This window comes from Argopecten irradians, chromosome 8, assembly GCF_041381155.1.
Source record: "Argopecten irradians isolate NY chromosome 8, Ai_NY, whole genome shotgun sequence".
Classification (NCBI taxonomy): Eukaryota; Metazoa; Mollusca; class Bivalvia; order Pectinida; family Pectinidae; genus Argopecten; species Argopecten irradians.
The window spans coordinates 21,659,253-21,727,279 of record NC_091141.1 but is presented as its reverse complement, the minus strand read 5'-3'; the positions used below and the strand labels follow the sequence as shown (position 1 = coordinate 21,727,279).

Below are 68,027 nucleotides of genomic sequence, written 5' to 3'. Positions count from 1 at the left end.
AGGTACTGGATACATGGAGATTTACAAAGGCTATACAAACATTTTACAGCGAAATAGTTATCTGGATTCTGGAATACATTATTGGAATATGGAACATTTCCATCGATGGAGGTGCTTCCATCTATACGGGTATAATGCTCCGAATATGGAGAAATAAATTTCTACTATATAAAAGCTATTATAATAAACATTAATTATTAGCTAAAGAATATGTAATGACTCTATAGAAAGGGGTGCTTCCGTCTACAAATAGTGTTTCCGAATACGGAGACGTTTCCGCCAACGGACAACACTCATATTCTTAGAGCTTTGTAACTTAACTCTATAAGAGTTATTCCCCTTGGAACGTTAAGTTCCCTATACGGAGAAGATCTCAAACATCATAAACCACTACAAGGCCATTGGTTTGAAATGATTCAAGGTTTTCCAAAGTTTAGGGCCAGAAGAGGCGACCACTCGTTTGGAAGCTCAAATGAGTTCTGACTTTCCGTCCGATTTCTTTATTTATAGCCTGCGCTGGTGATCATGACGAGTCCGAGCCAATCAAAACGCTTGTTACATAGCGCATGCGAAATCCGCGAAACCCAACCATAACAAATGGCGAAATACATGGAAAGCAGGCTGTCTTTTACAGAGACGTGGTTTGGCTAGAATACGACGTTTTATGACATACAAATCTCGCAGCATGGTTCAGGTGACTTCCATGAACATAACAGAACATATTTATACATGTTTCCTGATAAAAATATATGTACTTTGTGTCATTTTCGTTATCTGTCGAATCTCAATACTTGACTCTAACATTAACACGCTAGATTCAAATCGCCAGTTAGTTCGAAAGTTATTCACCACACAAGTAATTATAGCACAATATACAATACAATATACATTAAATTAATTATGTCAATATCAATAATGAATACAATTATGATTCTTTGTCTTTTAATCACGTATATGACATTGAGTGTAGCTGAGTTCATAACCATTCTCAGATCGAGGCTAGGCCTCCGTTGTTTTGAAGGGAAATATGACGATGTCATGAATTTACATTCATGAGTAAATATTCGCTATTACGGATCGTAACATCAAGGCCAAAAGTAAGGCGGTGCCAAGGGAGGCATTAGGAAACAAAGTCAATTGGGAAGAAGAGAAAATATGAGATCCTAAATTTAGCCGCCTTTTACGATCATGCAATAGGGCAGCAGGTACCATTCTAACGCCCTACCTGCAGGGCCACAGTATAACATTTCCTAACAACAAATCAAATAAATAAAATAAAAGGACATTTTATATAAAAATGAATCGTTTTCACATGTAGATCGCCGGTGAGTACTTTTACAAAGGGTCGATGTACTTATTCAGTAAAACATGGGCTGGTTGACCTTCCTATGTGATACATGATTTACAATAAAAGAACAACAATTTACCGATATATTTCCGTGCTGGTGAATTTTTACTGTTTCCTTAATGCCAGACATATAGCTTATATTTCCATTTATGTTAAAATTACTATCAAACTTCCTGGTACAGACGGTTGACCTTGACTCAAAATAATCTGATAAATAGGACAATGACGTACTTTTGACATATTTGAACTACGATTTATCTGCCACAGGTGCTCGTGAACTCTAATTATCAAGTAAACGACTTTCAAGTGTCCATCTATCGAAGATGTCCTTGTTAACATATTCGATGCTATGTTCACATATCGCCAGTCAACATATTGGTAAAATGTTACAATACTCTTTGGATGACAAAATGCCCGAAAAGTCTATTATTTTTAAATGCTTTAATTAACGTCCTATTAATCGTCAAGGTCATATGAAGACTTCCTCTAATGCATGCTATGTAAAGTGCGTGTTTTGAGAGACAGTCAGTATAATGTGACCGGATGTCATATATTCGTGCATGCAATCGAAGACACCGATCAAGCTAACCTTTATGTTTACTATGCAGGAGCAGAAACTACTAATAGTATGTTTAACTGACTTTCCTCGTTCTAGCCTCTCCCTCGACACCCTGGCTAGGAAAAGGCCGTTAATCAATCAAAGAAACAAATTCCTTGACACCGCTTCACCCCTTCGGTTGTGGTTTCACCCATGTGAGGTAGGTTATGCGTTTGTCCACTGGCCGAGGCACACCATAGTCCTTAACATTGGACTTCGACGACTGATTTGTCCTATGTCGGTATAATGTGGCCGAGTGGGGTGCATGTTCTGGGCATTCGGTAGCATGTAATAATACTTTAAAAAGGACAAGAGTTACAATATTACAAAGAAACAACAAGATTATACCTAATATAATAATCAAATCAAGCAATGGTAAGATTGGAAGACTATCATGCCGATATACTTTTTAAAATCAGCATGTGTTTATTTTGATTGAATGTAATGTGTTTTTTTATTCCATCGAATGTTTTTATTTTGATTGAATGTATTGTGTTTTTAATTGCATCAAATGTGTTTATTTTGAAATAATTACATTTCCGTTTTCTCTTTGCTTTATAACCTTACCAACTGCGAAATAGTTCACACTTACGTAAACGCAGTGACTTCCGCATGTAGTAAGAATGGCCTCCAATTAGACCTATTGTATCTGTAATAACTAATCTTCAATGTAATGCATGTATGATTGAAATGTAAATCTTAAATTATATATCAGAAATGAAATATTTAACAAATATTGTATAAATGGGATGAAAAAAAGATATAGTTAACGTGGAACTATATTTCGTGTATTCTCTGAATTTGACAACATTTAGAGACAACATTTTGGCCCTGCAGGTAGGGCGTGAGAATTGTACCTGCTGCCCCTATTGCATGATCGTAAAAGGCGACTAAATTTAGGATCTTATCTTTTCTCTTCTTCCTAACTGACTTTATCTTTCCTAATGCCTCCCTTGGCACCGCCTCACTTTTGGCCTTGAGTTGAGCGTTCGCCCCTGTGAGGAAGGCTCTGGGTTCTGTCCCCTGGCCGAGACACACCAAAGTCTATAAAAGTGGTAGTTTCTGCTCCTGCTTAGCGCTCAGCATACAGGGAGTGGGACGACTGGTTCGCCCGTTGTCAGTATAATGTGACCGGGTGGGGTGTGTTGCTTGGTGTCTTCGGCGGCATGCTTCAGTGATATAGCACTATAAAAAGGGCAACAGTTCCACTATACAAGAAGACACAACACTAACATACCGCAGTCTCCCAAAACACGCACCTCGCACAACATACACACAAAACACCGCATACATGGGAGGCCGTCCTTACATGACCATAGCTGTTAATAGGACGTTAATAAATCAAACAAACAAACAAACAAATTGACAACATTTCCGCAAAATTGAAGCCAGCTGTTTCGGGATTTCATCAATCGAACGGTTGTTCCAACAATTGTAAAACATAGAGAAAACAAAAAAAGTTTTATTTCATTTGAACACTTAATTTACATGAAATGGTTGGTCGAAATGTAAATATAAAGAATGATTTTTGTTTTTTGTTGATTATTGGTGTGTAAACTGTAATTTTTGTACAAATATTTCAACATGAAGCGCTAACCTGCGTCATTTAAAATATCTGTACAAAAATGCAGTTAACACACCAGCAAACAACAAAAATTAAAAATCATTCTTTAAAACTGCGAGTGTTTATTTTCATCACAGCGAGTGTTTATTTTGATTGCACCGAATGTATTATTTATTATTAAATATCGCGGAATATTTAGTTATTTTTTGGTTCGCCCGTTGTCAGTATAATGTGACCAGGTGGAGTTTGTTGCTTGGTCTTCGACAGCATGCTTCAGTGATATAGCACTATACTTAGAAATTGTCTGTTAGACATTAACTGCTCGCTAACTACTTTCTAACCTTAATTTTCAGTTTGAAATCATCTTCTCTGCAACATGTGTACGTAGCTCTTTCGCTCATTATCATTGGGACTATTGCAAGGAGATGGTTTAGGCCCATGGTGTATTGTAATAAATACTTTTCTTTACTTCATTACAGCTTGCGTCGTCCGCTAGAACACTTATTCCATATACTTAGCTGTACCATGCTTGAACGCCTTTCGAGGGTACATTAGATGTAGAGCTCAGACACTCAGACTGATATTTTATAATGTTGGCATTTTTTTAGCTCACCTGGCCCAAAGATCCGGTGAGCTTATGTCATGGCGCGGCGCCCGTCGTCCGCCTGTCTGTCCGTCAACATTTCCTTTAAATCGCTACTAGTCATAGATTTCTGCATGGATTGTGACCCAATTTGGCCACAAACATTCTTGGGGGAAGGGGAATAGAACTTGTTTCAATTTCGGTTCTAAGCCCCCGGGGGCAGGAGAGGTGGGGCCCAACAGGGGAATTTGAAGTAAATCCAAAACGTCGCTACTTGTCTTAGAGTTCTGCATGGATTGTGACCAAATTTAGAGGTAAATATTCAAATTCCTTCAAAAAAGAAACAATAAACCTGTATCCAGAACATTACTTGGCATTGCAAACCAGGTGAGCGATACAGGCCATCTGGGCCTCTTGTAATTTTTTTTCGCAAGCTGTGTAATTTTATAAATATATATTAGAACTGCAGCGAAGGAGGTCAGAATTTAGTAAGCGAACACTAAGGACCTAGGATGATGTGAAATAAGTTAAATATGTGGCCGGTACTAAAAGTTATCTGTTTCGCCAGTTTCTTTTATTGGCTATATAAACCTGAGTTGCATTGTATTGTTCCGGAAGTTTCCAAAGTACAATTTTAGATCAGATGCTTATAATATCGTGACCGATGCAAGAGTTTGTATTATAAGTCGTTGCAGTTTACACAAAACAAATGCGTTTATGTGTAATATCACTGTTGTTATTTCATTGTAGATTATCGCCGACAAGTGTATCTTAGTATATGTTTGTGAAAGGTCGATGTCACTAAATCACGGCGAAATCTATTAAGCGGTATAAGACACTGACTTCCGGTATCGCGTGCGCAGTTTGAATCACACACGCTAAACTGCATACATTGGAGGCCATCCTTACATGACCCTGGCTGTTAATAGGACGTTAAAATAATCAAACAAACAAAATTTTCTTGTGTATCACTACAGTGTAATTACATGACAGGGTCACACTGTTCACACGGACTGACTTCGTGTTTTCTTAACAAATATTCTTGTCGGCACGGATGATATATGCAAACAAATGTGTAGTTTATGTTTTATAGTTTTGTCTTGCGTCAGAGAAATACGTCTTTTGTTTCCAATGTCAGTATGTAGGACTCTAACCTATTGTTACAGAAGTTAACCTTGGCCAGTAAAACCTGATATGTGCTTACTGACATATTTTAACCAAGCTTCTTCGGTCATATTGGCTCTGTAGTGCGTATCGTTCGACGTACGGTCAGTAGTTTCCGAGGTTTGCACCAATATACCTGGTTTCAGGTTGTTTAACCGTATCATGTTTCCGAATTAAATAGTACTTGGTTCTCCATGGTTGACTTGAAGGAAATTTTTTTTTTAATTACGATTCAATTTCCCTTAAATATCCAAATAAAGAGAAAAAAATAACGAACATTGGAAAAATGATAATGTTGATCTACACTGAAAATGTTATTTTGAAGATACTATGAAGAATGTGAAAAAAGAAAAGCAACACAATTTATATCAAATAGCATTGTACTCGGCTTTGTCGTTAGTACTTTTATTTTGAATTTGAGTACAATTATGATGTATTATGATGTAAACCGAGTTCTACCAACACAGCAATATTTACCAGTACTATAACACCACACTATATATAAGAAGTTATCAGGACGCTTAAATTTCACCTTGGCGATAAACATTTCCCTTTCAAGGCCTATAACATTACGTATGAGAAGCGCTACTTGACAAATAACTAAATCTGCTTACGTCAGTGTCTGCCTCGTTATATTGTTATATATGCCAGTAAGGTTCTTGTTGCAGAAATTATTTCTCTTCCTCGGAGGAAAATGTGTAAAGATTGCTTAATATGATCACAAGATGATTGCTTTCCGTGTATATGTCACTTAAGTGCAATAATGCTAACGACCTTATATCTATGTCTGCTGATAAATTGCCAGGGCATTTAAACAGGGAATGCAATACATACTTCTATAAAGTGATCTCCGTAGGTATTTTCTGATGAAGGAATCTTTTTTTTTTCAGAATTCATATAGAATCTCTCCGTTGTTTATAGTTATGCATATTGCATGTTTGGGAATGCTCATTTGGAAAATAACAGGACTGATAGGGGTTTCATAACTGAAGTTAGTTTATTCCGAAAATACGGCACCAGGCAACACACCCCAACCGGTCACATTATACTGACAACATTCGAACCAGTCGTCCCTCTCTTTTAAAGCTAAGCGCAAAGCAGGAACAGAAACTACCACTTTTATATAATACGGTGTGTCTCGGCCAGGGGACAGAACCCAGGGGCGATGGCTAAACCGATGTTCAAAAATGAGGTGGTATCAAAGGAGACGATGGGAAGAAGAAAAGTAGTTAGAAATGCAATATCTCATGCAATAGGGGCAGCAGGTACAATTCTAACACCCTGCCTGTGGGACCTACAGGCCTGCCGCCATGTTTGATTTCAACATTTTAAGTTTGTTATAGAATTGTCTGAAAAAGACTTTCTTTTGTAAACCAATCAGTACATAGCAATGTCAACTTATTTTTACAATTTATGTTTGTAGATTATCTAATGCAGGTTCTTCATGGTCCATAGTTTACGCATATAACATTTTGGGAATGAACAAAAATAACATGACTTACAGACTTTTCTAATGCTGATAAACAACTAAGAAATACTATTGTTATTTCCAGAAATTGCTTGTTTCGTACTGAAGTTTCTGATTTACTTTTTCATGGTCCTTTGTTTTACAGATTTCTATAAGAGCATTAAGACTTAATACCACTACAGGTCTTGTAAAATAAATTGCTATTTAGCAACTGTAATTATGATAATCCGGCGGTATGTGAGCTGTATATAGGCTATTCATTAAAATGCATCTCTTAAAAAGTACAAAAAGAGGTTTCATGTTCAAAGTATCTAATTAAATGTTTCTTTTTGTGGTAAATTAAGACCTTGCAATAGATCGAGATCGTAGTACTATTTAATGGTGTTATATACAACCACCCTTGTTACCGAAGAAATTTAATCGTGATATTATAATATTTTGTAAATAGCACTTTACTGCAAAAATCTGCGTCCATGCTGGCCGGTGTTTCACATAATTCAGAACACATAAACCGATTGACCCATCAGACCGTTAAATAACCTGTCTTTGAGCAACGAGGCAAAACACAACAAAATTGCTTGTCAGGGTTATTGTCATCTCAAGCCAATGGTAATGGACTTCATAGCAAGTTTGTTTACAAATTAGTTTACTTAATATTTGACAAATACGTTATAACAATTTTCAATTTTGACCACCTGACTTGTCATCGTCAGTTTCCCTATATAGTAAATGTAACCACGCTACGCTGGTGTCCGTCATTTCCTGTAAATCACGCGGAGTGCCATGTGCCCAAGCGATATTAATACACTGCTTTAAGGTCTGTTTACTTCGTCAGAAAGGGTTTTATTAATATAAAGGCGTCACTGATGGTAGGTACAGCCTTTGGGGTCATTTTATATGACGGCCTAGAGACAAAATAAGATACGCCTACAGAACGTTAATTTTGTATGGATCTGCATGTAGCGCTAATTAACCCGACGTTTATTGTATAACGAAATTTGAACTTGACTTTTACCTTCAGATTCGGATCATGTGTAAATCAATGTACTTTCTTAACTGTGAATTGGAACCTAGCAAAGATTATGCTGTAGTCTGTCGTTTTTATCTGTTGTCAAAACAATTGTTCACTAACTGAATACAGTTTTTTTTCAAACTGCTTCTATGGTTAGGTTTTAATTATTTCAAACACGATTTGAATCAGGGAGTCATTCTTGATACAGATCGCATGGGGCACTTTTTTCCGGATGATTCGGCAACGACAATGTAAAATGACATACAGAGTATATCAAGTGTATAACGAACACGCTAACAATTAATTCGTGGTTATGTCCTGGTGATTCTTATTCCCCGTCAAGATTACTATGATTGCAAGTTTGCAAAATGTGTATAAAGAATTGTGCTTATAACGAAGAAAGTCTCTCCCCTTTTTTCACTGTATTCCAAAACACGCAAAGTATCCTTAAACATGTAAATATTTAGGAATTCGAAGTCGGTCAATAATCGATTGATGACAATAAAAAAGAAAACAAATAAGTACTGATAAGACTATAGTACTACAAACATACTATATTCGTAATCAGCAATGCCTTGAAATGTAGAATCACGTTGAGTGCCATGTGATCAGTGTTATTGTATAGCATTAACGAGTTAATGATCGCACCTGGGAATTATTACGCTGGTGAAGTTCAATATTCATCATCTATTGCAAGGTCAAATTCTATGATTGGTATACCAGATATAGCTATACTGAAAGCGGCATCAGGAAATACGCATGTTAAAGGGTAATGTAATAATGGCCCAACATCGTAGATGTTGATAAAAGGTGTTTTTGTTACATTTTCACCCCTTTCTACTCGGAATTGGTTCTTCATGCATGTACACATAGTATAGTCAATACCATATATGGAAATAGAATGTGTTTGTACACAGCTATGGTCATATAAGGACGGCCTCCCATGTTTGTGGTGTGATGTGTTTATGTTGTGTGAGGTGCGTGTTTTGGGAGACTGTGATATGTTCGTGTTGTGTCTTGAACTGTTGCCCTTTTTATAGTGCTATATCACAGATGCATGCCGCCGAAGACACCAAGCAACACATTATAAGATATAGATTGATCCATGTAGACTAATTATTTAAGGTTGTATTCTTCTCAGGTTTCAGTCCCGTTGAAGTCTCATTTCGACAAAGATCAAAGAAGTTATGAGATTTTCAAATAAAATCTATCAATATCTGTCGGAAGTTACCAGTTGCAAATTTTGTCAAAAAATTACATTTCTAGCTTAAGTAGATTTTTTTATATGGGGATTTTAAGAAATGGCCCATTTGGCGGCCATTTTGAAATTGTGTCTTTTTTCGCTTTGAGTAGAGCCACAGTTTTACCATTTTTTACTGAAATTGTTTTTACTTAAATCATCACTGCGTCAGTATTTTTAGCTGTATTGAGGTAATTTTTGCTGTAAATCTTTACTGGGTTCGTGGTAATTAAAATATTGAGCATTAATGTGTGATATGATACACTTTTGTCTCTTTATTTTTACATTTAATGGTAATTTGAGCAAAATTATTTTTTACTCGAAAATACTGAAAAATAACAAATATTCAAATGGGGCAAAAAAGTAAGCACACGGACCCCCCATTTTTCTGCCTGATTTAGATAGAACAATCCTTTCTCTGTTGATATGCAAAATATTAACAAAAGTTTAATACCAGAACTTTTTCTATAAAGGGCTAAATTTGGCAAAAATTGCTGAAAATGGTGCATTTTGAAGCTCAAAATTAAGGGGTAGGGGTAGCATATGTTGTTATTCTGAGAAAAAATGTAAGTCTTATTGATCAAAACTGGTATATTTTTAAAGAAGACTACTAGAAAATAAATTCTACAAACATCTATACATATCAAACACCTCATTCGGAAATTATGGCTTTAATCTATTGTGTATATGGTCAAAACGGCAAAACTCCCATAAAATCCAATATTTTGTCAATTAGGTATCTTTGAGTGACAATAGCTCAAAAAAGAGCACACGGACATATGTTTTTTCTTCTATTTTCTTTTATGGCATGAACTCCTATTTCCAAAAATCTATATGAGAAAAAAAGTTTAATACAAGAAAATTTTGACTTCTCAGAGGAGTACATCCTTAAAAGAAAGTTTCTGATATAAAATAACAAACCCAAAACGTATTTTACCATAAATGCATTAAAATTGGGTTTTGTTAGATTGTGCTGTTAATATTTAAGGCGTATTCGTTTTGTGTCATATTTCATGCCTCTGGCATGGAGCCATTTCATTTCATTTTTTTCTTCATTCGTACTATTTTGTAATGATTTATTGGTATGTATTCATACTCTTGTTCTCATTCCTACTTTACTATTGTGGGAAGCAGGTACCATTTTAAACTGGTTATAATACTACATGTTCTCCCCATTTTTTAGCTCACCTGTTCCGAAGGACCAAGGTGAGCTTATGCCATACCGTGGCGTCCGGCGTCCGTCCGTCAACAATCGACTTCTTCTCCATAACCGCTTGTCAGATTTCAACAAAATTTGACTGGTAGCATCCTTATGGGCTACTAACTGAAAATTGTACAAATGATGGGGCTGACCCCCCAGGGGCCTGAGCCAAAAGGGGTCAATTTGGCTATTTCCATTTAAACGACTTCTTCTCTGAAACTAAGCATGGGATAGCACCCAAAATGCAATGGTAGCATCGTTATAGGATGGGGATTCAAAATTGTACAAATGATGGGGCTGACCCCCTGAGGGGCGGGGTCAAAAGGGGTCAGTTGGGCTTTTTCCATTTAAACGACTTCTTCTCTGAAACTAAGCATGGGATAGCACTCATAATGCATTGGTAGCATCGTTATAGGGTGGGGATTCAAAATTGTACAAATGATGGGGCTGACCCCCTAGGGGCAAGAGGGGCGAGTTCAAAAGGGGTCAATTTGGCTATTTCCATATAAATGAATTCTTCACTGCAACTAAGCATGGGATATATATATATTTATTACATAATTTGTTTACACCAATCTATATATGAAGAAATATAATATTTTCAACTATTTTACCGACCGTTCAATAAAATCTTGTTATATTGCACGGTTCGAAGTTATATTGCACGCTCCCATGGAAACGTTATATTGCACGGTTCGAGATGTTATATTGCACGGCTTTAGGAACACCTCGCTGTTGTTGTCTAGTTTTGTAGAAAACCTCCGAGGAATCGCGCGTAACAGTGAGTTACGTTATTATGACGTCACAAAGTTTCACGTTCAATTTCGCGCTAGCTTTATAGATCTCGAAACAAGCACGTCATGTAGACGTTTATCGAGTAGAGGACGGACACGGCGAATTTATTAGATCAAAAGGCTGCATGCAGCTCTAATATTGTTAAAGAAGACAATAAGACATCCAAACCGGAGTTACAACGTGCCGTACGTGGTTTATACCTCAATCTTCAATAGGATTTGAAGCTTTTCCGTACGGTACGGTGCTGATGATTTTGTTAAGTGATTGTCGTATTCATTTTATAATAATATTCAACTATCGACCTCGTGCAATGTAACATTTTTTGATTACCACCACCTCGGGTTAAATATTATGAACTAGAGCACAGTAGGCCATGAAATATTTGTATAATATAGCACCCATAATGCAATGGTAACATCCTTATAGGGTGAGGATTCAAAATTGTGCAAAAGATAGGGCTGACCCCCCGTGGGCCTGAGGGGTGGGGTCAAAAGTGGTCAATATGACTATTTCCGTATAAACGACTTCTTCTCTGTTACTAAACATGGGATTACGCTCATAATGCAATGATAGCATCCTTATAAGGTGGGGATTCAAAATTGTGCAAATGATGGGGCTGATCCTCCGGGGGCCTGAGGGTTGGGGTCAAAAGGGGTCAATTTGGCTATTTCCATTTAAACGACTTTTTCTCTGCAACTAAGCATGGGAGAGCACTCATAATGCAATGGTAGCATCCTTATAGGATGGGGATTTAAAATTGTGCAAATGATGGGGCTGATCCCCCGGGGGCCTGAGTGATGGGGTCAAAAGGGGTCAATATGACTATTTCCGTATAAACGACTTCTTCTCTGTTACTAAACATGGGATTACGCTCATAATGCAATGGTAGCATCCTTATAAGGTGGGGATTCAAAATTGTGCAAATGATGGGGCTGATCCACCGGGGGCCTGAGGGTTGGGGTCAAAAGGGGTCAATTTGGCTATTTCCATTTAAACGACTTTTTCTCTGCAACTAAGCATGAGAGAGCACTCATAATGCAATGGTAGCATCTTTATAGGATGGGAATTTAAAATTGTGCAAATGATGGGGCTGATCCCCCGGGGGCCTGAGTGATGGGGTCAAAAGGGGTCAATTTGGCTATTTCCATTTAAACGACTTCTCTGCAACTAAGCACGGGAGAGCACTCGTAATGCAATGGTAGCATCCTAATAGGGTGGGTATTCAAAATTGTATAAATGATGGGACTGATCCCCCTGGGGGGCTGAGGGGCGGGGTCGAAAGGGAGCAATTTTTGCTGTTATCATATAAACGACTTCTTCTCTGCAACTCAGCATGGAAGAGCACTCATAATGCAATAGTAGCATCCTTATAGGATGGGGATTTAAAATTGTACAAAATATAGGGCTGACTCCCTGGGGCCTTAGACGCGGGGCCAAAAAGGTCAATTAAGCTATTTTTTTTCATATAAATACTTCCTCTCTGAACCTTTGTATTGGATAACATATTTGTATGGTATGTATAGCATCATTATATGGTTGGGATTCAAAATTAAACAAATTTTGGAGTCAATTTTACTAATTTTTCTAATTGTATGAGTCTTTGTGATAAATTACAAAAAAACAAAAACCAGGTGAGCGATACAGGCCCTCAGGGCCTCTTGTTTATATTATATATTCATTCATTCTCATTCAACCTTCCTCCGTTAGTCTCCCGGTGATGCGTTAATATTATAGTTTCCATCCAAAGAAAAAGATTAGAAAATTAAGTCTCCAGAATTATAGCCTCTAAAAAAACATACGTGGTAGTCGTGTCATAAACATCCTTCTTTCCTTTCTTTGTAATAAATTTTTTTACCCCTGAAACAATCCCATTTCCCGCAAAATCACATTGAACGCCATGTGAAAAAGTGTGATGCGGAAGTATGGGATAAATTCACATACATGAAAATCGAATAGCTAGTGAATGTCAATGTCGATCACCAGAACAACAGGTAAAGGTATATTTAAAGCGAAATAAGAATAATGCCGCATGGAAAAGAGTGAATGAATTATTAGGGCTAATAGCCGAGACCTATAATAAAATTAACCTTTGTGCACGCATATCGATCTATCAATTCAATTAGTTCATTGAAAACAAGTAGGATTATTGTTTTGAGATTGCACGTAGAAATAACTGATGATATATAAAAGTCCAATATGGATTTAATTGTGTCTCCTGCAATTATTAAACCCGAGAAAAGTGATACGAAACGATTCAAGTATTGCTACTTGAAACAATATTGAAGCAAGGGCAGCGCGATGACTAATTAAACAAAAAATTCAAGAAAATCTTCATCCACGTATCCTCGGTAGGTACTTTTAGTAATTCTGTTGCATTCTTCACAATATAACTTTCGAACATATACCTACATTTAATATGTGTAAAAACATCTTTCCTAATCCTATCACACTGTTGTCTGCCATGCTGGATTTGGCCATTGCCCGATGATCGGCAATGCTCTACTTTGACTTGTACTTTGACTGGGTTCTGTCCCCTGGCCAAGACACACCAAAGTCTATAAAAGTGGTATTGTTTGCTCCTGCTTAGCGCTCAGCATACAGGGAGTGGGTTCGCTCGTTGTCAGTATAATGTGACCGGGTGGGGTGTGTGATTTGTGTCTTCGGCGGCAGGCTTCAGTGATATAGCACTATAAAAAGGGCAATAGTTCCACTACAAAAGAAGACACACCATGAATATACCGCAGTCTCCCAAAAGACGAACCTCGCACAACATACACGCAACACACAGCATACATGGGAAGCCGTCCTTAAATGACCATAGCTGTTGATAGGACGTTAATTAATCAAACAAACAATAAATTTAATATTAGGTATCCGATTGAAACAAATTATTATATTGCTTTATATCAATGATATCTAGAAAGGGTTTGGTATCCGTCAATATTTGCAAGAGTTATGGGACTTAGGATTATGTCAATAAAATATTATCACTTAATATGTATGCATGTAAACTGACTCCACGACAACTCAAAATTGGTGATTGCAAGAATTCAGATCATAATGAGTTCTTAATAAATTTTACTTGCTTAGGTACGTAACATAAATTGAAAGTTATATAAGACAGATGTCAAATTTCAAAAGATGGACCCAGATACGTAATTGATAACTTCACCTTATCATTAATTATGTTTTCAACTGTAAATAACTATTTTGTGATGTTTTAAACTGCTGTGCAGGCGATGCATCCAGTTCCGTGGAATTCTTGTTTTAATACGGAAACTAAAATGGTCAAACATGCCCTCTAAAAGGTTTATCCACTGGGTATCGTTCAATTTTAATGATTATACAAGTGGGTGTCGGTTATAGATTTAAAATGTGTATATGAGATAGGTAAAGGAGTTCAAATGTAAAGCTTTTCTTTTCAGCGAAATATCACTGTATATCATAGTTAGTTTTAATGGTGTCTGTCCTTTAAGAATTTGACATCATAATTGTGTTCTGGGTCACATATGTACATTGAGCGGGTCGGTGTGGTTTGTGCATAGTGTTAAATAGGTCACTCAGCTGACGGAGCATGCTTTTTTTGACTTAGTCAGTAGAGCCGTAGTTTTCCACACCAGAGACCCGAGTTTTCCTAAATAATGCAATAATACGAATCTGATAGAAATAAAACAATATCACACCTGTGTACAATCTGTTGCGTCTTCTGGTAATAGTGAAAATCTTGCCATTTTTATACTCACTCGCACAACATGCACGCAACACCCCGCATACATGGGAGGCCGTCCTTAAATGACCATAGCTGTTAATAGGACGTTAATAAATCAAGCAAAATACTCACTGAAACATGCCACCGAACACAAAAAAACATCGGTCATATTACACTGGCAACACGCAAACCTGCCGTCCAGCTCTTACTTAATAAGCCAAAATTAAAACAAAACATCGGATTTCAATTTACAAAGGCATATAGGGGTTTCAGGGTGTCCTTGATAAAAATACCAGTTGCGCGTGCATTCGAGTAAATATTTTTTATCAAAACTTACTTTAAGAATTAAAATAAAAAACCTTAATGTGTCATTTATTGCCCATGTGGTAGGGAGACATCATTATTATTTGTTTACCTAAGGCTCTCTATTGCCAGTGCAGTAAATTGTTTATTATACCGAAGAACTGTAAAGTTTTTATCGCACCACAAAACAAGCCTAGCCTTGGCTTTGATGTTGTTTACCAAAAACATTGTTGGACTAATGTTAATGTTATTGTGAAAATCAGACGTTAGACCTACCGTATCCTTCAGCGAAAATCGACATCATCTATCATGCGAATATTACACTGGGTGACATTGCGTGACCAATATATCATACTTGTTCGCCCATTGTGAATATAATGTGATTGGGTTGGGTGTGTTGCTTGGTGTCTTTGGTTTGATTCTACAGTGATATAGCACTATAAAAATGGGTAACAATACTATAATCGTACTATACAAGAAGACACAATGCTTTTGTTAGCAACGTGGTACCGCTTTCATTGCGGCATTATAGAACTAGAAAAATTGAATATAGGAAGGTCTATACCACTTGGGTTTCATTTATTTTATTTACGTCTAATTAACTGCCAGTGTCATCACAACACTGGTTAGTGTTTTCACGTTAGACGAAACTAGCAAAAGGTGTATTTAAGGGGCCCCTGAATAATAGGAGTAAGGCAAAACTAGCAACAGGTATATTGAAGGGGCCTCTAAATAATAGGAGTAAGGCGAAACTAGCAAAAGGTTTATTTAAGGGGCTCCTGAACAACAGAACAATAAGAATACCATGTTAATAAAGTCAAATACAATCACTTGGGGAAACATGTACTATGGAAAATAAATCGTAACGCATTGTTCGGTGTGAACTTCAATTAACTGCTTTAGCCAACTAATATAAAAGGCTGATAAATATATATTTTCAATAAACATTTCTAAAGAATTTTGGGTGTTAAACAGAGGGACCCAGTCTCACAAACGTCAATCTACTAGTTGCTTTAACTTATCTAGTTTATAAATTTTTTATTAAAGATTTAGGCAGGTCGGGTATTAATATCGTGCCCAATTGCATAAACGTGAAATAGGATATTATCCCCCCCCCCCACCTTGACACTACCCTCAGGCCGCGCCTCTGTAAGGAATACTTTTGTTTTGTTACCGGGGCGAGACACACAACGGTCTATAAACCTAGAAGTCTCTGTACCTACTTTGTGAAGGAAGTGTCGGTATAATGTGACCAGGTGTTCTTTTGTTCTGTGTTGTCGGCGGCATGCTCCAGTGAGTTAGTAGGTTGATTGCCTGATTAGATTGATTTAAAGATAGTTCCCTCGTATGTGATGTGGTTCATGTGTAAAGTGTGGGCGCGGTGTTTGGAAAATGCAGTATGTTTATTTCGTGACTCTTTAATTGTAATAGTAAAATTCTTGCCCGTTTTGTATTAGTATGTCGCTGAACCATACCGCCAGGGACACAACAGGCCCACCAACCCGGACACATTATACGATCGGTAGAAGTTCCACTATTTTAAGGATAAAGCTGGATTATACCGTAGCTTTCCAAACTTAAATAGGTTGGTGGTCCCTCAAATCACAATAGAAGTTAAAGACGTTAAAAAGTGCCAACGAAGAAACGTTTTATGTTGATTTAGATTTTTAACACAAATTTGTATATTGGAAAATTGTTAAACCGAAATTAATTAGCTTCTTTTCATGTCAATGTTAGTATACCCATATGTCAGTTTAAGATCTTAAAGGAATTTTTATGTTATACAAGGTTTTACGAAACACACATTTTTTCTTTCACCAAAAGGTAAATTTAACCTTAGAATAAAGATGAGATATTCTCGTTTCCTCTCCATTCACGTTGAGTGCCATGTGCCACTGTGTAATGTGTTACCAAGGAGTTAATAGTCTCACGTAGTGATGATACAGCTAGTGAAGTTCAATGTCTATCATCCATCGGAAGGTCAATGTCTATCATCGATCGGAAGGTCAATGTCGATAAAGATATAGTATGCTTAAAAACTAATTAATAAAAACATCGCTTTATATATGGTACGGATATAGTAGTACCTGCAATTAGAGCTGCTAGAGACTAATGATATATAATCTGTATGTATGTTTAGTGATGTATCGATTACATTACTATGCCGATTGTTCCCTATATTGGTTACCACTCACGCCAGCTATGTTAACGGAAACATGTGGGAAATATAATATAAAGATATAAGGAAAAGGTATAAGCACTTTGAGCACATGGCACCCAACGTGATTTTACAGCGTGGGTATTCTAGGACACTTGTCACTTTTACCTCGAGGTTTTAGCATTACTACAGTGTAGCCACGATTCTTATGATTGAACGTCATCAAAAGAAATAGTTATATTACAATCTAATGGAACCTAGTCATCAAGCACTTCAGTGAAACAAAATTCACATCACTTATATGGGGTTTATTAATTATGTAATTTTATTATATATTTCTCTTGATCAACGTCCATGTCATACTTTTTCATACGTCTCCAGTTTAATTTGACCTAGAGTGATTTTCATATGCTTCTCCGGGCATGACATCATGTCTGTTACTGCTTCATTTACCCCGACATCTCAAATCTTAAAAAATTTAGCTTTATAAGAAAATGGTCGTTTACATATCGATTATTCTTCAAAAAAAAACAAAGACTATTACGCGAGTCGTTTAATAAAATAGGTCATTTACATGTGCAACACCACTCGTAGGAATATTATTTTATTATGAAAAGAAAAAGATGATGTGTGGAAGTCATTGTGAAACCTATAATTGCCAAAAAATCTTCCTTTGCCACAATTACAGGTATGTGTATTTGTGTGCAAAGCTTGCATACATGTTGCAAAGCTATCATCATTTAGGTAGACCGTCCCTTCTTGTTTCTTCTGAGAAATTTCGTTTTTTTTATCTTTTATTATGCGTACCAATCAGGTAAACGGGTCTTCAGTGTTATGTTCTAATGACCTAATTGTCCGGTGTTTGAAGAACTTTTTTTTCATTGTTAAAGAGTTTGCCTAACATAAAACGAAATCTTGTTATTTTTTTAAACAAATAAGGACCCAATTTGAGTAAGAAACTCTCAAAATGGTAACTTTTCTTTTTATCTGAAAAAAATAATCCAAAGAAAAATCATATTTTTAGAAAGATTTATATATTTGCAATGAAAAAAAAAACATTATTAAATATTTTAATATTATATTTTCAAAATATAACCAATGTCTTTCTGATCAATCTTAAATTTCGTTCTGAAAATGCTTATGAAAATATTGAATACGTTGCACCCTCTAGCTTTTTTTGGTTTTTTTAGTCACCCTTTTAAAGTTTACTATTTTCCCTATAAAGATAAACAAACATGGGAAGCTAAAAGGCCTTAAATCAAACTTTCACTTAAAAGATTAATTCAGCAACAAATATATTGTGTTGATTCTATAGTTAAAATTAACATCTTTAAGATCTGGTGCTCATTTCTAGCAATGAAAGAAATAATCAACGCATCAGTGTTACATCAGTAAGTATCAGTAAGCAATTCAAATCGCCATTCGTCCATGCTCCTCACGTAAACAAATCTTGTCGCAGCTATTAATCGGAAAGTGATAAAAGGCTTTCTCTCTAACAGCTACCCCTTTGAACTACTATGGGGTTGAGGGGTATCAGTTTTTGGTTTTCCTAGACGTCTCTTTTTCCCGAGGCGTTATCTTATTTCGAGCTTATTTAGCCTTCAGACAACAATCATTGACCTCCGTGACATTTGGTGATTCTTATCGATATATCTCCGGAAATGCCGAATGTATTCATAATTCTTTTGAAGGTATCTCACGTTGCCTAATTGTATATTTGGTTGTGTAACCGATCAAAATAGCAAGACAATTGAAATTTATGGCTACATCTTTTGTAGGAAGTGGGAAAGAACTTCCAAATACACAGCTGATATGTAACTGGCGTCCCTAATTAACACCTATCTAGATATTCGTACAATATTTCTTAAAAGACCCACTACGGTTCCTTAACAAAAACCAAAAGTTTCTTCCACCAACAATAAGAATATAATACAAAATTTATCTTTATCGACCGCCGTACAACAAAGTACATCATTTCCCGCGTAATCTATGTTAACAATGACGATTCGTTCCTTTGTTTTGCCGTTTGGCGCAGTTATATGAAACTAATGTGCATTAATAAGGACAACAGCAGAAAACACATGACAACATGTGTTATGAAAATCAAAACATTATTTTTAATAGTTTAAACGAAGATTGTAAGCGTAATATTAGCGGTAAGCTAAGAAGTTTTGCAGATCTACAAGGTTATAAGACTCATTTTACATTCTCATTAAAAAATTAAACCTTTTTGGTTTAGGTTTGTACCATTTAATATTTGCAGCCAGTCTTGTTATGATAGTGGAACGATTTTACTTTGTATTTAGTATATTTATATTTGTCTTTTAACGGGAGCTGTTTGAGTGTTCAGCAACCATTAACTTTGTATAGGGCGATAGTCCTTAACGTTATAGTTTAGGTACATCTGTCCTAGTAGTGAATACTACAGAAGTGGCGTACTCTATGACACTGTTAGTGTATTATATATACCGCACGAAAAATGTTTTATAGACTTACGATACTGTAACCGCATACATGTAAATGCCATATTGTTCCACCACCTTTGATTAGTAAAAACATTTTTAAACGTTCACGCAAATAAATTTAAGTGGGGAAAATACCATTATGTGAATAGGTATTACCTAATGGCATGTTTCCTTCGGGAAGGTCGTATGTACGTCTCTCGTCCGTCAAATACATCTCGGGAAGATTTAATAAGATATTATAATATACTTCATAGAAGAAGGAAAAACATATTTCATATAAGATTATTCTAACTTGAGAGGGAATATCAGATGAACTAGTTCATGTACCACGATACTCGATAACTTTATTGAGGGACTCGTACTTTAAAACTCGTACATAAAAATTGCCTTGACAAATAGGATATCAGTATACAGACTAACAATATTTAGTAGATCACGTAAGAGAATACTGGATTCTGACTACACACATGGTTACTATTTGCAATAGTGCCCGGAGAAGCAAGATTGAAGTGACGCTAAATATAACGTGAATTACTTCATTACGACTAATAACGTTACGATGGGCAAAAAACGGGAAGGAAACAAATACGTGTATGTTAATTTTCAGCCGGCGACCATTCACTAACTTCATAAAATTGCATCTCATTTGAAGATATACAAATCTCTGCCGCAAGTTTTATGTTGTGATTATAATGATAAACATTGTGTAAAATGAAGCGTTGTGTGTGAGGTGTCTTTTGACTATTTCTGTAATGACGAAAGAAATGATAAGGCGTTGTACAAAATGTGAGGGTGACATACTAAACTCATTATGGCCTGGTTGAGAGGGAACCATTACCTCATAGCATTGTCTCGTGTTGAGATAGTGCCCTCGCCGAACCTTTTCATATATCGGCTGTATAATGAGGCAATAATTCCCTCTCAACCATTCCATAATAGATAAATAATACATGACACCTAGATGATCACAAAAACCCAATATTAAATCATCAAACGGGCAGGATGGCATGTTGAGTATATCGACAGACCGTACAATGACAAACCGGGCATTTTCACGAACATCCTTTGATTTTAAGGAATTCCCAAACTTAAAATTTCCTTATAGGCAAGCATCGCAGAAGTTCAGGAGAAAACCTTATATTTAGAGGAAGATATTCAAAATTATACTCAATCAAACATGAGGCTATGATGACCTACAGGTAGGGCTTTAGAATTGTACCTGCTGCCCCTATTGCATGATCGCAAAAGGCGACAAAATTTAGGATCTTATATTTTCACTTCTTCCAAACTGACTTTAATCTTTCCTAATGCCTCCCTTGGCACCGCCTCACTTTTGGCCTTGAGTTGAACGTTCGCCCCTGTGAGGAAGGCTCTGGGTTCTGTCCCCTGACCGAGACATATCAAAGTCTATAAAAGTGGTAGTTTTTGCTCCTGCTTAGCGCTCAGCATACAGGGAGTGGGACGACTGGTATAATGTGACCGGGTGGGGTGTGTTGCTTGGTGTCTTCGGCGGCATGCTTCAGTGATATAGCACTATAAAAAGAGCAACAGTTCCACTATACAAGATGACACAACATGAATACAACGCAGTCTCTCAAAACACGCACCTCGCACAACATACACGCAACACGCCGCATACATGGGAGGCCGTCCTTGCATGACCATATCTGTTAATAGGACGTTAATTAATCAAACAAACTATGATGACAGAATTATTTCGCGTTTTTCAATACATTACCGGTACATTATCATGTCTGACAATGACATCGAACGGAATGCGTATGACCTCAGTAAAGTGTGCGTTAATTAATTAATAAAATTAACAAACCGTTAATTGAAATTATTACTTTTTCATAACCGTTGATCTTTTTCCTCCCGATCTATCTGTGGAGTTTCTGAAATCTTATATTAACTATTGTTTTATCTTGTGCTTCTTTCACCTGCAGTGATCTCTATCTTAGGAAGACGTGAATTCACTTTGCATACATTAGCATGCATGCTTGCTTACATTATTCTGCAATACATCATGAAATTAAAATATGCACTATTAACTGTCAATGTTTGTCATTTTAAAATATTACATTTAGAGGTGATATATTCATTTTGTAGCGAAGATTGACTTGAAACAAGATATTAAATAATTTAATTTTTTTTAATATTTGTAATATTAGCACCTGAAGGAATGTCTGCGTAGAGTATAACACACGATGATGACATTATAACGCAGTTTTACTGACCTTACTAGGGACAAAAATCTTTATCGACCACTGTATATATAGTGTGTGTATACGGCCTGGTATCATTACGTTTGTGACACTTCGACTGTGTGCTTCGCACTGTGTTTCATCAATCCCTATTGGTATCAGGTAAGTTTGTTTTACTAATTTCTTTAGGGAGTTATATGTATATTAAAATTGTATGTGCCGTTATTTTTATACTCACAATTAAACCAGGAAGACATTGTAATATTTTATTTGCCACCAAATATTACCAACACTTTGAGAATTACAATATTATGCATATGTTCTAATTTTCCGCGTACAAATGAGAGCTGAAAATGAATTTAACAGTATTTACAAAAAATATATTTACATCTACAGTGCAGTAAGATGAGGACATGATTTAGACCGCTGTGGTCTACAATTTCATTTTACATTTTTGCAGTGTCATTATGTATTGTAAAGTGATTTTTTATGGCATGGTTCCGTCTAAACACTCATGTGACATAAAAACAAGAATTTTACTGTGTATATATTCTATGTTGTAACTAAAGTTTATAAAATATCATACTTCATATTTTTCTATCCGTTCGAAATATTTTCACTGCTTATTTTTTACAAATCTGATGGTTTTCAATAGATTACCGAAGAAAATAAAGAACGTCATATTTCACGCTAAGTTATGCCACATATAACTTAAAATGACATTTACATGTATTTCCGATGGTAAATAAGTAGCTTTACGTCAGGCTGTTAAATTTTAAAGTAAAATGAGTGGTGTGCTTTTGTGGCATAAAGATTGTTTCCGGGGCAAACGTATTGGACTTAACGGACGGAAATTTGTTTCATAAGTTAATCTTGATACTATTCATACATGCATGCGATCATGTTAGAAGATGCATCCCGCCGAATGATACTCATCAAGTGTTAGCTACATCAATCATGATTTTATTTGCATTAGTATGCATCTAGTACATGCTTTCTTAACTTTAACTTTGATGGGAATGCGATTCATATACCATGTTCTGGCGTAAGTGAAGGGGCGGCATTGCCAAGTCCCCAATTGGACATCTGCATTAGCTTCCCTCCCAAGATCGTATTCATACAAACTGTCCGTAACACGTTATTTAAAGCAATTTTAATGTCATTTATTAATGACGTCTCCAATATAAAATAAACTTTATTTATTTAACATCGATTGAGAAACAAGTTATACAACTTATATAAATCACTCTCGATGGTCCTGACGTAAGCGTTCGAGGGGTCTTAGTGTGGGAGGAAACCGGAGTGCCCGGAGAAAACCCACGTGATCGGGCAGGTGACTCCTGACCTTTTAACATCCGTGCCGGGGATCGAACCCCGGCCGGCTAGATGAAAGACGAGCGGCTTAACCACTACACCACCCGAACACCCAACTCTCAAGTTTCACGTTAAGTAGATAACATTATGTGTTATAGATAAACAACAATAAAATACATTTGGAGCAAATATATGAATTTACCAGAAAAGATGGGTTATTAACAAAATAAAGTACATATTACAAAAAAAACTTATGTAAAAAATAATTTTTGGTAAGATGACAGCACATATGTAATAAGAGTATCATATGCGTTATCATTACCAGCAAATTCACATTCAATGAAAGGATAACATACATGTAGTTTTGAAAAAGTGGGAGTATGAGAATTGGGGATAGTGGGTAGAACAAAATTAGACAAACAAAGCTGAACACTGGCTCAGATAGTAATGCGATAGTGACGCCACTGGGGACTAAAATAGGTCAAGGCCCTCAGCGATTGGTCGTGTGGCTGTACAACATAACATCTTAATAACTGACCAATTATAGATCATCTCACACTGAAATTCCATCACACAGGCACACCCTTTATGTGCGTTTATTTAAACAACCGTAAAAGCGCGGGACACAACTTCCAGTTGAAGAAAAAGAAATAATTCGATTTTTTTACTTCCGTTACATGGAGCAAAGTGACCACGCAGATGTGTGTGATAAACACAAATGAATAATAATGGAGAAAACAGTTGTTTCATTTTTCAAATTAGACAGGCAATATAGCGTTATTGATATACACATTCGAACTAAACAGCATAAACAGCAAAGATGGCGTACAAAATAGGCATATATGTCCGAGATCAATATCCTTCCTGTTTGATCACCTATATTTAATTACAGATTTGAACATGGTCATCACCCCTCCAAAAATTGAGAAAGATGAAAAGTGCAATGTTGATAAGATGTTTTTCTGTTTGAATATATTACACTGAAGATTTTATAATGACTATTTTTCAGGAAGGCGTTTTTAATCGCATTATAGAATTAACTAATCTCTTTTATCTTCATTTCTACGCCACGTTGTTACATTAAAAGTACAACGAGATTCTGCTTCATGAAGATTAAAAGTATATCAATATTAGAACTTATCGCACCTCGAACAGAAATGCTCCAAAATAATTGGCTGAGAGCCGTCACGTGGTGACCCCCTATCACTTTATAGGGGCTCAGTAAATTTTGTTATGGTGCAATATGGCGGCTCTCGTCCTCGCTTCAAAATTTAAACACATTCTCTTCAACTCAAATCGTTTTAATACTTTAAAATAAATTAAATACATTTATTAAATTCCAGTTGTTTCCCCTACGCCAGATTGAAAGTTGATTACGCGGGGAAAGTCAAACGTAACAATTGAAGCGTTTTATAGACTGTGATTGTAAACAAATAGAAGGGTTCGTACCAATAGATCAATCTTCAATCTGTAATCAATTTAACGGCATAGCCTCTAAGTGCTTATTTTAGCGAGAATGTAATTATTCCATGAGATTTTTATGAAACTCGTCTCAAAGTTTTATTTTTGAAGTTATGATTAAATTAATAGTTTTATTTATAGCCCAATCAAATGTAATATTGCTATTTTTTAATTTTTACACTATGTGTATTGGCTTCTAGAATGTATTGTTACAAGAAAACATGCAGTGAATGTGTAATAAATTAAAAACAGATAACGCTTTCTGATAGCGACCTTATCAAAGATAAATACAAGTTCTCATGGTGCCAAAATACTCTATCCTAAAATACCGTGGATTTCCTTCAAAATTGACTGAATAAAGCAACTAAAGCAACTGTCAATTTGTATGCTATAATTTTAGAAAACAATTGAACTTCACAATTTTGGTCTGTTTTTATTTTGGTGAGAATTTTGTAGGTAATTTACACTCATCATTTAAAACTCATGAATACTACTAAAATTATCACTTAAGTTAGGGCGTTAGAATTGATAGCATATTGAAAGGCGACTAAATTTAGGATATTATTTTTTCTATTTTCCCTAAATAACGTTCTTCTTCCTAACGTCTCCCTTGACACCACCTCACTTTTGGCCTTGAGTTGAGCGTTCGCCCCTGTGAGGAAGGCTCTGGGTTATGTCCTCTGACCGAGACACACCACAGTCTGTAAAAGTGATAGTTTCTGTTCCTACATACCGCTCAGCAATAAGGAAGTTAGACGACTGGTTCGCCCGTTGTCAGAATAACGTGACCGGGTGGGGTATGTTGCTTGGTGTCTTCAGCTGTATGCTTCTTTGATATGGCATTGATAAAGGGATAGTATATTTCAATCAGTTCAGACTTACTTAACTTTTTCTTTACTGTAGTATTATGTATATAGAGGATCATACATGAGTGACTATGTGATATGGAATTTATCAAACGAGTTCAATAATTGAAATGCCACGAGCCTTTAGGCGAGTGGCGTATCAAATTATTAAACGAGTTTGATAAATTTAATATTACATAGTCATAAGTGTAAGATTCTATTTATTAAATAACTTTTATTAATAGAAATATATGCAAAACTTTAAATTTCGTCTCTATATAAACAAGAAATCCGGCTCGGATGTGACGTTTCCGTCTACTGAGACAAGCATGCGACGTTATATAGATTATGACGTCAAACTACATGTGATGTCATAATAGTGTTATTACACATGTATCTTACGATTACATGGCCGTATGACATGGCTTTACGGGTCAGTTATATGATAAACAAGTTATGTTTTCGTCTTTACGAAATGTGATGGTTGAAACACTTAAAACCCAGCAATGTTTCCATGCGAAAATTAGCTTCATTGATTTTGATTATTAAAGTTACATGTAGATTTGATCTATTTATGTAGAATTTTGAGAATCATATAAAATCATAATATAATTCATAGGATTATCTGAAATATGTTAATTCAAGCATTTCAGCGAGGATGGAAACATTCGATGTGGGTTAATTCTATGCCGACATAATTTACACATGTGGAATATTTAGCAAAACATCACTAATTTCCTTTCAATGTTAAAATTGTTATTGTAGAATAATCTTTTTTTGCCAGAATGGCATGTAATGTGACAAGACCTTTATTTGTTTTCCTTTTCAACGACGTTTCAAAAACACAGCTACAAATATTACTCTGACTTTTAATAAATGTAATAAGGTTTTCTTTAACATGTAACACGCTTAAAAATGCTTCATCGCTGACTTAAATTATTTTTCCTCTATTAAAAAGAGAAGCAGACGAATAATTGTTTTCTGCAATAACAAAAGTTAATAATACTTCAAAATGAAAATATCAAAAACCATTGATTACATTCCTAAAAATGCATGGCACTATGCCCTTTATAGAATGAGGTACTGATAGCGCATGCACCAAAAGTAAAATCTATTAATTTATAAGAACCTTTACGTTAATTACACACTGGCCCTGCAGGTAGGGCGGTAGAATTGTACCTGCTGCCCCTATTGCATGATCGTAAAAGGCGACTAAATTTAGGATCTTATCTTTTCTCTTCTTCCTAACTGACTTTATCTTTCCTAATGCCTCCCTTGGCACCGCCTCACTTTTGGCCTTGAGTTGAGCGTTCGCCCCTGTGAGGAAGGCTCTGGGTTCTGTCCCCTGGCCGAGACACACCAAAGTCTATAAAGGTGGTAGTTTCTGCTCCTGCTTAGCGTTCAGCATACAGGGATTGGGACGACTGGTTCGCCCGTTGTCAGTATAATGTAACCGGGTGGGGTGTGTTGCTTGGTGTCTTCGGCGGCATGCTTCAGTGATATAGCACTATAAAAAGGGCAACAGTTCCACTATACAAGAAGACACAGCATGAATATACCGCAGTCTCCCAAAACATGCACCTCGCACAACATACACGCAACACTCCACATACATGGGAGGCCGTCCTTACATGACCATAGCTGTTAATAGGACGTTAATTAATCAAACAAACAAATAATTACACACCTACAATGTATAAACATGATTAAACATCAGTTATTGTTCAAATGATAAGTAATGTTTATGGCGGCGGTCAAGCATCTTTAAGTGATAACGGACGGTGTCTTGTAAGTGCAAACTATTGATAATTGTACCCTTAAAATTGGAAATACGTAAAATGTTCATGCCATGGTAAAATAGAGAGCACACATGGATGATAGAGTTTCTAAAAGGTATATTGGTCTTGAAGATGCCGGATCACCCCTGGACATTTCTGTTCTGAACATTCCTATTGTTTTTAGTTTGAAAATAATTTTAAATTTGTCATATAAAAAAAGTTTTAAATAATTTGTTATTCGCTTAAAAAAAACGCAATTTCAAGACAGAAAAATAAATTAGTCTAGTTGATATTGTCAATATGAAATTAAATAGTGTTAATTATGTAAGAAAGTTTTAATTTAATGGGGAAAAATTGAAAAAATATGTCCGATGGCTATAAACATGAAGTGTCTATTTTTTTATAATTTTGTCAATTTATGCACTAAATGTTAATGGTTGAATTACTCAATCGTTGTTTATTCATACCTTAAATTTTATTTCTATAAATGTTGCAAAATGCACTGATGCATTGATACAGAGCTTATTTCTTTGACACATTCCATAACTTATTGACGTAAAGGATACTGTCCTTAAAAGTAACAAAGAACATGTACATCTGTGACAAAAAAATATCATTTATGATCTCGATTTATTTTTCATTAAGGCATACACAAATTTTGTCATTTGAATTTTGTTTATTGTTATCGTGGTTTGTTGGTATAATCAGCCGTTCTTTCGACTGACTCACAAATTATAGATGTACTGAAACCTGTGTCACTCGGATTAAAAATAGAATCTCACTAGATTTGTATTTAGAACTTAACAGTAAATATATCGTGATTTGTTATTGTTCATAATGCTAGAACTATCTGCAAATTTCAAAGTGTTATTCATAGCTATCTTAAATTGTTTATTGTCCTGAAATCGGTTTTCGTCTATTATTATTTCGGTGAGTGAGTTTACGTGTACCCAATTTAATTCACTTTAATGTCCTTTTACACCAATTAGGAATATTAATTTATTTTACAATCCACGCACGCCTTTCTCATACAACAATTATAACTTTCCTTATTTTCATAATCTCTTTAAACATGTAATACCACTAGGACATCTCTAGCTGCAAACAAGACCATAGTTTGAACACACTAACCATAATGAAGGATATTAAATCAGTAAACCTGGTCCATATTCCCAAATACTGTGCTGCCTGTGAGTGATCTCTGAGGAGGTCTCTGTATCGCTGACCTTCTGAAATCCATGCCCGGTTTAACAGGTTAGGGTTTATGTTTACTAGTCAAATAACGTAGTGCAAACTCTCTTGTATTCCGCGACATACTATATTATCAATTAAGTAAATAGAATGCCATGAACAATAAAATTAATCCTTTGATTATATTTATTAACCGAATTATTTTGTGTTTCGTAATATTATGTTTTTGTTTAACCATGTAGAAAATTTAGTTAAAGTGAAAACGAAGTTTAATATACACATTAAACCAGAGTGAAATATTTTACATCTAAAGAGGACGTTTCTTTGAGGAATGTTTTAACGACTAAAATGTCTATCATGTAAGCGTCAGTGCAGTAACAACTAATATGTCTCTTCAAAAACTATCATGTAAGCGTCAGTGCAGAAATGTCACGCTTCCTTTCGTCGTCAGTTTTTAGCGTTATATGACCATGTATGTAGGTAATGTACACGGTCAATGAATATTTATAGATTGTTTCACAATAAAATTAGTCTAGTTCATTATCTAAAATATGCAAGTTGTTAATTATCACAAGATTGACATAAGTCGTACTCCCACTGATGTGCTCTGAATAGCAAAGGAGCGTACTTCATATTTTGAAAACCGGTCGACTGTGAAGGATATATGGAATTATATTAATCAGACTTGACTGATATTGTACAGGTTTCTGTATTTATGGTGGAATCTGAAGTAGCATGGTGTTAATTCTGTGTTACTCGGTTACAATTACTCACGGTTTGTCAAGCATTATGTAGATTTATTTCCCACAATATAACTGAAATCTCGAGCCTAAGTAGCTAGGTCGATGACAGTTAAAATAACGGTCCAAGTCCTACTTCAATTATACAACATTCTTCCATTCATTAACTCGCGATTTGTATTCTATGTAGATTTCACAGGACTTTCACACAGTCAAATTATTCTGGTAGCACATTGGTCGTACTTTGGTCCCACAGGTTATACCAATTTTATTTAACTACCTCTCACACCAAGGCCCGGATATATAATGGATATCAGGTAGTTCATTATTAATGGTCAATTATGTTGCTCTGATGGTAAAGTACTTCACGGTTCATGATGAGAAGTTCTGTTCACCTTACAAATTAATCAACTTATAGTATGAACTAATGTTAAATCAATCAATATAACTTCATTTTTAGTTATGCTTGGGTCACAATGATCGGCCGATATCCGGGTAAATGGGGTAATCGAGAGTACACCGCTGGATTGACCATTTTCCCGATATCGGACTATACCGGCAATAAATGTGTCGCACCTCGTTTACATAAACCGTGCGGTAATTGTACGGCGCCTGTTTTAAAAGATTGTTTTTTTTTTTTTTTTTTTTTTTTGGGGGGGGGGGGGGGGGCAACGAAGCAGTGAATACCGACCGAGCATCTCATACTAATCGGCCGATTATAATAAGATGTCCGGGCGATAACCGGCCTATTTTCCGAACACTGTACGGATATATTACGGATAAAGAACTATAGTTGTCGAATGTCGGGCGGTGTGATTGCCACTCGATTCCCGACCGGATATCGGACGATACTTAAACGATGTGTGAAGGATATATGGCCAATTATGGAAATCTACGGGACACTGGAGAGATTTTAACTCCGAGTTAAAACTCTTCAGACACCTTCCCGATGCTGCTTGAGAGCCCCGGCCACCGTCCGGCCAGGAACCGGGCTAAAATGGCTCAAAATCATGCCGGGAGTACATCCTAAGCCTAATCGGAAGGGGTTGTGACCGAAGCATAACGGTTAGAAAGATTTAACATCTTTGGAATCAAAATAAATACATTTGTAGTAACAAATGCAGAATTTAATTAAGAGTGTTAATTACATCTAAATATAGTTCCATCTTACATTTGTGATCGTTTGGAATAGATGGGAAATGAGTAGGATATGCCTAGTCTTCTATCCGATTTAATTGTTACATTTTTTTAATTTTACTCAGAATTTGCCAGTATCAAAATTGCCAGCTGAAAAACTTAACGCGTATTGTAGGACATAAATAATGTAAAGTATTTTGAAATCTATTTTGTTTTGTAAATATCATCTTTGAGAAATAAAAGATTGATCGAGGATTGATCGTTAATCATTTTTTCCTTGTCTTCTATTTAAAACGTTTTTTGTACAATCCAATTGTTTTATAAAGCGTCAATTGGGTCACGATATAATCCTACTCTGGTAGGTTTCACCGTCGCATTCGGCATTTCTACCAATGATTTCATAGTATAACGGCGATAACCTGTGCAAAATGAACAATGCCGTGATTGTTATTTTTACCTATATATAACATGTATTTTTACAGCTCTGAATATTTCTCACCTCATCTATTGATGGGTTTTATCCAAATTTGGCTTACATGTAAAAAAATTATCTACACAGCTAATAATATTGGATAATTTTACAATGTTTCGTATATAGGCACTATCTTATTATGGAAGCTTTCGTGTTATACTTAAATTTCATTCAAATTACGTTATAGCTATGTGTAGGTCGATCTGCACAAATGTGTTTAATAAATGCTCAAAATACACGTTGTCCGGTTAACTATAAATACAGTGATAGTTGTAATATTTGTAGTACGGTTTTTTAGTAATGTTTAATTGAAGTATATCTTAATTGGTTCAACAGATTTGAGTAAATGGGCAAGGTGGGTTCCTGATGCTCAGAAATATTGATTTGAAAAATACACAAATTGCCTTAGTGAAATTATTTAAAAAAACAAAACAAAAACTAAAAAAAAACCCGCTCTCATGAGTTCAATTTGTGTTGAGAGTTCGCGTGACCTTTATTTAGAGGGCTGTTTAAAATTAATATTACAAATTGACTTGAGTTGCTATCGGTAATGTAAAAGATCATTAAAAGGATTGATGCAAAACTGCTCAGCACTTGATTTATTTTTTGTATATTGATTGGAAATTAGTTATGCCGGCGTTTGGTAAATAAAAATCATGTAATCATGAAAACGTGTCATGAATAGTAGGACTAACACAGTACTTGCCCTTGACTTGAAACGTACACAAATATGAATACTATTGTGAGTAGACTGCTAGGAAAATGGAATTTGTGTTTACATAAATCAATATTATTTGTTTTTCGCACTATAATAGTAAGGAATGTAAGGAGGTATACACGAATCGGGCTGTCCGTCCGTCTGTCTGTAGACACGGACTCTTCCTAAACTACTAGACAGATATTGATCAAATGTGGTACACAGAACCCTGACATAAAGGGGAGTTGCGTAAATTACATAGGGTTCCACAATGTCTCTTATTAATGGAGTAATTACTAAATTTGTGGAGTAGGGATATTAGTCGTCCACTCTGGAGTTAGTTCTAGTTTAAAACAGGGACGTTTGGTCATAATGTTATTTCTTGTTAATGATATAGCTGTTAATAGGACGTTAATTAATCAAACAAACAAACAAACAATAATATAATGATGGATGAAGTTGTGTCGACTCCATGTATACCATATTTAGTTAAATAATTTAAAGACAAACCACCTTTAAATCTATTTCGACTGTAACTTCTGATACTGAACATATCCAGTGATGCTTATATGACAAAATAATAGATGCAAAATTATCAATAGTGTGGAAATCAGCACACCTAAAATTATTGACGAAGATATGTTATTCCATGTAGTTAAAATAGTTTAGCTTCTTGTGTATTAATAAGTTGTGATTCATCTATATGACCTGTTATGCTCTTGATGCGCACATTTTATAATATGATGATAAAAAATGTTTGAATATTACGTCCATTCCTATTATCAGATAAAACAGCATGTCACTTTTGTTTACAGAACAAAGTTCGAGATATATGAATTATTAGTAAATAGAACTAAAAATACGTAGCAACTTGTATGCATGTAAATTGAATATGTTATGGATATATTAAAGAAAACCTCAAATGTACTTGCCATAAACCGCCTCGTAGTTTATACAGAGTAAACTCTGTTACTTTAATAATAAAACCATACAATTTTTTTCCGTAACCATGGAAACATTGCTGAAAATATCATATTTTTGTACCAGGTTCGTTCCGGAGCATAACTCTAAAACCAGAAGAGATATTTCCACGAAACTTCAGACACATTGGTCTTATGGTCTAGTAGTGCCTTTTGTTATTTTAAGGTTTTCACTTTTTTTTACTTTTTTCTGTAACCATGGAAACATTGCTGAAAATGGCAGATTTTTGTGTAAGAATCGTTTCCGGAGCACAACTCTAAAACCATCAGAGATATTTCCATGAAACTTCATAGACACATTGTTCTTATGGTCTAGTAGTGCCTTTTGTTATTTTTAAGGTTTTCATTTTTTGCACTTTTTCCGTAACCATGGAAACATTGCTGAAAATGGCAGATTTTTGTGTAAGAATCGTTTCCGGAGCACAACTCTAAAACCAGCAGAGATATTTCCATGAAACTTCATAGACACATTTTATGTAGGACTTCTAATTTTGTATTATGCTTTACTTTTTATTTAATATCCATGCAGTAAAACTCAGATATATCAAACTCAATTTCTATGAACATTCACTTAATTCCTATGTAACTCGTCGCTGTTTAAAACAAATCAAAAATCGCACTGTTAGCTGCTGAACTTTGTTAAAGCTAAGATCAATTCTGGTATTTTTCAAAGAAGCAAATGTTTTCAAAATTGGTTTCACTTTGTTAAAAAAAAACATAAATATGTTTTGTATATATTCTTCAATTGCAGTTAGGTTTTAAAATACTTTCCCTATACTCTTACTAGCATATAAAATTAATGCATTAATTGATTTAGCTCTCCATTGGCGGGGGATCTGAATGACTATGTCCTTGTTTTAACTAAACCTGAAATGTCATATCACTTTCATTGGTGAAAACTTTTAAAACATTTAAATGTATTTATAATTACAGATACATTTGTTGCAATATGGCTGGTAGGCACGACCGTCTTCTGATGACTTTGAAGCGGCAAGTATCCAAACATCTCAACATTTCCCAAAGAAACAAGACTACCATGACGATCAGTCTGGACGAGGAGCTCCCTGTGCCAGAGAACTCAGTGCTGGGCTCCGACGTGCGTCCATTCAGAGACATACCCGGACCGAAATGTTACCCGGTTATCGGTACATTACCATACTACTTGCCGGGAGGTGAGTGATAAGTACAACGAATGAAACCAATAATGGCACAGCCATTCTTCAGGGATCCATCTGTCCATCCGCACTAAGATTTCCCAGAAACCTAATTGGAAATTGTTATCAAGGTTTATATGCAAATTGATGATGACATGTAGATGATCGCAATGGCGGGGACAACTATGGGGGCTTTCAGAAAATCAAAAATATCTGGGGTTGTCCATGAATGAGTCAAACGATACACCTTATCCGATTGCAACGATAACAAGCTTACGGTAAGTGTTGCAAGCAACATACGTCTCCAGCCGTTAATTACAGTTTCTTTTCTATGACAAGTTATCATTGCTTAGTTATGGTAACATTGTATACAGTTATCGCCCCGAAACGAAAATTTGTGAAACGATCTAATTTTACTAACAGTGACCTTTGCAATGTATGAGGTTTGAACACATTCTGTTGAAGTTATCGTCTGGAAACAAATATTTTGTGTAACAATCTATTTTTAGTAACAGTGACATTTATAGTTGACCTTTTTTACCCCAAATTCATTTCCAAGCTGTTTTCTCTCATATGCTACCATTGTGTGAAGTTTGATCAAACTCTGTCATTGTATTCTCAACTTATCGTCTGATTTTTTTTCAAACAATCTTTTTAGTAACAGTGACCTTTGTAGTTGAAGTTGACCTTTCGACCCCAAATTCGATCCCCAGCTGTATTCTCGCATATGCTACCATTGTGTGAACTTCGATCAAAATCCATTTATGTGTTCTCAAATTATCGTCTGGAATCTAATATTTTGTGAAACAATCTATTTTTAGTTGTAGAATTTCTATAGGACATCTTGAAAACAAAAAGTGATCTAAAAACACACAAATTGAACATGTGGTTCTTATGGGATAAAAATGATTTCATTAAACATGAATGTTTAGTGTTCTTCCACGTTACTGAATATAATGGTACTGGTTCAGAACCGTACTGTTGTGGGCCCTAAAGTTGTCAAAAATTAAGTCTTTTTTCTATATGCAGTATACATGTATGCTGTGTTGGTAATATTTCCTATAACCTGTTTCCATGAACATTAATAGAACTCTAGCGACGATGAGTCAGTATGCTACATTTGCAGATCTAAAGGGCAATCATCGCAGGACCCTTTCTTATAGACATCAGTTTAGTTTGACTTGCTCCTTCAAACTGACTTTATTACACCTTAACCATTATTTCATACGTTATTTTTATTTGTTAGATAAACCCCATTGTTATACAAATACATTAAAAATATCATGATGTGAACATCTTTGTTAAAATGTTTGTTAATTCCTTTTATTCGATGATAATTTACGTACTAAATACCTAAAATATTAAAATTAATGTGTTTTATGTATATATACTTTAGTTTTTACTCCAAAGGTCGATTTCATAAGATGGAACATAACGAGGTGTCCAATATATTGTGGAAAGAATTCGGGTACATCTATAAAGAGAAGGTTACTGGTGGTAGCACGCTGGTACATGCGTTTGACTCGGCGGATATAGAAACAATATACCGGAAGGACGGCAAGTACCCAGCCAGGGAAGCCTTCTTCACCTTGAGTCACTACAACAAGAAGTTCCAGTCAGACCGCCAGGGTTTACTCACGTCGTAAGTTTTAACCCGAAATGTTTGATATTTTCACCAGCGGAGACCTCACTTCGCATTTCTGTATGAATTTGTCATAAAATGCAAATAGTTTCGTGTTTCAAAGATGCTCTACTGTATCAACATGCGCTCAGTGGAAGGGTTCCTGTCAACTTTACTAATATATTTTATTGCACCCCTACACTATATATAATGCCATGGTCAGATTTACTTAACATGATCTATGTTGAGATTTTTAACTTTATGTTTTATATCAGACTCAATCTGGTCAGAAATATTATTTGATTTATTGTTAGATGAGTTTAAAATATCGAACCGTCCTCACATATCATCAGATTTACTGTGTGGTCATCGAACTCATCATATTGATACATACCGCCCGGTGTTTTGTAGGTATATAAAGTTAATTACTTTAAGCATTTTAGACGGGTTTGATTTTCAATGTATATTCTAATGAGAAACATGATCGTTCTGATCTTAATTACGCCAGATTTACTGTATATAATGAACTGTAGTTTTATCATCAGTTAATGATATATATTTTTGTCACGTTTAACCACCTACATTGGTTTCAGACAGACGGAGAACTGGCAAAGACTAAGACTTAGCGTACAAAAGAAGATGCTCCTTCCCAAGACTGTGGCTGCATACATACCGGAGCATTGTCTGGTTGCAGAGGATCTGGTGTGTAGGATAGTGTCCTCCAAGGACAAGGACGGAGTCATTAAGGATATCCGAGCAGATCTTACAAAGTACGCCGCAGAGTGTACGTACAACTGTGTATAGATAATGGTTTGTAATTTGCGAAGATTTGTAAAGAATTTTGATCTGAGCGCTACACATTAATGAATGTAATGATATTTTATTGCGTACATGAAAAAAAGGATACGTTATAATATGTTGGTTCTGAAAAAACATTAAACAATGCATCATGTAAGTTTAAATACATGAATTTCAATCCAGTATTCATTTAAAAAAAAACACTTCTTTGTACAGGTATCGGTGTCGTCTGCTTCAACAAGAGGCTGGGAGCCTTCCGTGAAGGTGATAGTGAAAATGAAGCAGCCCAATTTATAAAGGCTGTCCAGGACGTGATGCTTGTGTCGCACCTGGAGTTCCGACAGTTTCCTCTGTTCAGGCTCTTCAAAACTCCGACTTTCAAAAAGCTAATTAAATCACAGAGTGTCATTAACCAGTAAGTTGTGAATTCAAACATGAATATAGATACTAGTATATCCACCAAAGGATTCGTCATCGTTACATCATGTATATGGTTAGATGTGTTTGAACCTACAAAATGTCGAGAGCAACTCAAATAGACACACTATTCAGTATCCGGAGACTTCATTACATTTCAATCTAGTTGCATAATGGGACCACATGGGGGCCACGGTGGTTAAGATGTTACGACATTTTACCAGCTCTCAACTTCATGGTTGCGAGTTCGAAACCTATGATGGGCAGTTTCCAGGAAATTCAGTTTTGGTGCTCAGGATACTCCGACTTAACTCCATCATTTAAACGTGACACGTCCTTAAATGAAATTGGTTGTTGATAGGAGGTTCCACTTACAAAACCAAAGAATTACAACGCTTTGCTGTCTAAATAAATAATTATATATATTTATTATTAAGTGAAATGTTACGTGATTATTTTCTTGCAGAATTGCCATTAAATACTCGAGTCGTGCCTTGGAGGCAACACAGAAGACGACGGCTGTGGACGGAGAACATGGAGACCTTATACCGTATCTTATGTCAAAGACTTCTCTCAGTAACGAACAAGTCCTGGTCATTATCAGCGAGTTTATATTCGCTGGGGTGGACACGGTAAGACATATAGACTGCTGTTTACATATATTTCGATTAAATTGCCAGATAATGCGTCACGTTGTTAGGTCGCCTGAGACGAAGTCTCAGATGACCTATTATAATCGCATTTTGTCCGTCGTCGTCCGTCGTATGTCCGTAAACAATTTACATTTTCGAATTCTCCAATACTGATGAAGCAATTTCATTGAAATTTTGCACGAACTTTTTAAATCGCAAGGCCAATCAATAGTGTGAATTAGGGGGCTGTGGGAGGGACCAAAAGGGGTAAAATTCAAATTCTTCCTCTCCTCTCACAGATATGGTCGAATCAAATACTTTCATATGACCCTAGGGTCTCTCGACTCCCCCTGGGGAGGGGATTGAGCATTATTTGGTCATTCGTAATAGGCAATGAGTCAAATATTTTCAGTATGAGATGGACATTGAATCATATTAACAAATTTTCCATGACTGATCCTTAGGGGCGGGGTCAAAATGGGTCAAACAGGCTAAACTTCAAAAACCTTATGAAATTTTGGAAATAGTACAATCATACACTTTTAATAGATGGAACGGTCTAAAGTTCCTTTACAAAAATAATGAATTATATGACCCTGGGGTCTCACGCTTTCCCCTTGGGAGGGTGTCAAGTTTACTATAGTTTATATTTGGAAAACACATTTATGAGCATATTCTGCTCAATTTTCATAGGAAATGAGTCAAACTTGATTAGAATTATTGGCCTGAGATAGCATTTTAATACCATATCAACATTGTTCCTGGCCAATCCTCGGGGGGCAGGGGAGCGGGGCCGAAAGGGGTCAAATAGGCTAAAACTCTAAAAAAATATTTCTATAATTCTTGAAATGCTGGAATCAAATACTCTTTATAGAAAGAAAGTCTTAAGATGTTTTATGAAAATTGTGAAGTATATGACGCTGGGGTCTCATGTTTCCCCTTGGGGAGGGGGTAAAGTTTACTTTAGTTTATATATGCAAACCCAATAATGAACATTATTTGCTTAATTTCCTTAGGGAATAAGTCAAACTTGATCAGAACTATTAGCCTAAGATATAGTATTTTAACATACATATCAGTTCTTGCTGACCCCTTGGGGGACCAGAGGGTCAGGGCAAAACAGGGTCAAAATGACTCAAGATTTCAAAAAACCATTTGAGTTCACAGGTTTGATGGAAGCAAATACTCTTCATAGATTAAAAAGTCAAATTTATAAAATCACTGACCGACTTCAAGGGCCAGTATATTTGTGTTTATGTCTTTGTTTCACTCTAAACGAACTCAGATGACCGTTAAGGCCTAATGGGCCTCTTGTTTTCATTAATTGAAAGATTTATACCTTTTAAACATTCATTTTAGTGCTTCCTTGGCGTTGAACGTTCGTTTGTAAGAGATAGTACTGTCATCTAGGTAAATTGTTTCAAAATACTTTAAGACGTAAGTATCGTGTGATACGTTATATTCAAAGTTCATATCAAAGGGCATCAATTCCACTTAGACAAGGAGATGCAGTACGAATATACTGCAGCCTCTAAAATCATAAAGACATCCACACATTGTATACATGACAGTTAATATGACGTTAAAGCAGCAATCGTAAGTGTACCACTGAATCCTACATTTCATATTTCGTAAGAGCTCGAGGATTTGAACCTGAAATATCAAGGGAAGCCAATGTTTATCTTGGTATGCGTTCTCTTTTTAGACGAGTCACCACTTAGCATTCTTACTATACATGCTGGGACGTCATCCGGAAGTCCAGGAAAAATTGTACAACGAAATCCGAACTCATCTGCCTACCATCGAAACATCAATAGATGAAAACGTCATTCGCAAAATGTCTTACCTGAAAGCCGTGATGAAGGAAACGCATAGGTACTGAGCGATAAAACGTATTTGTTTGTTGAGCTCAATTTATTACATTTTTCTGAGTGAAATATCAGGTTTTATAGTGAAAATGTATGTGGTAAATATTCCTTTGAAAATATAACATTAAATTGATTAACTTATGTTATATTTCATCGAAATCTGTGCCCATGTGTGAAACTACAAAGGTAAAAACTGGAAAAATCGCGACTGATTGGAATACATGTACTAGTATCAGTTTGCCTAGTTTATGTAGCGGGATTGGACTGGGTCGGTCATCGGAGACAGGTGGCTCAGTCGATGGAGCACTCGGCTAGTGTTCGGAGGGTCCCGGGTTCAATCCCGGTCTGGCTGCTACATTTTCTCCTCTTCTGTTACACATATAATAAATACAATTATCTCTTTTCGTGAAGAAGAGTTATTTTTTTACGAGTGCTTCGCAAACAATGAATATCCTCTATATAATTAGTGCTAGCAATAGTCTAGCTAGTTAGCATTAATTCTTACTGCTATCAGATTAAAGTTTGAAAACCATTTGGTAATATTTAATTGAAATTGAAATGTTATTTTTAACTTTTATTTTTATTATTGGCATATGTGGAGGTACGGTACCACGTATAGTTTCCTGGTATATTTCTAATATAATTTTCATGTTCCAGCTAGTCCGGGTTAGCACGATTAGCATGGAATTCGTATAATAAGAATACCATTCTATTAATAATAAATCAATCATTAAGAGACACATAAGATAACACTGAATTGATTTGTTTTCTGTTTGACTTCAGGTTACTTCCGGTCGCCCCGGGTAACATCCGCCGGACCAATACAGACATTGTGTTGTCAGGATATCATATTCCTGCAGGAGTAGGTATTAAAATGACCTAGAGGTCATTCGGTCCCGATATCGTATATGTGTAATATCTATACATTTTATATGTAGCGTTTTAAGTTTTGCTCGCCAATGTTTGAAAAAATAAAAATTAAATGTTTAGTCTTCTTTTATTTAATCTCATATGAAATGAACATGCATTTGAAATACTTATTGTTACAACAACCCACATTTTGAGGAATCACGCGTCAAGATGCGAAAATCCATTTTGTTCCGCCGTCCTCGCAATATTGACGTCACGTCATTTTATTATTTCTGCCATAAAAGCTACAATGAATTTCCAGCTTATGAAAATCGCTCTTGGGTAAATAAACTACATGTATATCATGAAATACTCAAGCTTACATTATCTTGACAGACATTAATCGCCATGCATTCCGATTTTACCTCTCGGGACGACAAAGAATTCCCGGATCCATTTGCGTTTAAACCAGAGAGATGGATACGGGACAATGATATGCCTAAAACAAGTCATCCGTTTGCGTTAGTTCCGTTCGGATTTGGACCCAGAGCATGTATTGGCAGACGATTCGCTGAACAGGAAACACAACTGGCCGTAATCAAGGTAAACTGTGATAAAGATTATTTGTAACACTTCCTGATCTCCTGTTCTTGATTATATTTTTCATTCAGTTTATGTCGTCAGTCATTTGGGTTTAAGTTTCGGTTACATTTTCGCTGTTATTTGAAAACAACGTGTAGTAATGTCGCACTGTAAGTATTCGCATGTAAATCAATAAAAGAAGTTGTCGAATAAGCTTAAAATTTATGGTTGTGTCAAAAGCAAGTATTAAATGACAGAACTAAAATTAAATTTCATATGTATTCATAGTATATACGTAATTAATAACCGTAAGTCCACTTAGTAATAAGAACACCCTACAATTATTTGGTTTTTAAATAATAAAAAAAATATTTAAAGGTATAACATCTCAAAAGGAAATCTTCTTTTGTGTGCTCGATTGAATTAAAATTACAATAAATCCGTCTGAAGAACGTTTTAAGGCATAGATGATCTATATAAAGATATTAAAAATTCTTGAGCTAGATATAGAAATTCATGTGATTTCTTATACAATTAAATATGAGTACCAACACCAACAATAAAACCATACTCTAGGTTTAATAGATCTGATATTTGGCCTAGAATCAATTTCAGTAATTATCATATAGTCATATTAAAGCCAAAGTTCATTGACACAAAAAATATTTATGTTTAACATATTTATAAAAGAAAACGTTACCTTTAAAAAACCTCCCAATGAAGGGAATGAAACATATCAATAAGAATAGTGTTGAATCTATCAATATTAATTTTTTTATGAAAAAACTTCCTTTTAAAAAAAACCCGGAAATATGAGGAAACGGAAGATTGATATTCACAGTGTATGAACGTAAGTGTATAGTATTTTTCAAATTTCGATTTTGTATAGTGGTACTTGGTCACTTGTTAAGACAAATGAAACAATGAGTAGTGGATATTTTTTACCAATTCTATTTATTCTGTACGTTTTTGTTGTAATCTTCAGTAATAAACGGCGTCATGAATAGCAATTTGAACTACCAGTGACTAATGAAGTGATGAGTGTTAACCAGCATTAACATTTCAAAAACTTTTCATGAGTTGAACTATTGTTCATTATCGAAGAATCGAAGCAACCGTATACTATTTTGCACCATTTTAAGGTATTCTGTCTGGTTTTAATTACTTCAAGCACCATCATAGGCTTATAAATGAATCCAACAATATAAAATACATAAATACATATTTTTTTTATCATTTTGTTTTTATTCAATTTCAATTTTATATAATCAACACATTACATATACAATACATGTACATTCAAACTTATAAGCATGCAACCATGTCCATTTGCATAGAATTTGACAACTAAACATTAGTATAGGGTTGGCTATTTTATATGCCTTTACTTACTCGCTCATACACATTTATAAAGACAACACATACACAATGGGGGAGGGGGATAGGGCTTTATTAATTTGCAGACTCAGACTAGGTGGTTCACTGTTCACATGGTTAAATAGTTAACAATTTGAACAAGGAGTTTATTTAGCGACACAAAAAGGTTTCATTTTATATAAGAATTCCGTGCAATTATGTACATGTATATATATGTCTCAAATATAGATGCAGGTATATATATCCCAAGTTTTACTTTGATACAAGTTTATCCCAAGTTTCACTCGTCATTAATGTTATAATGGTTGTAGGTTTAAACAAATACTGTTTAATTAATAGTAAAATAAGATTATCTACTGTCAAATCAACATAATGAGAACTTAATTTCGATAGTTCAATAGTTCAAAAGAAATTCACTTCAATATGGAGTTAAGCGAAAACTTCAACACTGGCTAATTCAAATTAGTAAAACAAAACTACATCATAGAGATATTAAGATCATATGTTAAGCCAGTTTTCAAGATTATTTTGTAGCCCAATGTTGTTATGGTAAGCCTTATACTTAACTATCATCTTTTATGAGCTTTAAGTTCAAATTGTATACGATTTTTTAAACTTTTAAAATTGATATCTTTTTCTAAACATTTCATTTTAAACAAATATTGCTTAATCAATAGTAAAATAAGGTTATTTACTATCAAGCCTGCATCACAAAAACTGAATTTTCCAAATATAAATTCCTGTTTAATAAAATCAACAAAAATGTTATTAGCATTAAGTAATTGTTTTAAATCACTTAAAAGATTAGTAACTTTGTCACAATCCCAAAACATATGTTCAATTGTTTCTGGAAAATTTCTACAGAATGTACATCTATTGTCTGGTTTAATTCCCATTTTATGTAAAATTGTATTTGTAGTTAAAATTATATGGTTGATTCTATATTGGAGCCATCTTATCTTTGTACGATTAGTGATGTTAAAGACATTTACATAAATTTCTTTCCATTGATTTTCCTGGATATTAAAAGTTAAAGACCATTTTCTTTGTGATGTGGGTTTTCTGTGATTATAACAGAAGATTCTGTAAATATCTTTCGTCCCTTTTGTATTTCTTAATATAATAAATACATATTAATGGACACAATATTTTTACTTAATCGTAATTGGAAGTTGAAGGATGATCAGTTAAAATTGTATAGTCACTTGCTTAGTTTCGAAACTGGCAATGCATAGCTGCTTGCGAGGAAACTAGTATAGTCGCTTGTTATAAAGAGGAAATATATAAAGTGGTAAAAGGCTCTGAAGCTAACAAATTAAACAAAACAGTCTAACAGATATCAAATACACTTTCGATTAAAACATTTAGTCAACTTTGTTGCACAGATCATAATAATATGATTTGTTTGATTGATTAATTAACGTCCTATTAATAGCTATGGTCATTTAAGGACGGCCTCCCATGTATGTAGTGTGTTGCGTGTATGTTGTGTTAGATGTGTGTTTTGGGAGACTGCGGTATATTCATGTTGTGTCTTCTTACATAGTGGAACTGTTGCCCTTTTTATAGTGCTTGATCACTGAAGCATGTGTGTTGCTTGGTGTCTTCGGCAGCATGCTTCAGTGATATAGCACTATAAAAAGGGCAACAGTTCCACTATAAAAGAAGACACAACACCAACATAAGGCAGTCTCCCAGTACACTCACCTCGCACAACATACTCGCAACACACCGCATACATGGGAGGCCGTCCTTACATGACCATAGCTGTTAATAGGACGTTAATAAATCAAACAAACAAACAAAAGCATACCGCCATAGACACCAAGCAACACACCCCACCCGGTCCCATTATACTGAAAACGGGCGAACCAGTCGTCCCACTCCCTGTATGCTGAGCGCTAACTGGAAGCAGAAACTACCATTTTTATAGACTTTGGTGTGTCTTGACCGAGGGACAGAACCAAGCCCTCCTAACAGGGGCGAACGCTCAACTCAAGGCCAAAAGTGAGGCAGTGCGGCAGTGCCACGGGAGACATTAGGAAAGATAAAGTCAGTTAGGAAGAAGAGAACAGATACGATCCTAAATTTAGTCGCCTTTTACGGTCATGCAATACAATTATACAATTTACATGGAGTAAATGCAACAAAAATGTACCATGTTGTGATTTTCAGGTATAAACTGGATTTCCATGGACCAGTCATTACTTAAAAAAATGTCAAAATTACGTAGAAAACAATACATATCCTTCTAGAATCATTAATGAACATTACGTACGTCATTTCCATATTTCTAACGCTGGAAATGGCTGTTCACTTTCAAAATTATTTTCATATTTTCGCGTCTAACGTTATTCCACGGGGATTCAATTTAAACATTTGTTTATACTGTACATAATACCATTGTTGCGGCGATTGTTTTTCACAATTTCTTATAACCAGCAAATCAAGTATAATATGATCGCACGCTTAAATATAAGTAATATTGCTTGGTGTCTACGGCGGCATGCTTCAGTGATATAGCACTATAAAAAGGGCAAAAGTTCCAATATACAAGAAGACACTACATGAATATACCGCAGTCTCCCAAAACACGCACCTCGCACAACATACACACAGCATACATGGGAGGCCGTCCTTGCATGACCCTGGCTGTTAATAGGACATTAATTAATCAAACAAACAAACAAACAAACAAAAGTTACAAATATACCTAATGGGGAAAAGAATAATTTCATTAGTATGGACAAAAATAATGTCAAATTCTCGAGGAGCACAAACAAAATTTATTGTTAATGACGGTCAAAATGTCCACACACATATCTTTTTTAAATAATAACACATATATGCTGATTCATATAAGTGATGATAGTAATGAGCATCTAATATATCCTTGTGCGTCTATATCGGCTGGTATGTACATATTTAATATCGTTGTCGCCCAGGAATTCCGTGATAACAAAGTGAGCTTTCCATTAATCAAATCATAAAAAATAAGATTAACGCAATTTTCCACCTTTTGTTTATATGTTTCTCATTGCTGAACACATCATGTGGCCTAAAACGATATCATATGCAACTTCCTTTTGCTTGAATATTGCTGAAAATTAGATATATGAGCGATCTGTAATGATAATTTTGCGCAAGTAACTATACAGTATTTTTTTTAATTAAAAAAGCGACTATACAGTAAGGTAACAAGCGACTTTATAAAACTATTTCGTGTATGCATATTTTAAAATATGTTTTAGCCGCTTCCTAATTACGAATGATGTGAAATAAAGAAACTGTATATATATAAATAATCAAATTATTCATATATGTTACAGTTATGAGATATGTTTCAGGCAAAACGGGGGAAAATACAATTTCCTCCGAAAACATATCGCAGTTTTGATCGTAATTCATTGATTACACTTCGATTCTTCTATATTGATAACATAATTTTCAAAATCATGTTCATGAATTTGTTAACATACATGGTTGTAAGGACCACTATAATGTTTAAGAACAAGATACAGTTAATGCCGATATTTGTTGTTTTACCGACCGTATACCATGCCTGTTTTCATTTATCCTTCTTCGATACTCACAAGTGACGATACAAAAAGCAACCAACGATTATACTATTCACTTCCGTTCATACAATGTGATATTGTTAATCTTGTTTCTTTTAAAGATTATCTTTTTTTTTCACAGGCTATAAAGTAAATCGTATTTGTATTGAGATTTTTGTTCAGGACATTTTCATGGAGTATCGGTCAAGCTTAAAGGCATTAACTATTCATCCGTTGGTTACAGAAATGATAATATCGGTTGCGTTTGAAGGGATATCAATTTTATAACTTTTGTTAAGGTGTCGATATCATGTTTACTTTATTTTAGTTTATATATGTATGAGATAGACTATCTTGTGCCAACAGATCGTGCAGCGTTTCCGGTTACAGTATGTTGGTGAGCCACTACGAAGAGAGGCGGGTGTTACGTATAAACCGGCAAACAAGATGGCGTTTCAGTTTATAGATAGGTTGTCACTAACAGGATAGTCTGGAGACCATTGTTTGTTGTCCACTGCATGATCTTTTGTTGGTGATGTGCTGATTGTTGTGTCATAATTGATCAGTATTTGAAATGAATTCAATGTATAAACGTATACGTTATAGTATGCTAGCAAGAAACAACCTCCAAGTGTAGAGGTGCAGAATGCTAACACTTTATAACTTTCTGTCCTGTCTGAGCTTAAGTTATCGATATTTAATGTTATCGTATTATTCTAGTCCAGGTTAAGTATGCTTACACCATACAATTATCTTTCTGTGACTAAGTAATCGATATTTAATGTCATTATATTATTTTAGCCGAGGTTTTGGTATGCTAACTAGAAAATTGTAAAACACCTAACTTGCCTGTAAAAACTGGCAAAAACTCCGCTAATTCTGAGCTGCCATAGTTAAATAGGAGGTCAAGAGACGGAAACGTCTAAGCAATAGACCGAAGCCATGTAATGTGTTTACTGTCAATCATTGGGAGTTATCTACCTTTATTCAGTATTAGGAATATAAATGATATCGAGGACTCATCAAGCATTGTATGCATTATATTAGTTTTAAAGGTAATCTATCGTTTTCCTTTATATCTATAATAATTAATTAGTATTTTTACTAAGTTTAACGAGCTATTGGCCTTCATTCCACTGCATACAATATACCCACGTCCGTTATATATATTTTATGAACACTATTTATTCGCAATGATATTTTGAGTTGGAGTGAAAGTGACATAAGTGGTCCATATCAGTTACCTTGATGGTTATCAATTCATGTACATTATAGAAGAGTAAGTATAGATTTTATAGTAAGTCATATTGAAGCTAAATACGCAAAGAGACATACTTTTTACCGGACAAATGGGTAAATGAATACGTATTATAAAGGATAATACATGGTATATAATATGATGATGCCTTCCATTTTTAAAAAAAAATTGGGAGAATAACAGATTAGCTGAGATGTAATTTCATATTCGGGTGTGTATGTGTATGTAAATAGAATAAACGTGTTCGGTGGAGTCAATGCTACTGTGAATGTTGATGTTTAGGTCCATAATATATTGGAATTCAAAATTTCATTTCATTGTGATGTTTTAAAACGAAACAGTTCAAATCTACTTCTATGTATCACCTATTGTGAGCTGATGTCATCTCAATATCGAGCCATGATTCCAGTGCTAATATAGAAGGTAAATACACGTGATGTTTCTCGATTCGTTTGGTTTAGAGTCGTCTTTAGGACGACCACGCCTGTATGCAATTTGTGTGCGGTGTGTTATGGGAGGCTGAAGTATAATTATAGTGGGACGACTCTTGCAGGATATATCCATTTTATCTCTATTCAGTAGATTTTACCATTGTTTCGTTTGTTTATTATTTGAATGTTGAATAGAATCAGTATATCGTTATAGTATTCAGCGCAAGAATTATTTATCTATTAAATTGTAAGACAAAGCATAATTTACAGGGTTAAGTTTTATATTAAGTTGATAAAGTTTCGAACATTTAAATGTCGTTTTTATATTGAATTGTAAATATATAACACAAAGACAGGTTACCATTTTATGTTAAGATAGATGAAGTTCCGAATATTTTAAGAACATTTATATTGAACTGTAAGATATGGCATATAGGGTACAATTTTATATTAAAGTGGATAAAGTTAACAAAATCAAAACCATTAAAAAATAAAGGTCGATTGATGTTATAAAATACAAAAAACTCTCGTTTGTTTTATCATACTACTTATTTTACATAATTATGACAATAGGCAATTGTCTAGCACATGGTTTCCATATTTGTTTTTATATAAAAATATCTATTCAGTTATCCACCTTGGTATTTCAATCCTGTGCTCATTATCATAATATTGATAATGTTTATTTACCCATTATATGTTATGTGATACTAATCCAAGTACTAATACAATCGAAAAATTATCTTTTTTAAATGTGTCATATTCATTGTTATTTTTTATTTGTTGTACTTTACGAAATATGATTAAATTTTGTACAATATGTTTTAAATAAAACGGTTACTCTACAGGTCATCTGATTCTGGGTTACATTGTTTGTGGTAAAAATTGTTCTTGCCTTTGAAGCAATGGTTAGGCCAATAATGACTTAATGTGGCCTCATACATATAATATCACAATTTCCCTTTATAATTCTGAAATTAATCGCTCGTCTGAAACTAGACAGACTATGACGTTATAACCACAGGATATCTCACAAAAAAAGCTGCGGTATATTCCCAAGCGATACTCTATGATTTGTTTGATTATTTAAATGTCCTATTTACAGCCAGGGTCATGTAAGGACGGCCTCTCTTGTAAGCAATTTTCAGGACACTCGATGACCAGATTTATTTATGCATTAGGGAGTATGTACCTATAGTGAAAACTAGTCTATACCTTAGACATCTGTTAAGCTTAATCGTTTGAGCGTCAGGCCAGTGACCATGAGGTCGCGAGTTCGATTCCTAGCGGGACAAGCAAATTGGTTGGAATTTTTATACCCCGCTTTCCTTAATCAAAGGCCAATAACTCCACCAAATAAGGTTCAATGAAAGTGCCGATAGATCTTGGACAAGGCCTAAAGATATTTAACCGTGTTACTAAAGTTCGAGAAAATTCGGTAATATTTGCGCGAGTTGTTGAACGGACAGGACCTTGGCATATTTAACCATGTGACCAAGTTACAAAAAATTCGTTATTGACGGAAACCAAGCGTTACAGACAGACCCAAATTAATATCAACACACATATATAACATCAATATAGCAAGAAACCCCACTCATTGTACTGATAACGGGAAAAACTTGTTTGTTTGTTTGATTAATTAACGTCCTATTAACAGCTATGGTCATGTTTTTATTGGTCCACTCGCTCCTAGGAGTCAATCAGAGAGCTCGTATCAAATCGGAGACGACAGACAAAAAATGACCGAGATCGGTGACAATCTGTTCTGCATGACAATAAATGGAGCGTGGTGATGGCTAAGGGATACCAATGTGCTTTGTTTATAAGTAAGTGAGTTTATATTGAGGATCTGCACTTCATGGATGCATTCGTTGAATGAATGGCGATTTTATTCGGTCTGTGCTCATTAGGGAATCGTGACCTGGGGATGTAGCGTGTACTTTTCCGACTAACGATTTTTACACGAATCCTCGTAATTCAACATTCGATATGAAATAAAATTCGCCCATAATCCAATCATATCATATACCATAGTGACCAGTAAGGAATTATCTTCAGTGTAAGCTAAAAAATCTATTCAGAGAGGATTTTTTTTGTGATGTTTAGAGCATTTAAAATTAATTTCCCCATTTTCTGGAAATGGGATACAGGGCTAAGTAAACAACCTTTCAGTATTTTTAGGGTTTTTTTTGCCCGTCGTAAACCTGTGATTCGATTGAACTTTGGATAATTTTCAGATTTCTCTCTAAATTCAGCATAAGCATTTTTATAAGAACTCTTTTGTGTAACAATATGTACAATCATTTTAAAACTTTGTAGTATTACTACAAAGTTTCAAATATCAGGTAAATCTTTAAAGGTAGGTTTCGCCCAATGAAATATAAAGACTACGGAATTGAAATTTATCCTGTACATAGATATAATCTTCAGATCATTTTTAATGCATACAGCGAACAATATGGGTGGTCAGTTGCCTAGCTTGACCAGGAAAATACTCCTCTAAAAGCGAAGTCAAGCTCTACATAGTTCATGACGTATTTTTTTCCAAAACGAGGCCGCATCAACAAACGGAAGCGTGCAACAAAAAGTCAGATAGCAGTGACAGTCCTGCTACGGCATGTTCAGAAAAAAAATATAACAACAACAAATCGAAGTGCAATGGACTGTTTATACATATCATATCATCTAAAACACTTCATGTTACTGGTACATACTTTCGCTAGCTTAGTACATCAAACATACATCTAGTAAGTCTGTCGCTGTATGTTCGCTTGCACCGATGTGTTGAAAATTAACTCAGCACCTGCAACATAATCCGGGCAAGTTCCGCTTGAGACGTGGCTTCTGTGTCTTCTATTGCTACATGCCATCTCTGAATTTATTCTCTAGAGATATCATATGGAGCCAACGATTCAATTCTTATCCCCTCGTCTTCAATGCCGATTCAAATACTTTTTTTCTCACCCGCTTTTTCATTCAGCCATTTTCTTTACTTTTATTGCAGAACAATGCTGCCCCTATTGCATCATCGTAAGAGGCGACTAAATTTAGGATCTTATCTTCTGTCTTCTTCCTGACTTTATCTTTCCTAATGCCTCCTTTGGCCCGCCTCCCTTTTGGCCTTGAGTTGAGCGTTCGTCCCTGTGAGAAAGGCTCTGGGTTCTGTCCCATGGCCGAGACACACCAAAGTCTATAAAAGTGGTAGTTTCTGCTCCTACTACGCGCTCAGCGAACGGCGTGGGGCGACTGGTTCGCCCGTTGTTAGTATAATGTGACCGGTTGGAGTGTGTTGCTTGGTGTCTTCGGCGGCATTCTTCGGTGATATATCACTATATAAAGGGCAACATTTCCATTATACAAGAAGACACAACATGAAAATGTCGCAGTCTCCCAAAACACACACCTCGCACAACATACACGCAACACACTACATACACGGAGACCGTCCTTGCATGACCACAGCTGTTAATAGGACGTTATGATTCAAACAAATAATCGTAATAAATGAAGGATTTTTTCAATTTTGCATTCAAGACACTTTATTCAGTGTTCAATCTAGGATTTAGCATTTATGGTTTTTAGGACCCATGGTTTTAAAAATCGTGGGTCCCAGGATGTGATGGGGGGGTCTGGGGGTCCTCCCCCAGAAAAAATTGAAATCAGAGATGCAAAATCGTGCATTCTTAGCATTTTCAAGAGTTTTTTATACTTCAGATATTGTCACTATTTTTTACATTTTTTTAACAAAAATTACAATTATGAAAAAATCACAAAAATCATATTTATCATGTATATTGACGTTTGAACTCCCTTATACCTGGCATATATCAAATGACTTTTATCAAAACCAAACAATGTAATAACAACTTATGTTCTGAAATTCTTTATTTTTGTCCTTTTTGTTTTACTGTAAAGTTTTAAGTTTGTATAAACGCCTCTCTTTGCCGTCTTTCCATATTTTCAGAGCAGCTTCAAAATCAAAGTTAGATCTCTCGGGACCTAGTCGAACCCTCATTATCATGTCTTGTCTCTCTACCCCGAGTCGATTACGAGAGGGAGTCGGTGTTTGGTTCTGCACGGAGAAGCCTCTTTCGCAGCCGGCTGTGTGGATTGTCAGGATGAGAGATAACTGGGCCAATGTAATAAGGTTTGGGAATTCCGTCCCATGGTATTGATTGATTAGTGCCCAGAGACACTGAGTGGAATCCCTCGGGTACTGTTCAGCCATAACCACATTCTTTAGAAGGGCCCACTCTGACTTAGTCGCCGCCTCATCTATCAAAGGAGGGGTAGTTTCCGACTCCATCCCGCCATCACCTTTCCAGTGCACAGTCTGCTCATGTGCATAATGTTCACAGAGCCGATCAAGTTCCTTGCTGCCATATTGATCTAGCTGATCAGCAGAGAGAGAGCTAATTGGTCGCAAAGTAAGCTGATGGTCTTTATACAGCCCCGGTTTTAGGTGTTTCTCAAGCTCTTTAAGGTGGGGTGTCTCCATTGTCTTGACTTTGCCAAGGTCGGAGAGGCACAGATCCAGTTTCACCTTAGAAAAAGAATAGCAATTCAATTTGTGTTTCTGACTTACTCAAATACTGCAAGAGAGAGGTTGCAAAAATATGGTCTGTTAAATGATAACTTCGTAATTTTACAAATATTGTATAACTGACATACCTTCACCAAAGCCACATCAACATTCTCTGTCTGAAAAAATTGTGAAAGGACAGTCACAGGCCCCATGGCATCCATCATCATATAGCAAATTGCAATAAACTTCTCACATCCAATCTGAAATTAAATGCAACAACTTTATTTTAAAGTGTTGTTTAAAAATCATCAATATATTAACAAATGCTAGCAGCTACCCTTTTGGCCATTGGCAACTAGAATCTATGACATATCTATTTTCAAACAATTAAAAATAACACTGTACTTGGTTGATATACATTAGCTATGTTTACCTTTTTCCTTAACCCTGCTGCTTTAGGATCCTTCGATGGGACAATCTCGGATAAATATGTCAAGAGGCTATCAAGAGACCGGTAGACATTATTCAGAGCTTCATAGTAGGAAAGCCAGTGGACTGAATGGAGCTCCTTGAAAGTTAGAACAGGGTCGTCAAGGTTTGGTTTGGTTTGGTTCTTTAATTAACGTCCTATTAACAGCTATGGTCATGTAAGGACGGCCTCCCATGTATGCGGTGTGTTGCGTGTATGTTGTGCGAGGTGTGTGTTTCGGGAGACTGCGGTATATTCATGTTGTGTCTTCTTGTATAGTGGAACTATTGCCCTTTTTATAGTGCTATATCACTGAAGCATGCCGCCGAAGACATCAAGCAACACACCCCACCCGGTCACATTATACTGACAACGGGCGAACCAGTCGTCCAAGGACTTTCTGGATGTCATGAAGTCTGGTTTCCCTTTTGCTGCTTCCTTTGAAATAATAAAATAAATCTGTTAAAATTTGCTGGTGTGCCTTCCGTGCGGGGATGTTGGGAGGTGCACAGGGCCAGTTTGTGGGCAACACAGTGTATGTTTACACAATGTGGATTCTTCAGCAGCACCTAAAACAAAAATTGGACCGTCTTAGATACATGAACATCATAAAGTCACACTAGTGTTCACAGTTGTTAATTTACATGGCTTCGACATAATCTTAAACAATTTTATAGAAATAAGTCTACTTTGATTTGAATTAATCAAGTAATTGCTTTTAATTTTTTCAGATATTTAACATTTACATTGGTATATTCATTTAGATTTTTTACTATAATATTGTGTGTAACGTGTTTGCTTTACTACGGTTGACTGTAAATAATAACACCTATATAAATTTATTAATTTTATTTTTATTAAATATTTAAGTATCCATTTATTATCCTACCTACCAATCTTATTCCCGGTCATAACAGATGCCCCATCCGATCCCAAACTCATTATTTTCTTCGGGTCTACTCCCCGCTTCTGAAATTCTGTGATAATGGCAGTGGCGATGCCTAAAGCAGTGGTGTCAATGCATTCAATATTTGAGACAAAATATGTTGCAGGTTTCATGTGTGAGTCTATTATTTGAGCATAAACAACAAGTCTCTTATGATTGGAAATGTCAGTACTTTCATCTGCTAATGCAGTGACGAATGGCGACCTTTCCAAACTTTCTTTCAGGTCATCTTCCAAAGCCTTAGACATACATTCAAACATTTCATTGGCAGTGGTAGGGGAATAATAATTTAAATGTCCCAATGTCAAAATTTCTGTGTCCTGAACATTAAGATCTTGCACAAAATGCAACAGACTTTTAAACTTGATTAGGGGTATGTTTTCTCTGGTGAGCCAATGAACTGACTTGAGTACAGCCAGTGCTGCCTTATCATGTTTTGCATGTTGTTGTTCTTGATATATTCTCATGTTTTCCCTAAACACTGGGGCCTGAATAAGCATTTTATGATCAGGATGGGACACATGCCGATCTAAAGTGGATTTTTGAAAGTTTTTACATTCACTGTTTTTGTCATTCCGTTCACTTTCCCGTTATCCGTACAGATATTACAAAACATGAAGTCTTTCTCGCTGTTACACTTTAACCATGAGAACAGCGATAACCATTTGTTATTAAATGTTCTCATTTTCCGAACAGGTTCGTTTGATGCCGGTTCTTCTGCGTTCCCTTCATCTCTGTCATTGAAATGAGGCATTATTAATCCAAACAACGTTTTCTGCCCCTTTTCTAGCTTCATTTTTTTGGAGGCATGTTTAAACGTCAACACACTAAGGTTACAGAGCTGTTGCGCGGTTGGCTGGTTGCCGACATCGACAGCCAATCAGCGTAGCGCTTATACAGGACAGTGCTAAAAATAGCACTGGTGGTTTCCAGATCTATTAACGCATTGTCGTATGGCTGCTCGAACAGCAGACAAAAGCATTTTCTTGCATCAATTTATTTAATTTTACATAGAATAAGATGAATGTTTTTAACGTAACCATCTTCTAAAAATGTTGTGCGTCCCACGGACGTGCAATGTTAAAACAGGTGCGTCCTTCTCGATTTTCCTGCGTACTAGACGCAGGACGCGCATGTAGATCGATCACTGATCTCATACACATAAAGAAATTAAATTGAGGTATTTTTGATACGTTTTTTAATATTTTCTTCCGTTAATCGGATTTTACAAATATATTAATTTAGTTGGGCGAAACCTACCTTTAATTGTTATCAGTAGATGCATAGATTAATGTTACATATCTACATTCGACGGCACGGTCTGTCAATAGATCATAATGGCACGCCATCAAACAAATTCAATTAAAATTACAACAAATTAATTGATAGATTCTTGGAAAACAGAAACCCACCAATTAACATTGCCGCCGGTCCATCAATAGACCACAATGCCAAGCCATCATTCAATCGATCAGATGACAATAATGATCAGTGATACCTGGAAACAGATATCAACTGATTCACATCAATACAAACACCATATATAACCAATATAATGTCAATCGATCAATATGAATTATTAGTTTATACCGTGGAATATGCCAAAAGAACCTGCACCAAAGGCGGCATGTTCACAGCCAAACGAAAACCCGATTGAGACTGCGACACATTTCACGATACAATGCTGTGACCAAACATTACATCATTCATAGCATAGTTGACTTAATTATTTGGAAAGATTTTATCACTTGACGTTTTGAAGCTATCTAACGCACCTTGCAAGGTGTTAAGAAAAATATCATTCAAAAAAGGAAAGATGAACCATCCTAAACAAAAACAAAATGTTCTTCAAATTACAAATCGGGATAATGTAAAACTGCTCCCCCATGTCGAATCATATGACCCGAGATTGCACTATTCAATCTCTTCCATTCTTTTTCTAGTAAACCATGATTTTGCCCCCCCCCCTTCCAACCTCCAACTACTTGGCAAAAATCTGTGTATTAATGTCCCTGGAAACTCTTACATTATATAATTAGAATCCTCAATTTAATCCGGATATGGCCTAAACTTGTGGTACCAAAGTCATTACCCGCACAGTGTATCACTAGCATTGAAATTGAAGGGGGATCATTTCAAAAGTTCTGTGTCTAAGTTTCCATACCTCCTTTAATATGCCACCATAATGACAATCCTATACGAGAAAGCCCAAAGTGAACCCGTCCTGGGCATATTCGACTGTGTATGAAGGCATGCTTAATGATGGGTGATCCTAGGACCATACCTTTCAAAGTGTACCTACAATTCTTAGAACGCAAATTAGTGTTTGGAAATTAATTTGCGAGTTGGTATTGTTTGTAACACTTGTAAGCAATAGATTTCCACCACCGCATTCCATGATAGCTTCAGTAGACATGTTACATAGGGATGCAGTTGTGGTTGCACCAATTCTGAAGGAATGTGCCTACTGTTATAGTCTAAAAGAGTGCATGTTTTTGTAAGGACACTAGAAAATTGATCTATTGTCAAAATTCTGCCCCCAACATGACAGTAATGGACCCTGAACCCTAGGTCGAACTGCTATATATCTGCGAAGGTTACTGACTTGACAATACATGGTATCGCTACTTGGCACCTCGATGATTGTACCCTTTCTATACTGGTCAGTTTTTGAAGAAGGTAGCACTGTATTGTAGCAGCATTTTCTTGAAGTGACACTGAAAATGTGATAACCTTGAACGGCCATGTCTTTTCTTCTGACTGATTTCACCTACCAGGGAAAAAACCCAGAAAATGCTAATGAAAATGCGCAATTAACAATGCAAACTCTGAGAGCTACAAATTCTAGGAAGTATTTTAATAATACTAGCCTGGTGTCACCATCTTCATCACTATTTGCTAATTCCCTGCAACAGTTGTTTAGTAGAACCTACCTTGCTTGCAATTATTACAACTCAAACCAGCCGTGTAGTCGGCGGCCCTGTCAAATGTGTGAAATAGAAGGGTCTCGGAAATATTTCATTGTGCAGAGTTGTTTAATTCCATAAAAGGGATGTAACATAGGGGCAGTGGAGTACATAATATACATGATATCCAAACGAATAGGTATGTGTACGTTTTCCCGGCATTGCATAGATATTGTATTAGAAATAAGCCGCTGAAGAAGCGTAGGCAAAATCTGTCTTACGATTTCACATTTTTAAGAAGTACCGCGACCTGACTATATATTAGGTAAATTAAAAAAAAAGATGAATAATATAGGCAGGTTTAGTGGACTATGGATATACCCATTTCATTGCACGTTTCTCGAAAAGCAGACATCAACCTATTACATGTATCACATTTTTCCTTTCCTGCAAATATAAAATCGAAGAATTTTGAACCGTATCGGGATCAATATTACTATTTAAACCATTACCCGAAGGCCATGAAAGGTAAGTAATTAAAAGCAATTTTCCATCATTTTTGGGAACTAAGCCTATAGAAGACCATATCCATTATGCCATTGGTTTTTCTTCAAAAGGGTCTGCTAATCTACCTAATTTTACTTCCTGCATTATATTATGGTAAGTTTGTGTCGAATATAAGGAGGCTGATTTCGAATTTATGGATTCTCTCGGGATCCTTGAGCCTAGATATTGAAATGTAGAATCATTTTAAACCCCTCTAGAAGCTGTGTCATACTGCTATCCGTGGGTACTTAGCCACCAAGTAACTAAGAGCTGTGATTTTAATGGTGCCTTTCCCAATGTCCACTTCTGTTTGAAATCCTTGCTTGTTTCCCTGTCTTTGCTGTATGTATTGTAATCTGGGGGGTTTTTCGGAAAGAAAATGAGTTGTTGGTATTCATTTTGAAAAAAAAATCATACTGGCACGCTCCCTCTACTACACATAATACATTTGTATTTGAATGAGTATCTACAGTGTAGGCGTGTACAATTTCCTTTATAATTACATATTTATAGTCAAAACATTTTAGTGTTAGAACTTGGACTTTGTGACGGAGGTAGGGAGAAGCGCTGTGGCTGCATATATAACAGGTATAATTCGTTGTTCATTATTCCTTTTGGGGATTGAGAGCGCTTCTTAACCTGTATTGCTCATCATATTTGATCTCTGACCCCCCAGGCGAGCAACTTGCATATATTTTAACAACCCATGCAACTGTTGTGGATGAACTACTGATATCTATAATGAATGCATATGTCCATTTACTGATGTCAGAAATCTTAGGATATTGGTTTTTTGTTTGATAAGAAGCTCCCCTCGACTAGATATTCTATGAGTCTAATGGGAATCTGCCGATTCTCCCATTGAGTTAGTCTAAGACAACAAGTGGACAACAATTGTGAAAGTTCAATATACTCTCCAATTGTGATTTTTTCCTTCACTGAAGTAGATACATGCAAGTCTAAAGTATCATCAATACCTGCAATAGAGGAAAGCATTACACCTACACCAAAGGGCGTTAGAATTGTGGTTGCTGCCCCTATTGCATGATCGTAAAAGGCGACTAAATTTAGTATGTTATCTTTTCTCCTCTTCCTAACTGACTTAATGTTTCCTTTGCCTCCCTTGGCATCGCCTCACTTTTGGCCTTGAGTTGAGCGTTCGCCCCTGTGATGAAGGCTCTGGGTTCTGTCCCCTGGCCGAGACAAACCAAAGTCTATAACAGTGGTAGTTTCTTTCCCGCGTAGCGCTCAGCATACAGGGAGTGGGACGACTGGTTCACATGTTGCCAGTATAATGTGACCGGGCAGGGTGTGTTGCTTGGTGTCTTCGGCGGCATGCTTCAGTGATATAGCAATATAAAAAGGACAACAGTTCCACTATACAAGAAGACACAACATGAATATACCACAGTCTCCCACAGCACGCACCTCGCACAACATACACGCAACACACCACATACATGGGAGGCCGTCCTTACATGACCATAGCTGTTAATAGGACGTTGATTAAACAAATAAACAAACAAACCTGGGTCCTATACTGCAGGAGGTCATGAAAACGTCCCATGGCTAGGCCCAACTGTCAACATTGTTGCTGACTGCGCTTCTGCAGGCACCGTTGCTGCTCCTGCCCTCTTTCGTCTCTTCGCTCTATACATGATAGCTCTAGTGGGGGGTTACTCAAGATGCATTCATGCATAAAGAAGAAACGAAATGTGTGATTATAACACCTTTTAAATATTTTGTTAATTATACTGGTAACAATAATAATTTATATATATATATGGTATAAATTACTGATATACAGATTTGCTTCATAATTGTGAAATCAAAACATCTCGCAATTTTTGGGTCACCTAACCATAGGTCATGTTGATCTATATATATTGCAATCGTCTTTTGTTATTGGACCTTGTGAACACGATAACTTGAGTAAATATAAATCGACCTTAATAAAACTTTGTATGTAGACTAGCAATGAAAAGATATCAAACGAGTTTGAAAATCAGTTTGATTCGAAGGTATTTACAAGTTATTGTCCTTTGCACTAATAATTATTATTGGACCTTGTGAACATGATATCTTTAGTAAATATGCACAATTCTTAATGAAACTCTGTATGGAGACCTATTAGATCTATGTTCCTATTTCATGAAGAAGAGACATCAGTCGGCTAGTAAATGACATAACTAATTTATATCGAATATCAGGTGACCGTTAAGGTACATGGGCCTCTTGTACAAAATTACAAGTGATGTTAAATTTTACCAAAACATTTCTGTACATGTACAGAATCGGTTCACATTGGGACGTCGACTTGACCTAAATATATAGGTCATGATCGGTAAACTTGACCCAACAGGGAATCTCGCTCTGAGTTGGTAAAGTGAATCCATACGATCGCAATCGTCTTCAAGGAGGTGATTAACGGTTAAGATTAAATGTCCAAAGTCAAAAATGATCCGATCACATTCATGCTAGCCAACGTTTATGTGGGATCACAACAAGAACATTCACGGTCGTCAAAATTATTCCGGGTCGAATTCATCGGAAATATCCTATAGTGAAACAAATTCAAATGATGAAAAATTTCGATGCATTCATTATGTATCACAAAAATAATGCCTTTACTTTAAATCATAGCTGTTAATAGGACGTTAATTAATCAAACAAACAAACAAACAAAACTTTAAATTATACTTTGCCAAACTATCGACCGCGCCGGCGCCATGCCGGATAAACAAGTCAATGTCATCGAAATCAATCCATTCCCATCTAACAGAATATATTTGAGAAATTAATTCGAAATCAGATTAAAAACATACATCAGCAATCAAACAGGGAAGAAATAGTCAGCAATTTTGACATCATTTTTAGGGTACAGTATCGCGCCACCAAATCAACAGGTGCCTTCCGATAACCGCACTATATGATGTATTATCATAAGTACTATTATGAAATTGTACTAAAAAACGTAATCCAGAAATTTACAACGATATTTAAATGAAAATGAAAAAAAATAGTTTTAAAATTCACCTTGCCTATAATACTTAAATAAAACTAAAATATTGTTTTTTTAAATAATATATTAAATGATTAGGTATGACATGATTTAATTATTATTTTATATATACTCTTCTAATAGCATCTGTATAAATATTGATTGTCTAAACGATACCACTAATAAACGTGTAGTTACATGTGATACTCCAGAAATAGAACGATCAACAGGTTGTACTGTCACACCAACTCAGACTGGTGTTAGTAGTTTGCCTATGTGGCTCGATTAGATATATTATTTAATGTATCTAAATAAAACGCGTTCGCTGCCAATGTTAAGGTGCGAATGTCATGCGCCACATGATGGTAAGGGCTTAAAACAACAATAACATTTTACATAAGATCATGTTTAGATGGACAAATATATATTAAGCACAAACCACTTTACAATTACTAATAACTAAGTAAACATGTGAAATGAAATTGTCGACCACAAATCGGCTTCAAAGTCTGACCTATGTACTCATTGTACTACACTGTAGGTAGGTGTAAATAATTTTCAGATCCTTTTTGTACTTAAACCCTTTTATAAGTATCGTTAAAACACAGTTAGCGTAAATCATTTGTTCATTTTCTGTTATATTTCATTGAATGTACAGGATGTACCCGTAACTGGTCTATAAGTGACTTGTAGCAGGATATATTAAGATTTTGGACAACTGCCCGGTTTATATGAGATCTTTTTTGACAGTTACTTATAAACCAGTTAGGTAATTCTTGTACTGTTTTTCGGTGGTTATAATCTTTTAGTGCTGAATATACACTGTCACTGTTGCACGTACATATATACAACATTGGGTGATCTTTGGCCATTTGGATTTGAATATTTTTTTTCCACATTCACTGGTACGTTATGTAAGCTCCTATCAGCCACGTCTGTTATATAATAGTATATGAGGATATTCCTGTAAATCCCATGGACATATGTTTCGTATCTACAAACTCTTGGTTGACTGCACTCATAAACACCTGAGTGAAAATGTGAATGCTTTACCTGTTGTGGTACGACATGTGATGAATAGAATGATATGGATGAATGCACATTATTGTTATTTTCAGCATGTGCTACCCACCTGGTTTACAAGTGATGAATGCTTTGTATAGTAGGGTTTTATAAACACAAAAGGAATTGTGTTTTGAGCTAGGGACAAGCCTCAAACTGTACTATATATGTGAGAGTACATATAGTACAGTTTTGGCTTTAGGCTTATCTCCTTAAAGATGTTCCATCGCTGACATATGGAATTTTTTTCACTATTAAGACGATTAAGTATTTTCTTCAATTGCAAAAGTTACTTACTTTATACCATTACCACCACTGAAAAATTCGAGCTTTTAATTTCACCTTAAGTTAAGAATATATAAAAAATTAATTGCATTTTAATTGCACTCAAGGCAAAATAAATTATTTTGTGTGGTAATTAGACATGTGTATATATACACGATTCAACACCAATTATTGTTCTAATGACGAACATCATTTTTGCTCTGCCGGCGGTGAAGCATCTTTAACTTATTCTCAATTTGATGGTATTTTTTAAATCACGTCTGCTGTTACCAAAACGTTAAGCACAACCGGATACAAAAAGTTGATTTCCACCATTTGTTTTATCCGTTAGACATAGGTAGGATATCTTTATTGCAAGAACGAAATATACATATATATCTTTATAGAAGATTGATTCCAGCATAGTAAGGATAGTTTTATAATACTGCCCGGTTCGGTGAGGACCACTTTGCAGAACACAAAACCCAATGTCAGATTAAATAGTACTGGTTCTCTTCTATTTTTAATGTTGTGTTCAGTTATCATAAAATTCATCAACAAGTTCAACTGTATTGGATATCCAATAAAGACACTGTATTCGTTATCTGTGCATGGCTTTCATATATAGAAGTACACAGTTTGAATGACTTGCACACTTTCCGTCCACTGTTTGGTATTCCAAAATTAGAATATATAGTAGAGCGTCCGTGGTGAAGGTGCTGTACATTTGGTGGTTGGTAGTCTAACTTTGTTTGTTTGTTTGTTTGTTTGTTTGATTTATTTACGTCCTATTAACAGCTATGGTCATGTAAGGACGGCCTCCCATGTATGCGGTGTGTTGCGTGTATGTTGTACGAGGTGAGTGTACTGGGAGACTGCGGTATGTTCGTGTTGTGTCTTCTTGTATAGTGGAACTGTTGCCGCTTTTTATAGTGCTATATCACTGAAGTATGCCGCCGAAGACACCAAGCAACACATTCCACCCGGTCACATTATACTGACAACGGGCGAACCAGTCGTCCCACTCCCGGTATGCTGAACGCTAAGCAGGAGCAGAAACTACCACTTTTATAGACTTTGGTGTGTCTCGGCCAGGGGCTAGAACCCAGAGCCTTCCTCACAGGGGCAAACGCTCAACTCAAGGCCAAAAGTGAGGCGGTGCCAAGGAAGGCATTAGGAAAGATAAAGTCAGTTAGGAAGAAGAGAAAAGATAAGATCCTAAATTTAGTCGCCTTTTACGATCATGCAATAGGGGCAGCAGGTACAATTCTAACGCCCAACCTGCAGGGCTGTTTTCTAACTACTGTCCAAGAACATTTGTATCTGGAATGTGTGTACATGTATATATATTTTAATGACTTGTTCAGTATGACAGGTAAATCCGGATATGATAAAAAATAGATACCTACAACCATGCAAGAACAACGAACATCAAAAGTGTTTCTATAATAAGAGGATAAAATATTCTTCTGAAGGGTTACAACTATGTCAGTTTGGACAGTAAGATTGATTTTTTGTTTGTTTGTTTGATTAATTAACGTCCTATTAACAGCTATGGTCATGTAAGGACGGTCTCCCATGTATGAGGAGCAAGCCTCGGGTTGACCGGCCAAAATCTTTCACTCGGGATGAGATATCCCTGTCCACTTCACAGACCCATGTAAGATTCTTTTTCTCCATACTTAGTAGAAAATACGATGAAATTCCACTTGGTTTCCAGCTTTTTCATCGCGCCATTCTCGCAGGAACGTCGTTATGCGTCAAAATTGTTGACGTCATCTACAATGCGCGCTGCAGTTACGCCGCATGTATTGACGACGTCATGTTATTGTCTAGCGCGTGTGAGCTGTCTTACACCTCCCTGTGTAAGATAGAGATACATGTATATTTTCCCTAGCAACTACGGGATATCCCTGTGAAGTATGGGAGAAAAAATATTCTTTTGATGGGCTACAATGATGTCAGTTTGGACAGAAAGATTGATTTTTTTGTTTGTTTGTTTGATTAATTAACGTCCTATTAACAGCTATGGTCATGTAAGGACGGCCTCTCATGTATGCGGAGTGTTGCGTGTATGTTGTTTTGAGTGACTGCGATATATACATGTTGTGTCTTCGTTTATAGTGGAACTGTTGCCGCTTTTTATAGTGCTATATCACTGAAGCATGCCGCCGAAGACACCAAGCAACACACCCCACTTGGTCACATTATACTGAAAACGGGCGAACCAATCGTCCCACTCCCTGTATGCTGAGCGCTAAACAGGAGCAGAAACTACCACTGTTATAGACTTTGGTGTGTCTCGGCCAGGGGAGAGAACCCAGAGCCTTCCTCACAAGGGCGAATGCTCAACTCAAGGCCAAAAGTGAGATGGTGTCAAGGGAGGCATTAGGAAAGATAAAGTCAATTAGGAAGAAGAGAAAAGATAAGATCCTAAATTTAGTCGCCTCTTACGATCATGCAATAGGGGCAGCAGGTACAATTCTTACGCCCTACCTGCGGGGCAAAGTAAGATTGAAATATGTAAAAATAACAATCGTGACAATGAAAAAGTACAATGTACAAACAATTGAATTTCATAATGCCCCAGTGCAAACCATCCTGATAGTAGGTTCATCTGAGCGGACGTGAGATATAATCATATTTCCAATCATCTAAAGGAAATTGGCATTTTAACAATTTTCCACGCGTGTTTTAGCCAAAACTATTATATCCCATACAATTCTTTTATAAAATCTAAATATATAATCTGTGTTTTTTAGTTCTTACTTGCCAATGTCTTATCCCTCTGTCCTTGAAACTGCTGCATGACTGGTAGTTTGGCCCTAAATGACCTTAGTTGTCGATGGGCCGTAAAACACACACAAAAAAACAAAAACAAAAACAGAAAAGATTTAGGAGATTTAATTAAGTATCACATTTCTTGGAATGCTTAGAATATAATTTTACACAAATAAGAGTTCGAAATGAATTTCGACTGTAATTCCAGAAATCAGGATATTTACGTATACAGTGCTGTAAAATGAGTACACACGGTCAAACTAGGAAACCAAGTTGCAGTCTGGCATTTCATTTCATATATTGACAGTGATACCAACATTAATAAAGTGAGAAAAAAATCATGTAAAATTACAAAAAGATCGCCACCATATTATATCACATAACATATAGTTGTAGTGCTAGTAGCATTAGTGTATAATAATGCCGGTGTGTGACCTTAATTAATTTAGCACAAGTAGAGTTATCGTCCTTGGCGGTACTCTCTTACTCGTTTTGTATTAACCATGTTCGTTTTGTTACGGTTGTTTACCGAAGATTGTCTAGCGTGAGTCATCTTTTATACTGGCGCATGATAAACAAAATAAATCGTGTGTTGTAATCAATGCCTATAAAGCATGGTTGTCCGTGTCTTTGAATGAATATCACAGCCTAATTGATCAAAACATGGTTCTCAATAGATTACTGAAGGGAATAAACGTCAAACATTTATGTCATGGCACATACCATAATGTAATGTTATTTTCATTGAATATCGTATAACATGATGCTAACACACATCTCCCCGGGACATAAGTGCCCGATTAATAGGTCGCATATGTATCTGGGTCGTTTTTCCGTGTATATGTGTATACACAATCTTAAGATACGTGCACATAGGTCTCCAAAGGTAAGGTAAGTGAACGCTAATCTAGATATATTGTTGATTTTAATATCTCGGGTTTGTATATACACTGTAATAAAGATATAAATAGCACAGGTGCATGTAGATTCACTAACCCGGAAGGCTATTTTCAAGATATGGTCATCATTTTGACATCCTTAGGTCAGTTTCAAGGACTATTTCTACCACCATCATTCCCAGAACGGTATTGATGCGTTATTGTATGTGACAAAATTTAAAGTACCCAGTGTTAATGAGGTAAGTGACGCGTAATGTATGTTGTATCTTGTTTATGTACTGATGTAAGGTTAAATTTGACCTTTCCAAGGTCATCTATTATAACGCATACTATGTAATCATTACGCTGTGTCGGATGGAGCGTAGATAAGCATCAGGTACTTAATTTATGTCCATTATCATATGTGATTATTTGATCTATCCCATACGGTTTAAGATATGTTTCTGGAATGTTCAGTTTTTATGTCGTCATTATTGTTACATAGAACATGGCTTTGGAAACATTGAAACAAAAATTGGTAATTATAACAGAGGCTTCTTGGCGCCCACCAAAGATTTATCTATATCTGACAAATGAAAGAGGGATCTTTTCGCTGCTTTTCAAGCTTCAAATATCAGAGTCAAAGATGGCGGTCTGTAGGCCATCGGTTTCAAAATGTATATTGCAAATCTAGGGCCTATGTGAAGCATATATATAACTATGGAACTTGAGAATGATGAATCCTTCAGTACTTTCTGAAAAAGAGCGGTTACAACCTTCAACTACAATTGTATCAAAATCCAAATTGGCAGCCCGGCGGCCATCTTGTTGACCGTTCGGTCCCAAAATGCAATATGACTAACGAAAGGCGATTTAAATAGCCTACCATTTGATGATGATGGGCGAATAAATGATGAATGAGATGCAAGTACACTTATAGCATGGCAGGCCCTAGCTGTGAACAAAAATATTATTCAGTAGAATACTAAAACTTGAAATATTATAAATAATAGGCACCAATATTAAATCGTATGATGAAGCACTGGCCATGGCACAGGTTTTCGTCTCTGAAGCTTGAAATGTGCCATCACTTTATTTTGCATAATTAATCAATTTCTCCTGCAATAACAATGTGCGCAATATTACCATTCATAAAACAATAGAAAATAATGTCTTTCAAACCGTATGGATAATTTTGTATTTTATTTACGAATACTAATTATGTCGTCTGTAAATATTTCAGTAGTTTATTATTATCAATTAGGTTAAGACTAAAACATCTATTTGAAATTATCTTTGGTATAGAGTAATAAATTTTCACACAACATTGATCAACTGTATCATTATGAAAATGATAAATTATGTGAAATTTATGCTGTTTTTTATTCACCTTAATTACTTTTAAGACCTACATTTTTTATGTTAATTTGATATTAATTTATCAAACAAACATTCAGTGATTCCCATGGCAGGGTCATGTTTAGACAGAACTAACAGTATATATCAAATGTCAGTAATACATGTACAATGTATAAAGGTACAGTGATCTGATTCTGTGACGTCATGATTCGAATCCTTCGTGATTCTTACGCAGGCTGGTACTTAAACTTTCTAGAGTTTGTATAGATGTCTCAATTTATTATAATATTTGATATTTATATAATATAACACCTGTTTTTCTCTCATCAAGTATATGATAAATAATTGTACAAATTTTCTTTTTATAGTATTATAGAGACCGAGAGACATGGATTCTAGGGACAACGAGGGTAAGCAACTAAAGTAGCATGTTTAGCCGAGCTATGTTTAAGGACATATTTAGTAAAGTGCAATAACAGATTCATGTCTAAAGAGGCATTGCTTAATTTGTAACTTTTTATAGGGTAGCACAGTGACACTACAATGGAATAAGTTGTTTCCCTGCATTAAGTATATGTAGCATAACGGGAGTGGGACGACTGGTTCGCCCGTTGTGAGTATAATATGACCGGGTGGGGTATGTTGCTTGGTGTCTTCTTGTATAGTGGAACTATTGCCCTTTTTATAGTGCTTTATCACTGATGCATGTTGCCGAAGACACCAAGCAACAATTAATTAACGGATTGAACGCTTAATTGAATCCATAAAACACGATCATATGTTTTAACATATAATTTTCCGAAATTTAATAATTCTGTATACTTATGGCTTATTATGTTTTTGGAGAAGTGCTGATAATCTTTTACAATAAATCGCATATCGGTGAACGGCTCATTATGTTCACTGAGTTTGATGTTGTTCTCACAGTAGAAATGAATGTACAACAGATGTTTTACCTACTGGAATGTATAAATAAGCGTTATACACGACATAGGAATATTTCCTATGACTAAGCAAACTTTACAAATTAAAATCACTATAATACTATCAATGGGATTACAACAGATTAAACAATGGTAATCATGTTGCAGATAAGATACGATAAAATGTATGAGATATATATTTAAATACTCCAAAGTATTTTTATATGTCTGTATATCAAACCTTTGCAATTATTTTTCCACGTCTGCACTAGTAGTCCAACCTAGCCTGAAGGATCATATCGCGACTCAACATAACTAATAATGCATAACTTATTTTGAAACAAGAATTCCACGAAAGTGGATGTGTCGCCAGTACGGCAGTTTAAACATGACAAAAAAATTACAATTGCAAATAGTGTTAATAACTAAAAGTTATCAAGTCCCGTAACCAAGACATTGTCTGTTTTAACAATATGATAGTCCCGTAATTCTTGTAAATATTAACGGATTTTGACCAGTATCAAACTAATCAGAAATCTCATCGATATAATGTAATAAATCAAATGTGGTTGAAATCAAACAATAAATACTAATGTTATCGAGCGAAGACCATGGATTTATCTGTTTTGATTATTTCAAAGTCCTGTTACTCTTGCAAATATTGACGGGTTTTAACCAGTATCGAACTCATCCCAGATCTCATGAATATAAAGCAATATACCAAGATTGGTTGAAATCGGAAAATAAGTACTTAAGTTATCGCACGGAAACCGTTTTCCGGCCGCCGACCCCGACGACACGGACATAGTGATACTTATGTGTCGCACTTGCGTTGCAGGCGACACAAAAAATGATGGTATTATTTAAATTTCAGAGATAATTTATGATCAGAAAGATGTCTATAGTCTGCACTTTCCTGACGGGACATCCGAATCCATGATATCGATAGACGAGACGCATTTCAGCATGGATTTCTTACTGGAGAGAAAAGTCCCAAATCTCGTACCTTTAATAAGAAATGCTTGGAAGTTGCCATGTCGGAAGGACGACATTTTCATATGTGCCTTCATGAAAGCAGGTTTGTACGGTTGTCATGCTTTGTTAAATTGTGTTTCTTTGATATTTAATATTTACTAAACACAATTTACCATATGCACTATGTGTTGTTAATCAAAAGATTTAATTTGACAATTTTCACAGTGATCATGTCTGCATATCGAACCGACTATCACTTTGTCATAGAAACGTCCTTTTTTGGAGACGTGGTGTTTTCCGATATATATATATAGATATCTTTAGCAGTACATGTATTTTAACACCTATTCTACGTGACGTCACGAAAATCTCATCTGTCGCCCAACAATGACGACTTCCAGATACAAATGTATGCCGT

The 68,027-nt window shown here is 35.7% G+C and overlaps 2 protein-coding genes across 3 annotated transcripts in view; both read left to right on the top strand.

Moving 5' to 3' along the window:
• Positions 1–21,835: 21,835 nt before the first annotated feature.
• On the top strand, positions 21,836–47,817 carry LOC138329664 (probable cytochrome P450 CYP44). The gene is made up of 10 exons (XM_069276906.1): positions 21,836–21,974; positions 33,361–33,599; positions 34,992–35,223; positions 35,796–35,986; positions 36,217–36,415; positions 36,884–37,049; positions 38,755–38,924; positions 39,701–39,779; positions 40,163–40,369; positions 45,649–47,817. Exons 2-10 carry the CDS (start codon positions 33,377–33,379, stop codon positions 45,769–45,771), a joined length of 1,590 nt encoding a protein of 529 aa, XP_069133007.1. The 5' UTR covers positions 21,836–21,974; positions 33,361–33,376; the 3' UTR covers positions 45,772–47,817.
• A 16,527-nt stretch (positions 47,818–64,344) lies between these two features.
• The window catches only part of LOC138329663 (sulfotransferase 1C2-like), a 12,742-nt gene continuing 9,059 nt past the window's right edge, over positions 64,345–68,027 (top strand). The window contains exons 1-3 of one of the 2 annotated variants that reach the window (XM_069276905.1): positions 64,345–64,365; positions 66,080–66,121; positions 67,509–67,712. In XM_069276905.1, the coding sequence (XP_069133006.1) occupies positions 66,100–66,121; positions 67,509–67,712 (226 nt within the window). In that variant the 5' untranslated portion in view covers positions 64,345–64,365; positions 66,080–66,099. Of the gene's footprint in view, positions 64,366–64,423; positions 64,613–66,079; positions 66,122–67,508; positions 67,713–68,027 lie in introns of those variants that run through there. The other variant, XM_069276904.1, reaches the window with a different exon arrangement.

Excerpts from the sequence above, each read along its gene's own strand:
- LOC138329664 (XM_069276906.1), top strand. The coding sequence starts at position 33,377 with ATGGCTGGTAGGCACGACCGTCTTCTGATGACTTTGAAGCGGCAAGTA. Across the intron at positions 33,600-34,991 it reads ACCATACTACTTGCCGGGAG|GTCGATTTCATAAGATGGAA; the intron begins GTGAGTGATAAG and ends TTTACTCCAAAG. Across the intron at positions 38,925-39,700 it reads GTGATGAAGGAAACGCATAG|GTTACTTCCGGTCGCCCCGG; the intron begins GTACTGAGCGAT and ends GTTTGACTTCAG.